Source organism: Mercenaria mercenaria, chromosome 16, assembly GCF_021730395.1.
Source record: "Mercenaria mercenaria strain notata chromosome 16, MADL_Memer_1, whole genome shotgun sequence".
In the NCBI taxonomy this organism is placed as follows: domain Eukaryota; kingdom Metazoa; phylum Mollusca; class Bivalvia; order Venerida; family Veneridae; genus Mercenaria; species Mercenaria mercenaria.
Window position 1 is genome coordinate 12879465 of NC_069376.1, and position 72089 is coordinate 12951553.

Sequence of the window (72089 nt, forward strand, 5' to 3'; positions counted from 1 at the left end):
TTGAAAAAACGGAAGTGGTGATGTAATGTCATTTATCCGGAAACGTAGAATAAAGCCTTGATTCGGCGTACGGAAACGAAAATCATTTCAAAAACCCAAAAGCAACCCGTGAGTAAATTATTTACAATGGCACTGTCAGTTTCTTTCAAGTTAAAATATGATATTAAAAAACATCTGAAAAGTTAGATTATTTAAAAACATGTGTTTATATTGGCTTTAAATGTGCGGTTCACTTAAATCATGGTCATCACAAAAAAGCACACGGACTTAATATTTTATTTCATCAAATTATAGACCAGACTATAAGTTTATTTACGACTGTGAGAAGTTTCATTAAAATCTATATTGTTGAAAAAAACATGAAATTTGTGATCTTCTCATAGACTCCCTTTATGAAACATTGTGTGACTTCCAAAAAATTCAAACCAGTCTAGCAAAAGTCAAGCACACAACCCTAACATTTTTATTTGCTGAATTTTTCTATTCGAATTCTGAAGTTTTGAAAAAATTGGGTTTAATCGAATTCTACATTGTAAAAAAATTCTACCCAAACGTGCAGAACTACCTTACTTAGCCATCTGAGATGAAACACTTGGTCACTAGACATATTAATACTAAAACCTTGCTTTCATTTTTAAAGCCCACATTTTCAAACCCACCTTCACACAACTTTGTAAGAATAATTGTCTCAACCACTGCTAAAACGTAATAAGCGACATATAGAGAATAAATACTGGGTTTGCTGTAGCAGATGAAAAAGTTGATTTCATACAGACATGCTATTTTCATTTTGATGTAAATGAGCTGCTAAACGAATTCTTTTACCGCTGTTTGGCACCATATACATTTCTCTGTGTCTGCTGTGTTGGTACCGTAAATAAAATCAATATAAATGAACTCAAAAGCTAGGTCACTAAATTAAATTATAGGAAAACATTGTTTTCACACTAGAGGTTAGGTTTTCTAATACTTGTAGATCTTCGTAAAACTTTGTCAGAATGTTTATATCTTTATGAAATTTTTGTCAAGTTTTAAACTGGTTTACCTGAGATCCTAAACTAGGTCACAGTGTCAGATCATAGAAATACAAATTAACGATCTAGATGCCAAATCTATCATTTGAGCCGCGCCATGAGAAAACCAACATAGTGGCTTTGCGACCAGCATAAATCCTGACCAGAGTCTGGTCAGGATCCATGCTGTTCGCTTTCAAAATCTATTGCAATAGCGATCCATGCTGTTCGCTTTCAAAGCCTATTGCAATTAAAGAAACCGTTAGCGAACAGCATGGATGACCAGAATGCGCAGGCTGGTCTGAATCCATGCTGGTCGCAAAGCCACTATGTTGGTTTTCTCAGGGCGCGGCTCAATTTTGATCATCATAGAAATTAGTCAGAATTTTTGTCCTCATGAAATCTTTGCCAATTTTGAAATTGCTTTACCTGATGTCAACACTAGGAAACTTTAGTCTGCAAAATCCCTTTCTAGTTGATCATCATAAGTTATTTATTTCTCTCTATTAAATCTATGTCAAGTATCTAGATAAATATTTAGGTCACTAGGTTAGGGCGATTCCAGAATTAACTGTATGGGGGTGTCGGACGGCAACAGAATTTTCTATTGACGGGTGGGTGGGGTCTATCGAAAATCATAATTATGGGTGTGGAGTCCATCAGAAAATCATAATCATCGCAAAATCGTCTTATGGGTGGTGGGAGGATTGTAAAATATTAAAACTGTGTGTGTGGGGGGGGGGGGGGGGGGGGGCGTGTTGTTTGATCATCTCTTCTTCATTACTTACAGACATTTCCTTTACTGACCGCGATACACGGAAACACAATTTTGACATTTCCGATATAAGAAATTTGATCTTTTTTTTTTATTTCTGTTCATTAAATATTTCATTTTTCTGTCTCATTCCCGTTGAATTTGCAGTCAGCGTCCATAATCGCCGAAGGTTTGTCAGTCAACATTTACTGACGTGATATAATCGTGTCACCGATTATGTCCTATATCTCGCACTTGTGTAGAATTCAATGAAATCCCTGAAGACCGATTGATATTTCCTTTTTTCCGCCTTTCATTCACACTCGTATATTCTGATGGCACGTTACGTTGTTATGCCACCAGTTAAGGATGTTTCGCATACGCCGGAAAAGAATAGAATGTGAAATCGAGGCAGGCCGAAACGAAAACATGCGTGAATTGAGTAAAAATTATTTGCATGAAGATCAGTCGAATTTTTCCGTGCTCGCACAAATACAAAAACTGGCGTTCACATTCCACGTGAAATCGTATGTTAATAGGTCACTGGAATCGATTTCATTATCCGATGCCGACGTAAATAACGTATCGTCATTATCCATATTAAGGACATATCTGACCCAGGTATTTCAATATGTTTATGAAGCACTAGCCGATTCGGAAACCTTTTTACAATAAATTGTGTAAGTCGCTAAGAAAACCAACATCATAAAATTCAAAATTCGCGTTTAGCCATTTAAAGGCACTGACCCACAGGTTTTCGCTGAAAGTTTGTCATATTTTGGACAATAGAACATGAGATTTTGTTTCTAATCTGTCTTAAAATGCCAAATCAAGAGCGAGAGAGAAAAAAACATGCTCGAGTTGGGAATCAAACACAGGCCGCCGCGGCAATAAAAATTTCCTGCGGTCCTGACCAATACACCACTGAGAAATATGCGCGTAGCGGTCGTTTAATAAATATAAAGGCAGTTTACCTACACTTTACCAGTACTTTGAATGGAAAAACTCGCAAAAACAACTAATTCTTAGGTGTTTCTATAACATAATCTGTCATTAACTAAGTCTTAAAACCTTAAGAAATACAACAATAGTTGTTTTGATATCTAACTTTTTTTCTTTTTTTTTTCTGTTGTCGTACGATCTGGAGGACAGTGTCTTTAAAACAAGTTTACCAAAACATGTACTGCGTGAAGTCATTATTCTAAAAACGGTTGACAAATATTCCATATATCATGTCCAAAGAAATGACAAGTCTTGTCGGCGTGGGGCATGATACGTGTATGTTTCATGACTCAACATGATATTTCAGTAGAAACTACTAGATCGATATATACATTTTCGTACATTGTTCGGAAGATTTTCCTAATGTTTGACTGAACACACCTGCAGATGTGAACGTTAAGATGGAAACGTGAATAATAAAAGATGAATATGCGTAAAAATCGGGCCTTCTTGATAACCGGAAGCAGACGTTTCTTCTTTGTATTTAGGCGGGAAAACTGCACGTGCCTTCATATTTTACGTGTGAGGTTATAATAAATCAGGTGGGTGGGGTATAAACATTTTTCTATTCTAATGGCGAAGTTTCGAAGCGGAATGAAGCATTTTGGTGACTCTTCAACGTTTTTGAGATATAGAAAGGGAAAACGGTAAATACTACCGCCATCGGTTATAACAATAGACCTCTCCATGTTTCGATTTTTGTACATTTAATAACAGGGCCGGATCCAGAAATTTTGACGGGGGTGGGGGTGGGGGCACAAGTCTTGAACGAGGACATCGACGCCGAGACGCAAGGTTTGCGAGGGGGCGCCTTTGCTCATGTTAGGTAGATTTCAGGGGTCAGGGGCGAATCAGATTGACTCCCCCCGGAAATTTTTGAAATACATGCATAAAATGGTGGCCTCTGGTGCATTTTAGGTCTAAATTTTGAGGTATTGGAGGAGTACGATACTCCCCTCTTGAATGGGGGTGGGGTTGGGGGATCTCCCCCTGGAAATTTTGAAATACAGATATGAAATGGTGGCCTCTGGTGCATTTCTTGGTCTAAATTTTGAGGGGCATCCTTGATGAGTACATGTCACTTCTCGGCCAACTGGTGGGGAAGGGGGGGGGGGGAGCACGGGCCCCCTCGGCCGGGCCTGAATTATTATAGGTGGTGGGAGTTAGTGGAAAATTCATAATTATTTATGGGTAGTGGAGGAAAATAAAAAAAATATGGGTGGTAGGGTTTTTCAAAAAGTGCCTTCCGACCCCCATATAATTTATTCTGGAACTGCCCTTAGAAAATAGAAAGATCTTGTGTCCACTCAAAAAGGCATCATTTTCAATCGGATCTTCATGAGACTTTATGATAATGTTTGTCTGAATTAAGGATGTACGAGCTTTTTTTAACGGTATTCGCCATTTTGAAGAAATGTTTCGTCGAATCTTGCTTTCTAACAGATTTTTTGCCAAAAAAATTTTGTAGATCTAAATACGTTTTTCCATTGAAAATAAAGTGGGTAGGGTAATTATGTCAACATGTAAAAATTAAAAAGATTTGTTAGTGACATTTATGCTTATATAATACTGACATCACCATATATTCATATTAACCTGTAAGACCTGAAATCCCTGTAAAATTAAGTAGGATATTATAAAGTACCAACATTTTTTCAATTTTACAAAATTTCAGAAAATGCGTAAACAGTGGGTGAAGAAAATACCCTATAAAATTAAAACAGGTTCGGTGACCTATGTTTTTTTCCTGCTCTTGTTTGTCTTAGAAACTCGTGTTCTTCAAGCTCACAGGGTATGAAAAAATTCTAAACGTTAGAAAAATTCGCTCGTACATCCTTAAATGCAGGATACATGTTAACTTCGGTAAAAAAAAACAACAAGATCACTAGGTACAAATCAAAAAGATGTACGGTAAAACTTCATAGAATAATAACCCTAATAGGTCTGTTGTTTAAGTTTCAAGGTCACACTGACATTGACATTGGACTTGGTTTCCGTTCAGTAACTAACGAACACTTTGGCCAACAGTTGTCAAACTTCACATGATAATTGTATATTGCAGATGATGAATCCTATTTTGGAGGGGGGATCAGTAGGTGCAAAGGTTAAGGTCACAGTGAACGCGAAACTGAGATTAGTTTCAATTCGGAAACGTTTGAACCCTTCGACATCTTCAAACAGTTTACGTTGACTGCCAGGGGTCAGTTATGACCATTATTCATTTCTGAGTCAATATGTCCGAGGTCAAGATCACAATAACTTTTACACTGAAAACAGTTTCAGCTCAGTAACGCTTTTGAATACAGTCACAAACTTTATAGGATAATTCCTCGTGGTCAGTAGATGACCCTTTATTTTTGGTGGTTAGTAACTCGTGATGATCTAAGGGCTAAAAATGAGTCGATATGGATTATGGAGGACGCATTTGTTTTACAAACGGTTTATTTATATACATGTATTTTCTATTCATGCATATCGATCAATTCTAGAAATATTCTTGTCAGAAAGCGCTATGCCGATATCCAAATGAATTAACAGATATTTTCTATGTCAAAATTTTTCATGTAAGCGGGTAGTTCAGTATCCATTATTGAATGTACTAAAAACTTTCCTTCCACATTCGTTTAACTGTAAATATGCTCTTTTAATTGAATGACATGAACATTTAAATAATACCGGAAAGCCTTCAGGCGATCGACGTTGGAAGTTGAGTGTGTATATCAGTTTTAGCTCGACTGCTATCCTATTGACCCGGCGCCGGCGTTTTTTTCCGCGTCCTCCCCTTTGGGTTTTTAAAGTTATTTACACTTTCTGTTTATCTTTGTTATTACTGATGGGTTTGCTTTAAACTTAAAATAGTTATTCCTCATCATCACCCACATCATATGGTACAAGGGTCATAACTCATGCACCAATATTAATTTTCATGAAATATACCCCTTTTACTTAGAATTTCAGGCACTTAACTTTATCTCAGTCACTGAATCGATTTGATTCGAGACTTAAGATAGTTGTTCCACAAAATCACCTACATCATATGACACAAGGTCCATAATTCTGGCATGATTTTCATGAATTATGTTCCTCTTTACTTAGAATTTATGTTAATTTTGATGCATTTTAAAAATTGTTTATCATCATCGCCTACATCATTTGACACAATGAACGTAGCTGTCACACCTGTTTTTTATGAGTTATCCCCCTTTTTACTAAACATTTCAGGTTATAGTTTCTATGAACTTTCACTCTATTTATTTTTAAACAAAACTGATTTGATTCAAACTTTAAATTTTTGTACCACATCACCACCCACATCATATGATACAAGGGCAATGGGGACTCCATTTTACACAGGATCTTCATGAAATTTGACCAGAATGTTTGAGCGTATGCAGTTAACGTTAACTTTTTGCATGAAGGCACTTTACTCGCGAACCACTGTACCCAGGACCTTCAAACCTCACATGCTGATAGTACTTATTGAGTTCACCACCCCTTCTGACTTTGGGGTCACCAGGTCAAAGGTCAAGGTCACAGGGTCCAACGTTAACTTTTTGCATGAAGGCACTTTACTCGCGAACCACTGCACCCAGAACCTTCAAACTTACCATGCTGATAGTACTTATTAAGGTAGTTCTGCACGTTTGGATCGAAATTTTTTCTACAATGTAGAATTTGATTAAACTCTGATTTTTCAAAACTTCAGAATATACCTAGAAAATTCAGCAAATAAAAAAGATAGGGTCGGGTCGTATGCTTGATTTTTTGCTAGACTAATTTGAAAAATTTGGACCTCACGCAATATTTCATAATGGGAGTCTATGGGAAAATCATAAATTTCATAACATTTTCGCGAACAGAAATTTTTCTACAATGTAGATTTTGATGAAACTTCTCACAGTTGTAAATAAATATATGGGCTATAATTTGGTGAAATAAAATGTATAGGTCCGTGCACTTATTTTTGAGATATTTGACCAAGATTAAAGTAAACTGGACATTTCACGCTAATTTTAAGACATTTTTTTAATTTTTTAACGTGTCATATATTTTAATGTCATATTTTGACTTTAGTAATATAGCAGCAGTGCCATTGTAATAAATTTACTCACAGGTTTCGATTAAATCATAAAATTATTTTCATTTCCGTACGCCGAACCCAGGCTTTATTCTACGTTTTCCGGATAAATGACGTTACGCTATCACTTCCGGTTTATCAAACGTGCAGAACTACCTTAAGTATACCACTCCTGCTGACTTTGGGATCACCAGGTCAAAGGTCAAGGTCACAGGGACCAACGTTAACTTTTTTCATGAAGGCACATTACTCGCGAACCATTGCACCCGGGACCTTCAAACTTCACATGCTGATGGTACTTATTGAGTACACCACCCCTACTGACTTTGGGGTCAAAGGTTAAGGTGCTGCGGGGGCATTTGTCACCATTAGTGACAGCTCTTGCTCAATTGGGGTTCATGAAATTTGGTCAAAACAATTATCTTGATAAAATCTAGGTCAAGTTTGAATATAGGTCACCTTGGGAGAAAAGCTAGGTCACTAGGTCAAATCAAAGAAAAACCTTGTGTAAGCAACATGGACTGCATTTTTCACCTTATCTTCATGAAATTTGATCAGAATATTTGTCTTGATGCAATCTAAGTTGGCTTAGAATAGGGTTATCTGGGGTCAAAACTAGGCCACCTTGTCAATCAAAGAAAAACCTTTTGTACGCAATAGGGGCTGGCATTTTACACTGGATATTCATAAAATTTAGTCGGAATGGCTGCCTTTATGAAATCTAGGTCAAGTTTCAATATGGGTAATATGTGGTCAAAAACTAGGTCGCAAGGTCAAATCAAAGAACACCGGGTCTTCATAACATTTGATCACAATGTTTGTCTTGATGACTTCTAGTTCAGGCTTGAATCTGGATCATGTTGGGTCAAAAACTAGGTCATCCAGTGAGATCAAAGGAAAAGCTTGATACACTTTAGAGGTCACGTTTATGACCATCTCTTCATGAAATTTGGTCAACATGTTTATATTGATGTTTAAAGTCTTGGTAGATTTCGAATGTGGGTCACGTGGGGCAAAAAACTAGGTAACTAGGTCAAATCAAGGAAGTTTGTATACACTCTAGAGGTCACATTTTTTGCTCAATTCTGTCTGAACCTTTGTCAGAATATTTGTTTTATGAAATCTTGGACAAACATGAATCTGGGTCATGTGGGGTCACTAAATCAAAGAAAATACCTGTTTACCCTCAAGATGTTTGGTCCAATTTTAATGAAAATTGTCAGAATATTTGTTTCAATGAAATCACTAGGTCAAACATGTATATATTGTTATGGTGTGTTTCTCAGGTGAGTGACCTAGGGTCATCTTAGCCCTTTTGTTTATGATTTTCTCACTGGTATCGATGCAGCTTTGTAGAATTTTAAAATTTACTGTCCCTTGCCCCCATTTCCTTAATAACGCCATTAGAGTTTGATGTCTGATAAAATTAATAGTTACTAGTGTGTTATGATGCCATGACTTGTATATTGTGTAACATGTTATATATAAATCAAAACTAATAAAAATGTATAGATTCAAGAATTGTATTCTGTTATAACTGCAGTTTAGGAAATGATAAATAGCAGAATTAAGTTATTATGTATTAAGACAATGTTAACGATAGGTCAGTGAGTAGTGTCCTATACAAATGTTTAGTCCTAGCGTTCAAATAAAATGGCGTAAATAGTATATACAGTATACACTTTATAGTAGGTACATTGTATGCACGACTTACACTGTACATCGAGGTACCTGTTCGTAGTATAAACAGGGTATGCATAGCAGGTCTTTTCCTGGTAGATACGATGTATGAATTGCATCCCTTTTCGTAGTTTTAGTAGGGTATGCATTGCATACTTTTCGTAGTAAATACATGGTATGCATAGCATACCTTTTCGTAGCAAATACATGGTATGTATTACATACCTTTTCCTAGTATAAGCAGGGTATGCATTGCATACCTTTTCCTAGTATAAGCAGGGTATGCATTGCATACCTTTTTCACTATAGTATAACTATGGTATGCATAACATACCTTTTTGTAGCAGATAATTGGTATGCATTGCATACCTTTTCCTAATATAATCAGTAGTATAAACAGGGTATGCATTGCATACCTTTTCGTAGTATTTTCTATAAGCAGAGTATGCATAGCATACCTTTTCATAGCAGATAAATAGTATGCATTGCATACCTTTTCCTAGTAAGCAGAGTACCTATTCGAAGAAGGATCAGGGTATGCATAGCATACCTTTTCGTAGTAGATACAGGGTATGCATGGCATACACTGCGGTTAATATAAAACTATGATGAACAGATGGAAAGCAGCTTATATGCAGAACTGTATCCAAACAAGACAAGTTTTTCAGAGGCATCCCATTATTGCGGGTTCATGTATTGTTATATGAAGACAGTTTAATAAAATGTTAGGCCTCTGCAACACCTTACTTCAGCAATATGACTATTTAAATCAGATTATGGTTATCATCCGGTAACCTTACTTCCAGTCCGTCCCGTTACTTTGGACAACATCATTTAACAAGGACGAGTGAAAAATCCATCAGTAATTTATTTTAATGAGACACATGTTCCAGCGGCGAAAATATGTCCACAGTGAAGGGTTTACACATGTGAGGTTGGACATTTTTTCTCAAATTGATAATAATTCTCAATCTATAAAATAGCTCGTTATGTATAGTTTCAATTCAATATCAGCATTAGCTTTGGAGATAGTAACTTGCATGTAAAACTTTAACCAGAATATTCAAAGTCCAAAAGGGGGCATAATATGCCCAAAATACATGTCACAGTTATGGGACTTGACCCGGTGAGGTTGGTAATTGATCTAGAAAAAGTAAAATTAAGTTTCAAATCAATATGCCTTTTGGGAATAGCTGTATGTACTTGCACGCAAAACTTTAACCAGAATTTTGTAAGTCCACAAGGGGGCATAATTGCACAAAATACATGTCAGAGTTATGAAACGTTGACCCAGTGAGGTTGATAATGACCTAGAAAAAGAAAAAAAAGTTTCAAAGCTATATGCCTTTAAACGATAGCTGTATGTACTTGCATGCAAAAACTTAACCAAGGTGTGACGCCGACGCCAGGGTGAGTAGAATAGCTGGACTATTCTTCGAATAGTCGAGCTAAAAACGATCCTAAATCAAAACAGGCTCCAGCAATAATCTTTTCTTTGGACTCTAATATTAGATGGCATCATTGCCCCTATTTCTGTATTAATACCAATAACTGGAATATTATACCTGTCTCGGAATTTGATTCCATGCGGTATCTCAGCATGCACTGTCCCAGCGATGACCTTGATGACCCCGAAACCGCATCTTCAGCAGACACTGACCTTGGTGACCCCGAAACTGCAGCTTCAGCAAACAATGTCCTAAATGCTGACCTTGATGACCCCGAAACCGCATTTTCAGCAGTCACTGTCCCCAACGCTGACCTAGATGACCCCGAATCCACATCCTGCGCTGTCACTGCTGGCACTGGTACAACTTCGGACCTCACTGGCGCGTCCGACACCGTAACTGCTGGCATGTCCGACACCGACACCATTGGCACTGATGAAGCTTCAGACAAATGATCCGCCTTCCTTTTCCGTCCTCTTGTCCTACGAGACTCTATCATTTTGCTTTGTTTTAACTGCGACGCAATCGGGACAAAAACAATTGGTGCTGATGAAAAAAAAAACAACAACATAGAATTCAGTTTTCTGGCAGCTGGTTGTCCCAACACACTCACACGCGAAAAAAACATGCCAAATTTGTGGTGATGAAAAACGAAAATTTTTTTCTAACGGCTGACTTTTCTAACTTTTTTCTGACGGTTCCCAGACGAAAATGGGAAAAGATGCTGGGCTCACAGCGTTAGTCGATTATACGTCATAGTCGCTGACATCATCAGTTACAACTGAAAAATTCATGACTTAATATGGAGATAAAATTTCAGCAGTCCAAAAATAACTGGAGCTATTATTTAAAAGTAGCTCTGATTGTTTAATTAAACACTTTTAACTATATGTGTTTTCAGGAATGGCAACGGTAAACTGAGTATTCGCCCGATGTTCAGAGTATCAATTACAGCATTTAGTAATTGATTACTCACGAGAAAAACAAATTAATGAAGTATTGCCATGCAACACTAAGTCCAACATAACTCTTAACCAGGTAGAGATAAGTCAAACTACACAAACAAGAGGACCAAGATGGCCCTTGGTCGCTCACCTGAGAAACACAACATAACAGTGTAAACATGTTTGTCCTAGTAACTTCATGGAAACAAATGAATGCCCATTAAGATTGAAACAAAAATGTGGTCTTTTGAGTTTAAACAAGTATTTTCTTAGATATGACCTAGTGACCTAGTTTTCGACCCTAGATGACCTATACTCAAACTTAATCTACATTTTTTAAGGCATTCATTCTGACAAAATTTCATGAAGATCAATTGAAAAATACGGTCTCTATAGCATACATAAGGTTTTTCTTTGATTTGACATAGTGACCTACTTTCTGACCAAAGATGATCCATATTCAAACTCGACCTAGATTTCATTAAAGCGACCATTCTGACTAAATTTAATGAGCACAAATTGAAAATACAGCCTCTATCGCATACACAAGTGTTTTCGTTGATTTGACCAAGTGACCTAGTTTTTGACTCAAGATAACCAATTTTCAAACTCGACCTAGATTTTATCAAGATTATCATTCCGACCAAATTTCATGAAAATCAATTGTAAAATACAGTCTCTATCGTTTATACAAGATTTTTTCTATAATTTGACCTAGTGACCTAGTTTCTGACCCCAGATGACCCGTATTCTAACTTGACCTTGGTTTTATCAATTCAATCATTCTGACCAAATTTATGAAGATCAATTGAAAACTAGAAAATGCTTTTGTAACAAGAGATCACAGAGTGATCTTGGCGCCCACCAATGTGCCATTTTTGAGTGTTCCAAATTTCAAGACTTAATGACTAGCTCAAGGTCAAATTTCATTTCCGTACACAACACAAATCTATGCATGTGGTCCAAATTTGAAGCCTGTACCTTCAAAAATGTGAAAGTAGGTCACTAGGTCAATGTCAAGGTCAAAGTTTATTTCGGTACATAAAACTATGCATGTGGTCCTAAATTTGAAGCCTGTAGCTACAGAAATGTGAAAGTAGGTCACTAGGTCAATCTTAAGGTCAAAGTTCATTTCGGTACACAAAACTATGCATGTGGTCCAAATTTGAAGGCTGTAGCTTGAGAAATGTAAAAGTAGGTCACTTGGTCAAAATCCAGGTCAAATTTTACTTCGGAATACAAAACTATGCATGTGGTTCAAATTTGAAGCCTGTACCTTCAAAAATGTGAAAGTAGGTCACTAGGTCAATGTAAAGGTCAAAGTTTGTTTCGGTACATAAAACTAAGCATGTGGTCCAAATTTGAAGGCTGTAGCTTGAGAAATGTAAAAGTAGGTCACTAGGTCAAAATCAAGGTCAAATTTTATTTCGGAATACAAAACTATGCATGTGGTCCAAATTTGAAACCTGTACCTTAAAAATGTGAAAGTAGGTCACTAGGTCAATGTAAAGGTCAAAGGTCATTTCAGTACACTAAACTATGCAAGTGGTCCAAATTTGAAGGCTGTAGCTTGAGAAATGTAAAAGTAGGTCACTAGGTCAAAATCAAGGTCAAATTTTATTTCAGAATACAAAACTATGCATGTGGTCCAAATTTGAAGCCTGTACCTTCAAAAATGTGAAAGTAGGTCACTAGGTCAATGTCAAGGTCAAAGTTTTTTTCGGTACACAAAACTATGCACGTAGTCCAAATTTGAAGGCTGTAGCTTGAGAAATGTGAAAGTAGGTCAAAATCAATGTCAAATTTCATTTTGAAACACGAAACTACGCATATGGTCCAAATTTGATGCCTGTACCTTAAAAAATGTGAAAGTAGGTCAAAATAGAGGTCAAAGTTTTTTCCAGTGCACAAAATTATGCTTTGGTCCAAATTTGAAGGCTGTAGCTACAGAAATGTGAAAGTAGGTCACTAGGTCAAAATCAAGGTCAACGCATGTCAAGGTTCATCTTGCCACTCAAAAATATACATGTGGTCCAAGTTTGAATGTTGTAGTTACTGACAAGAACATTTTAAAAGCTTTTCCCTATATAAGTCTATATGAACCATGTGACCCCCGGGGCAGGGCCATATTTAACCCTAGGAGGATAATTTGAAGAAAATTGGTAGAGAACCACTAGATGATGCTACATTACAAGTATCAAAGCCCTAGGCTTTGTGGTTTGGACAAGAAGATTTTCAAAGTTTTTCCCTATATAAGTCTATGTAAACCATATGACCCCCAGGGCGGGGCCATATTTGACCCTAGGGGTATAATTTGAACAAACTTAGTTTAAGACTACTAGATGATGTCACATACAAAATATCAAAGCCCTAGGCCCTGTGGTTTTGGACAAGAGGTTATTCAAAGTTTTTCCCTATATAAGTCTATGTAAACCATGTGACCCCCAGGGCGGGGCCATATTTGACCCCAGAGAAATAATTTGAATCATCTTGGTAGAGGACCACTAGATGATGCTTTATACCAAATATCAAAGCCCTAGGCTCTGTGGTTTTGGACAAGAAGGTTTTCAAAGTTTTTCCCTATATAAATCTATATAAATTATAGAAATAAACAAAGGGCCATAACTCACTCATAAATTGTTGAACCAGTCTGATTTTCAGAGGGACACAACTAGGGTACCAATACATCATTCTGACAAAGTTTGGTCAAAATCCCCCCAGTAGTTTCTGAGGAGATGCGATAACGAGAAATTGTTAACGGACGGACGGACGGAATGACGGACGGACGGACCACGGACGCATAGTGATTTTAATAGCCCACCATCTGATGATGGTGGGCTAAAAAAGCGCATGTCTCCCCCAATGCAAAGTCCTATAGGCAAGAAGTAAATAGGGGTCAGGAGCGAAAGTCAAGGAGACACTGATGGTTGGCTGCAACAGGGATCATAGCATCTACTTGGCATGTCCAGTCATCCCGCTAAATTTCAACACTCGTGGCCTAGTGGTTCTCAAGTCACTGTTCAGCCTCCTGTTGTCTTGACCTTTGATCAAGTGACCTCAAAATAAATAGGGGTGATCTACTCTGCAGGTCCAATCATCCTATTAAGTTTCAACATTGTAGGTCAAGTGGTTCTAAAGTTATTTCCAAAAAATGATTTTACATGAACAGGCCACTGTGACCTTGACCTTTAATAGACTGACCCCAAAATCAACAGGGGTCATCTACTCTTCATGTTCAATCATCCTATGAAGTTTCAACATTCTGGGTCAAGTGGTTCTCAAGTTATTGATCGGAACTGGTTATCAATGTTCAGGCCCCTGTGACCTTGACCTTTAACGGAGTGACCCCAAAAACAATAAGGGTCATTTACTCTGCATGAACAATCATCCTATGAAGTTTCAACATTCTGGGTCGAGAGGTTCTCAAGTTATTGATTGGAAATGGTTTTCCATGTTCAGCCCCTATGGCCTTGACCTTTAACAGAGTGACCCTAAAATCGTTAGGGTTCATCTACTCTGCATGACCAATCATCCTACGAAGTTTCTTCATTCTGGATCAAGTGGTTCTCAAGTTACTGACCGGAAATTGTTTTCAATGTTCGGGCCCCTGTGACCTTGACCTTTCAAAGAGTGACCCCAAAATCGTTAGGGGTCATCTACTCTTTATGACCAATCAACCTATTAAGTTTCAACATTCTGGGTCAAGTGGTTCTCAAGTTACTGACCGGAAATGGTTTTCAATGTTCAGGCCCCTGATACCTTGACCTTTAAGGAGTGAGCCCAAAATCAATAGGGGTCATCTACTTTGCATGTACAATCACCCTATGAAGTTTCAACACTCTGGGTCAAGTGGTTCTCTAGTTATTGATCAGAAATGGTTGTCAATATTCAGGCCCCTGAGACCTTGACCTTTGACGGAGTGATCCCATAATCAATAAGGGTCATCTACTCTTTATAACCAATCATCCTATCAAGTTTCAACACTCTGGGTCAGGTGGTTCTCTAGTTATTGATTGGAAATGGTTTTCAATGTTCAGGCCCCTGTGACCTTGACCTTTGACAGAGTGACCCCAAATTCAATAGGGGTCATCTACTCTTCATGACCAATCATCCTATGAAGTTTCAACATTCTGGGTCAAGTGGTTCTCTAGTTATTTATCGGAAATGGTTTTCAATGTTCAGGCCCCTGTGACCTTGACCTTTGATGGAGTGACCCCAAAATCAATAGGGTTCATCTACTCTTCATGACCAATCATCCTATGAAGTTTCAATATTCTGGGTCAAGTGGTTCTCTAGTTATTGATCGGAAATGGTTTTCAATGTTCAGGTCCCTGTGACCTTGACCTTTGATGGAGTGATCCCAAAAACAACAGGGTCGTCTGCTCCAGCAGCCCTACAATCCTATGAAGTTTGAAGGTTCTAGGTCAAATGGTTCTCCAGTTATTGCTCGGAAATGAAGTGTGACGTACGGACGGACGGACGGAAGGACGGACGGACGGACAGGGCAAAAACAATATGTCTCCTGGGGGAGACATAAATACAGTCTCTATCGCATACGAAAGATTTTTCTTTAATTTGACCTGGTAACCTAGATGACCCATTTTCAAACTTGGCCTAGATTTTATCTAGGGTATCATTCTGACCGAAATTCATGAAGATCAATTAAACAAGAGGACCAAGATGGCCCTAGGTCGCTCACCTAAGAAACACACCAAAACAGTGTAAAACATGTTTGACCTAGTGATTTCATGGAAACAAATATTCTGACCAATTTTCATTAAGATTGGACCAAAAAATTGGTCTCTTCCGATAAAACAAGCATTTTCTTAGATATGACCTAGTTTTTGACCCTAGATGACCCATGTTCAAACTCGACCTAGATTTTATCAAGGCAATCATTCTGACCAAAATTCATGAAGATCAATTGAAAAATACAGCCTCTATCACATACACAAGTTTTTTCTTTGATTTGACAAAGTGACCTAGTTTTTGACCTCAGATGACCCATATTCAAATTCGACCTAGATTTCATTAAGGCAATCATCCTGACCAAATTTCATAAAATCAATTGAAAAAAACAGTCTCTATCGCATACACAAGATTTTTCTTTAATTTGACCTAGTGACCTAGTTTTTGATCTCAGATAACCCATATTCAAATTCGACCTAGATTTCATCAAGGCAATCACTCTGACCAAATTTCATGAAGATCAATTGAAAACTACATCCTCTATTGCATACACAATGTTTTTCTTCGATTTGACCTAGTGACCTAGTTTTTGACCCCAGATGACCCATTTTCGAATTCGGCCTAGATTTTATCAAGGTAATCATTCTGGCTAAATTTCATGAAGATCAGTTGAAAATACAGCCTCTATCGCATACACAAGGTTTTTCCTTGATTTGACCTAGTGACCTAGTTTTTGACCCCAGAAGACCCATTTTCGAACTCGGCCTAGACTTCATCAAGGCTATCATTCTGACCAAAATTCACGAAGATCAACTGAAAAATACCGCCTCTATCGCATACACAAGGTTTTTCTTTGATTTGATCTAGTGACCTAGTTTTTGAACCGAGATGACCCATTTTCGAACTCTGCCTAGATTTCATCAATGCAATCATTCTGACCAATATTCATGAAGATCAATTAAAAAATACAGCCTCTATCGCATACACAAGGTTTTTCTTTGATTTGAACTAGTGACCTAGTTTTTGACCCGAAATGACCCATTTTCGAACTCTGCCTATTATTCATCAAGGTTATCATTCTGACTAATATTCATGAAGAATAATTGAAAAATACAGCCTCTATCGCATACTCAAGGTTTTTCTTTGATTTGACCTAGTGACCTAGTTTTTGATCCGAGATGACCCATTTTCGAACTCGGCCTAGATTTCATCAAGGCAATCATTCTGACCAAAATTCATGAAGATCAATTGAAAAATACAGCCTCTATCGCATACACAAGGTTTTTCTTTGATTTGACCTAGTGACCTAGTTTTTGATCCGAGATGACCCAATTTTGAACTCGGCCTAGATTTCATCAAGGTTATCATTCTGACCAAAACTCATGAAGATTAATCGAAAAATACAGCCTCTATCGCATACACAAAGTTTTTCTTTGATTTGACCTAGTGACCTAGTTTTTGTCCCGAGATGACCCATTTTCGAACTCGGCCTAGATTTCATAAAGGTAATCATTCTGACCAAGTTTCATGAAGATCAGTTGAAAAATACAGCTTCTATCGCATACACAAGCTAAATGTTGACGGACGACAGACGACAGACAGACGACGGACGCCGGACATCGAGCGATCAGAAAAACTCACCTGAGCATTGCTCAGGTGAGCAAAAATACAGCGTCTATCGCAGACACTAGGTTTTTCTTTAATTTGACCTAGTGACCTAGTTTTTGACCCCAGAAGACCCATTTTCGAACTCGGCCTAGACTTCATCAAGGCTATCATTCTGACCAAAATTCACGAAGATCAACTGAAAAATACCGCCTCTATCGCATACACAAGGTTTTTCTTTGATTTGATCTAGTGACCTAGTTTTTGAACCGAGATGACCCATTTTCGAACTCTGCCTAGATTTCATCAATGCAATCATTCTGACCAATATTCATGAAGATCAATTAAAAAATACAGCCTCTATCGCATGCACAAGGTTTTTCTTTGATTTGAACTAGTGACCTAGTTTTTGACCCGAAATGACCCATTTTCGAACTCTGCCTATTATTCATCAAGGTTATCATTCTGACTAATATTCATGAAGAATAATTGAAAAATACAGCCTCTATCGCATACTCAAGGTTTTTCTTTGATTTGACCTAGTGACCTAGTTTTTGATCCGAGATGACCCATTTTCGAACTCGGCCTAGATTTCATCAAGGCAATCATTCTGACCAAAATTCATGAAGATCAATTGAAAAATACAGCCTCTATCGCATACACAAGGTTTTTCTTTGATTTGACCTAGTGACCTAGTTTTTGATCCGAGATGACCCAATTTTGAACTCGGCCTAGATTTCATCAAGGTTATCATTCTGACCAAAACTCATGAAGATTAATCGAAAAATACAGCCTCTATCGCATACACAAAGTTTTTCTTTGATTTGACCTAGTGACCTAGTTTTTGTCCCGAGATGACCCATTTTCGAACTCGGCCTAGATTTCATAAAGGTAATCATTCTGACCAAGTTTCATGAAGATCAGTTGAAAAATACAGCTTCTATCGCATACACAAGCTAAATGTTGACGGACGACAGACGACAGACAGACGACGGACGCCGGACATCGAGCGATCAGAAAAACTCACCTGAGCATTGCTCAGGTGAGCAAAAATACAGCGTCTATCGCAGACACTAGGTTTTTCTTTAATTTGACCTAGTGACCTAGTTTTTGACCCCAGATAAACCATTTTCAAACTCATTCTAGATTTTAACAAGGTAATTATTCTGACAAAATTCCATGAAGATCAATTGAAAAATACAACATCTATCGTATACACAAGCTAAATGTTGACAGACAGACTGACGACAGACATACGCCGGACATCGAACGATCACAAAAATTCAGGTCTACAGGTTAAAAAATTGGATGTAACATGCATATTGTATCACAGAAAAGTGGTCTCAATTTTTCCCTACAGCCAATAATAAAAAAAGTTTCAATATAAGCTACTTATTATAAGTAAAACAAAGGGAAGTAATTCTAAAAACAAAGTGTGTCTTACGGTGGTGAACACCTGTGCTAAGTTTTCATTAAAATGGCTCTATGCACGAAGAAGAAATGCTCCGGACAATGTCATTCTTAAATTTGACCTTTGACCTCTTGAGTTTGACCTTGACCTTAGATCTAGGGCCCTGGTTCTTGTGCAAGCAATCCCTCTCATTGTGGCGAACATTTGTTCCAGGTTACATCAAAAGCAAAATCACTCTAAGCGTGAAGAAGAAATGTTCTGGATAAAGTCAATCTTGTATCTGACCTTTAGCCTCTAAGTGTGACCTCAACCTTAAGAGCTAGGGACCTGGTTCTTGCGCCTGGCACTCCGTCTCATATGGCTTGAGCATGACACTCGGTCTCATAATGGTGAACACTCATGCCAAGTAACATCAGAGTCCCACCATGCACGAAGAATAAATGCTCTGGACAAACTTCAATTTGACCTTTGACCTCCAACTGTGACCTTGACCTTTTAGAACATGGGGTTTGCGCATGACGCTCCTTCTCATTAAGGTAAACATCCATGCCAAATATAAGCAAGATTGGTCCATGCAGACCTTTGACCTCCAACTGTGACCTTGACCTTTGAGACAGGATAATTGGGTTTACGCATGACACTCCTTCTCATTGACATAAATATTCATGCACAATACGGATAAGACTGGTCCATGCATGTCAAAGTTATGGTCCGGACAAAATTGGACGGAAGCACGCACGGACACACATACAACGACCCGCAAAAAGTGACGACTATATTGAGTTCACCGCAAGCGTGCTCGACAAAAATGGTTTGAAACACTAGAATGTGTCTGAAGGACACCCCACACTGGTACATTTGTCACAAATAAGGGGCAATAATTCAAAGTTTGAAGTGTTAATGGGGTTTAGCCTAAACAAACATTTTATAAAAAGGATTCATTATTCTAGGCCATATATTTTTGAGCTATGAGCATCACAAATAAAGAATCAACTATTTTGGCTATTTGAAGGGCCATAATTCTGTAATAAATGGAAACAAGAAATATCTTTAAAAATGATGGTCGGCGAATTGTAATAAGGAAAGAAGTTTATGAATTTTTCATCTAACATTCATCTTTCATCTAACATTTTTCTAATTGCAAAACTAAACACCGCACTTTAACAATTTAAATTGTTCTCTTTTAATTTTTCGCAAAGGTTTCGTAGGGTTGCAATTTTGTTTCGTTTATCCTTAGACGAATAATTACAGCAGTAGTTTGATGAAGATTCGTGAAGCGGTTCATGAGAAGAGGTCATTAAACGTGTTTATATTTTTAGCTAAATTGGTCCCTATCCCCATTTGTAACAAAATAGCAGGAGACCTTACGATATTGTTACACATCGAGTTTGATAAAAATCCATTACATTTTAGTGGTTAATGCGAAGAAAGGCATATCTACTTTTAGCTATAGTGGTCCCTAGTAGGGCCCAAGTTCCTATATAAATAAATTTGGAAGAGGACCTTATAATGATGCTCCAGACCAAGTATGACAAAGATCCACCAAGCTGTTCATGAGACGCTGTATAAAGGCATTTCTAGTTTTAGCTCTAGCAGCCCCTAAAAGGGGTCAAATGTCCCAGCTGAACAAAGTTGGCTGCGGGCCTAATAAAGATGCTACAAATCAAGTTTGATTAGAGTACATGAGAAAAAATCAATTAAAGGATTTTTTTATTTATTATTTTTATTTATTTCTAAAATAGGCCAACTGATCCCGCTTTAACAAATGCATATTCGCTATTCATGAATCTTTGGACAATGACGTCACACCTATAAAAAAGTGAAGGTCAAGCAAAACATACAATTTTAATTATTTCAATATTTCTGTTTCATAAGCAAAGTTTGACTGTAGTCATTATCATATAGATAAACTGTATGCAGCGTACCTTCATTTCAGTGTAATGAGATTCCGTCATTATATAGCATATATGTAATAAAACAGATTTCAACTGAGTTCAGTATTTGCATACCATACTAAAGAAAAATATTCATATATAATAAATCAGTTAAATAATTTATAACAAATGTATCAAAGCAAACAAGTACTCATTTTAATATGCAATCTGAATAAGTCACAAAAGCAAGAAACCTTTTCATATACAGACGACAATTGTAACAAGGAAAATCTTTTAAAAAGCACTTCTCTACATAAAAGACTCTTACCACACCCTTATTCATGTGATACGCAGACCGTATTCAGCTCTTTCTTTAATTTGATATATGTTGGTATTTGAACAGGCTTTTATCATATTTATTAAACTTACTTATCATTTTGAGATATATCAATATTCTTGCTAAATATACTGAGCCAAAGTTAGCTTTAAAACTGTGAACAGCGTCGTTTAGGATAAACGCTTTGTCTACATTTCACTCAGCGTAGCACAATCAACAGAGTGAAAGAAATTGACACTCTCGTCCAATCAGGCAGAGTGTTGCATAAATTTTTTTATTTTGATAAATTATCTATAATGCGTTATCAAGTAGTTTGATTTGCAAACTGAAGTCACGTGGCATATGTAACGAAAACGAATTTAGACGGCGTCGCCGACAAAATGGCGAGTACTCAAATACCAAAGTCGGTACTCGCATCCCTAGTGTTTTTCATAGAGTTTAAATGGAAGTTACTTACCCTCAGCTTCATGTTGGTGACTCTTCTGTATTGAGTGATCCTCTATTACCGGTTCCTTTGTATGTACTTCTGTTTCCACAACTGCAGATATTACTTTATCTAGCTCAAACATTGACCATTTTTCTTGCCTTTTAAAAGCACTAACAGACTTGTTTGTGATCTTGATTATTTCTAACTTTTGTTTTTCAGCTTTCTTCGTGTGCTCATCTTTTTCAGTTCTTAGTTCATTCTCAACTGCCTTAGCAACATCATCGAGCACTTTCCGGATATCCTCTATGTCAATGACCAAGGTATCATTTTGAAGCTGGAATATAATCTCTTATATAGTTGCCAAGACATTTATATAATATTGAAACATATTCCTATTATAAAAACAGGAATATAGGGGCATTTTTTTAGCATCGAGAAGTTGGCACTGACATCGAAGATCAAAAATCAAAATTAAATTTCTAGCCAGCTTTAAACTTCGAGCCTCCTGGCTCGAAATTCAACCCCAGCTAGAAATTCAACGTTTTGAAAATCTGAATATCGATCTTCGAGCTGGCTCGAAATTCAACCCCAGCTCGAAATTCAACTTTCTGAAAATCTGAATTTCGGTCTTCGAGCTGGCTCGTAATTCAACCCAAGCTCGAAATCCAACTTTTTGAAAATCTGAATTTCGAGTTGAATTTCGAGCTTGGGTTGAATTTCGAGCCAGCTCAAAGATCGATATTCACATTTTGAAAAGTTGAATTTCGAGCTGGAGTTGAATTTCGAACCAGCTCGAAGATAGATATTCAGATTTTCAAAAAGTTGAATTTCGAGCTGGGGCTGAATTTCGAGCCAGGTCGAAGATCGATATTCAGATTTTCAAAAAGTTGAATTTCGAGCTGGGGTTGAATTTCGAGCCAACTCGAAGATTGAAATTCAGATTTTCAGAAAGTTGAATTTCTAGCTGGGGTTGAATTTCGAGCCAGCTCGAAGATCGAAATTCAACTTTTTGAAAATCTGAATTTCGATCTTCGAGATGGCTGGAAATTCAGCCCCAGCTCAAAATTCAAAATCAGAAGATCGATATTAAGATTTTCAAAAAGTTGAATTTTGAGCTGGGTTTGAATTTCGAGCTAGCTCGAAGATCGAAATTTAACTTTTTGAAAATCTGAATTTCGATCTTCGAGCTGGCTCGAAATTCAATCCCAGCTCGAAATTCAACGTTTTGAAAATCTGAATTTCAATCTTCGAGCTGGCTCGAAATTCAACCCCAGCTCGAAATTCAACTTTTTGAAAATCTGAATATCGATCTTCGAGCTGGCTCGAAATTCAACCCCAGCTCGAAATTCAACTTTTAGAAAATCTGAATTTTGATTTTCGAGCTGGCTCGAAATTCTATCTTGAATTCGATCTCCGAGCTGGCTAGAAGTTCATAGCAAGCACGAAATTGATATTAAATGTTAAGTTTCGATCTTCGACCTGGCTCGAAGTTTAAAGCTGGCTAGAAATTTAATTTCGATTTTCGATCTTCGTCAGTGCCAACTTCGCGATGCTCATTTTTTAAGATATTGATATATCTTAAATGGCGGATAAACTGTTATATTAAGAATATGTAAAAAAGAGCTGCCACAGGAGACAGCGCGCTCGACTATTTCGATGCTGGATAGTGAAACTGGGCACATCTGAGGAAACTGGAGCTGTCACTGGAGTATTTTAATGACTCCAAAGATGGATGAAGATATTGCACAATAGCTTGAGTCTGTGTCAAAAAAAGTAAGTAATTAGAGAGGTAATATTTAATAATAATTCATGAAAAATATGTACAGAGTTATGCACCTTGTGTCAAATGAGGTGGGTGGTAAGGTGGAACAACTAAGTTTGAAGCAAATCCATCAAGTAATAACAGAGATACAGTGAAACTGTATTAACACTATATCCTGAAATTGTAAGTACAAAAGTTTAGTAAATCATAAAATACAAGTGTCACAGCTATACCCTTTGAGTCAAATGATATAGGTATTGATGATGAACAATTCTTTTAAGTCTGAATCAAATCCCTTGTGAAATAACACAGATATGATGGAAATGCATTAAACATATAACATAAAATTCTAAGTAACAAGGGGGTGGCATTATTTATGAACAAGAGTGCCAGAATGTCACAATATACGCCCGTCACAGCATTTTTTTTTACATTAGCACCTGTATTTGCAAATGGAATTTTAATTTTCTAGTCCTTTACAATGTTCTGGGGTTTTTTAAGAAATTATTGTAATTCTTTTATTTTTCTAAGTCCACAAAAAAATCATTACCAGGTTAAGATACCTTAAAATACACCCAAAATTTGAAAGTAACATCAATGTTGTACCACAGAAAAGTGGTCTTGGTTTTTCCCTATGGTCAATTATAAAAAAGTTACAATGTAAGTTATTTATAGTAACAACTAAGGGAAGTTAATCTTTAAAGAAAAAAAATCCAAACAAAAAAAAAATTACAAGTCCACATAAAAATCCTTACCACATGCCGTGAATTCCCGGTCAAAATTACCACTTTAGATTTTCGCAGTAGAGAACTGTGGCAAGTCTATATCTGCATGTAGTTTTCGTGTGGCTATCGGTGTGTAACATTAACGTATTCGCATTGACCGTTAATTATAGGCTATAGCATTTATTTTTATCCATCGGTATTTAACAAGTTAGAAGAGTTAAAGACCCACCAATACCTAGTGGTCTACTTTTTCCTCCCACATGAACTTTGTGCAAATAATTCTGGTAATACTGGTATCATACAACTATTCTACAAGATGACAGGTGGACAAGCTCAGTCAGGTTTTCATAACTTCATTGCAAACTTACTCAGTCATTCTCTTCTCAGTATAGTTTTATAAAAAAATAGAATAATAACTATCTTACACTGTATATAGAAACAAAGTGTGATCTAAACTCACCTTAATACATGAAGTACCATGCATACTACTACATTAATTGAATAATATATTTAGTAATACATTGTCTTAGCCTTATATCTGTTACTGTCAAACTGTAATTAGACACTTGTTATTTCTCATTTCTCCATACAAAAATGTATAATTACAATTATGGAACAATCTGACTGAAGTACTTGATCTTCTAAACGAAGATCCGAGAATGACCCATTCTTAATCGTCGATTGTATATACATTTGTATTTGATTTCCAGAATTTCTATTTTTATCTTCGCAATTCTATTTTTTATTTTAACCAATCAGACGACTTGTTCGAATGTCAAAAATTAAGAAAAATATGTAGGCTGTCAGGGACTAGAATCCGGGACCAGTCGCTTACAGAGCAAGTGCTCTACCGACAGAGCTAACGCTTTACCGACAGAGCTAACCGGCTGATACTTTACGTCATAAAAAATGTAACTATCAAAAACCCAGTCTAAATATAGGTTTTTTATTCTTACAAAATGTTGTAAGTAAGTAAAAATGTGTAGGCTCTCAGGGACTCGAATCCGGGACCAGTCGCTTACAGATTTTTTATTCTTACAAAATGTTGTAAGTAAGCCTTTTGCCTGGCTAACGGAATGGTCGTCAGAACGAGGATATCAATAGCACGTCTTCAGATCCTAAGTATAGCGTAATAGGAGATGTACTTTAGTCAGACAGCATTATGGAAATACAAAAGGTTACAGTTAGTTAGTGGTGTGTCTTTAAGGTAACTTGACTATAGCCACTACTGACCTTGACAATTTAAAGGGATAAGTACAAATATATATATAACTCTCAAAGTTAGAACTGAAGCTCAAACAAGAGATGGCACTATTAGTGACAAACGCCCCCGAGGTTTGTCCAAGAATGCTACAGTTCGATGCGCAAAATATGCCAGAATAGTGTAAGGTATGACTAATATTTCGACAAGAGAAAACATTCTCTGAAGGTAACCTTGACCTTAGAGCTAGGGTCTGGGTCTTGAGTATGACACACTACCTCATCATAGGGAAAATTGTGACAAATAATGTTTGATGATGGCAGAGTTATTGACTAGACAAGAAACATAAATGTTAGCTTTTTAATCTAAGTTTGACTTTGAAACTAGAGATTTTGGACTTGCGTCTGACACGTCATTTTAATATAGGGAACGTTTATGCTATGTAATTTTAAAATGTCTTCATCGACGGAATAGGTATGGAACTGACAAGAAACACACCATGAAAACCGTTAACCTCTAAATGTGACATCGATCGTGGAGCTAGTGGTCTGGTTGTTATGCACGACACGTTTTCTCGTTATCGGGGAATATTTCTGCTAATTAATTTCAAAATTTCTTGATTAATGACAGAGTTACGAACCGGATATAAAAACAAACCCTTTTAACCTTTCACTTGACTTCTAAGTGTAAACTTGATCTTGGAGCTAGGGGTCTGGGTCTTGCGCGTAATCATTTTGTGAGGTCGAATCTACGTGAGTTTTTTTCACGTTTTTTCTTTGTGTGTGTGTGTGTGTGTGTGTGTGTGTGTGTGTTTTCTTTTCGTTTTCATTTTCATTCCCATATTTTTGTTTCTTTCTTTGATGGTTTGTATTTGTGTGTATGCCTTTATATAAAACAACAGTATGTTTATTATTTGCATGGCTTAAATGCATGCATTTAGTCAATATCATCTTTGATATAATGGTAAACTTTTCTGATCTGCCATATCGGCTTATGATACTTCTCTGTTGTGTTGTCACATAGTTCATGAAGGAATCTAAATGTTTACGAGAAAAAAAAATAATGTCGATGGTGAGTTTCGAACCCACACGGTAAAAGATCTGTTTAACATGGACTGTATGCTTTACCACTGAGCTAATTTGCAATTGGTACAAACTCTTAAAATATTTAGATTGTAACATGATTAATGACAGAGTTACGAATCGGATATGAAACAGACCCTTTTAACCTTTCACTTGACTTCTAAGTGTAAACTTGATCTTGGAGCTAGGGGTCTGGGTCTTGCGCGTAACACATTGCCTCCTTATGGTAAACATTTATGCCAAGTTGTTTCAAAACCCCCTCATGGATAACAGAGTTATATATCGGACACGTAAAGATCTATTATGATATGACTTCTAAATAAGACACTGACCTTGGAGCAAGGGATCTGGGTCTTGCGCGTGACACATTATCTGATTATAGTTACCGTTTAAGCCAAGATATTTCAAAATCCCTCCATGGATAGCAGAAATATGGATCGGACACAAAAATAACCCTGTTAACACCTTGAACTTGGAGCTAGGGTTCTCATTTTGATAAACGTTTATGCTAAGTACTTTTAAAACCTCTTGATGAATGCACAGGTGCCAGACACATATAATGTCTATTATATACATATATAGGTCTATTAAGTAAAATACTTGGTTATGTGTCTGGCACCTGTGGATGAATGGCAAAGTTACGATCCGGACTGTTGACTTCTAAGTGTGACCTTAACCTTGTAGAAAGGGGTCTGAGTGTTACACATGAAACGTCGTCTCATTCAGGTTAATATATTTATGCCAAACTATTTCAAAATTCCTTCATGGATGACAGAATTACAGCCCGGACAAGAATTTACAAAGTTACGGTCGGCATTAAAATCAAAGAACAAACTGTAGTGTAAATAAAAAGTTATTTGCTGAAATATCTTAAATGATGTAAGGATGTTATCATTAAAAAAATCCTAAAATTATCTAATGTCTTTTTTTTTTCTTGAAATAGATATTGATATATACTTAATCACTTAATAACAACATAATATATTAGGCCCTAACAAAATCTGAAAAATAGATCCCTCAGAAGCAACGAGGACTAAACAAATAGTAAATATTGCACACTCGATTTGACTGATAGTTGGTTTAATCTGTACGCTAGTCAGCAGTGTACATGTGTTTAGATAATTTACAACCATGCTTTGCACGGAATGAATTTGCAACCATGCTTTGCACGGAATGTCATGGATCAGAGGGATAGACTGGCTATATTCATCACATAAACCCGGCAAACTGTATGAAATCTAAAGTGGTAGGATATTCATGGCATGGGTAGAGATAGCTCAAAATACAGCTCAGAATTGGATGTAACATGCATTTTGTACTACAGAAAACACGGCCTGTAAACACTGGCTCGTCCTCTTTAAGGAGATGAGTTGAAAAAAGAGCCAATGATACTTCCGAGGAGGCGCTAATGACCGGAACTTTATGCAGAATGTAAACAAAGAAGAAGGGTGAGTAGATTGTTTCCTTTCTCAGATAAATGTAAGGCCCTATTTCAAAAAATAGCCAATGTAGCTCCACTCAGAAATGATTATACTTTTTATATATGCAGGCCATTTTGCAAGGTAAATGCATTCCTTGACGTGAGAACTTTTGAAAGTTGGAAAATGGGGCAAGTTCGAACCAAAAGTGGAGATTTACCCATATATTTCGTCCCAATTTACACATATAAGAGTAAATATACATTGTACCAATTTTTCCCATAATGGTATGTTAAATCTGTATTATTTATGTGTTTTAACGGCGGGTTTTACCCCTCTATGCTCAATTTTGGCTAAGAGGAGGAGCCAAAGCCTTGGAGGAGGCGCAAAAGTCCAGAGTCGGAGCCACTGACCAGTTCATTTCCTAGGTGATGAACACTCGTATAAAGCGTTTTCGTTCTCGCAATGTAATATCTATTCCGTTTTAATGTTTATAATTTGATGTTTGAAATTGTATTATACTACCCAAATGCACATAATCTACCTAAAATAACAAGAGCTGTCCATAAGACAGCCCACTCGACTTTTCTCAGTACTTGACTCTGAATTAGAGCTTTGCCAGTAAAACTTTATAAAACTTAAAACTCTAAGTTAAAAAGGGGCATAACTCTGTCAAAATTCAATCAGAGTTATAGAGATTGTTTCTCCTGGTGTAGACTTTGATAGTAAATAACTGTTTTAAGTTTCAAGTCAATAGCTTTGATAGTAACAGAGATATTTGACTTTATAAAAAAACAATTTCGAACGGCGACGCCGACTCCGACTGCGACGTGAACACAATATCGTTTTGACGATTTAAGCATTGCTGGTCATGTTAGAATGTACACTTAATTTATAAAACTCCCTCGATATTTTTGCTCAATTGTTTTTTTTTTATCTTTTCAATATATTTATGTCTTTTCTAATTCATTTAGAAACAATTTTTTAAAGAGTTATTTGAAAGCATAAATAAAATCGAGAAAGGCAGCGATACTATATAATGTAAATATAAGAAATGATTTTTTTTTCGATATTCCGCAGAATAGGATCGGCAAATCAGTGAATCGCGCTAGCTGGAAATTAAGTATCAACATACGTGTTTCCTTACAAACGTTATTTAAGTAAAATTAGAAAACTGTATTTATAATTCTGTAACTGTAAGCTCAGTAACGGTCAATACCCATTCTTACTACGTAGCATTAATTAAAAACAAATCTGACATCAAATATTGCCTCAACAGATGGCACCCTCCCAGTACTAAATAATAACTAATTAATATGACTTTGACTGCAGAACGACGACTGACAAACGGACAAGGATAAGACAAAAGCTATATGATACATGCGGTTCGACAGGGGAATAAATATATAACGTTTTCAGTTTCTTTGTTATCGTTAGAACATCTGGGAGAGGTATTTTGAGTGTTAGCATTTTCATATACGTATATGTAATCGAATTAAGCAATTTACAAGTAAACAATTATATTTATTTAGCATTTGTAAGTACCAAGTGAAGCACATATTGCAATTGCATTTCAAGACTACCACAAAGTTAACACTAACTATTAAAAAATCCAAAATGCGTTGGACATGAAAACCGTTGTGCATTAGGAAATGTCCCTTTCACAGAAAATATCATAATTATACAACTTATAACGCCATGATAGCCCATCATTAGATAAGTGCAAAAGAAAAGAGAAGTGCAAATATCTCGTAATACATTCTAAGGAAATGAATAGGATGTTGTTAAAACGTCATCCATCAGATGTTTGTCACAATCCAAGGAAATCATGATAAAGATCTGGTATGTGAGAATTGATGACACATTAAAAAAAACTAAATTTCAAAGTGCTTTGGCTCCCACTCCGGTTCTTAGCGCCTCCTCTGCGGCGTTGGCTCCTCCACATGGTGATAAATGCACGTGTATGGGATAAACACGCTAGTAAACCACGTAAGTCATGCAGTAGTAAGATATGCTTTTCAGCAAGGTTGATGCAGGGACTATAAAATCTTAAAATTGTGTAAATTAGGGTGAAATATATGGGAAAATGTCCACTTTTGGTTTGGACTTACTGTATTTTCCAACTTTCAAAAGTTCTCACGTCAAGGAATGCATTTACCTTGCAAAATGGCCTGCATATATAAAAAGTATAATCATTTCTGAGTGGAACTACATTGGCTATTTTTTAAAATAGGGCCTTACATTTATCGGAGAAAGGAAACAATCAACTCACCCTTCTTCTTTGTTTACATTCTGCATGAAGTTCCGGTCATTAGCGCCTCCTCGGAAGTATCATTGGCTCTTTTTTCAACTCAGCTCCTCAAAGAGGACGAGCCAGTGTTTACAGGCCGTGGAAAAGTGGTCTCAATTTTTCCCTACGACTTGTAATGAAAAAGTTACAATATAAGCTATTTACAGTAACAGCAAAGGGAAGTAATTCAAAAGACGGGCCCAGTGCATGACACTCCGTCTCAAGATGGTGTACAATTGTGCCAAGTTACATCAAAATCCCTCCATGCCTGAAGTAGAAATGCTCGGGACAAAGTCATTCTTGTATCTGACCTTTGGCCTCTAAGTGTGACCTTGACCTTAGACCTTGGGACCTGGTTCCTGCACATGACACTCCGTCTCATGATGGTGAACAACTGTGCCAAGTTGTATCAAAATCCCTCAATGCATGAAGAAGAAACGCTCCGGACAAAGTTTTCATTCTTGTATCTTTGACCTCTAATTGTTACCTTGACCTAACCCCTAGGGACCTGGTTCTTGCGCATGACACTCCGTCTCATGATGGTGAACAATTGTGCCAAGCTACATCAAAGTCCTTTCATGCATGAAGAAGATATGCTCCGGACAAAGTTTTCATTCTTGTATCTTTGACCTCTAAGTGTGACATTGACGTTAGACCTAGGGACCTGGTTCTTGCGCATGACACTCCCTCTCATTATGGTAAACAACTGTGCCAAGCTACATCAAAAACCTTCCATGCATGAAAAAGATACGCTCCGGACAAAGTCATTCTTGAATTTTTCATTCTTGTATCCTTTGGCCTCTAAGTGTGACCTTGACCTTAGACCTAGGGACCTGGTTTTTGCGCATGACTCTCCGTCTCATGATAATGAACAATTGTGCCAACTTTCATCAAAATCCCTCCATGCATGAAGAAGATATGCTCCGGACAAAGTCATTCTTGAATTTGACCTTTGACCTCTAAGTGTGACCTTGACCTTAGACCTAGGGACCTGGTTTTTGCGCATGACACTCCGTCTCATGATGGTGAACAACTGTGCCAAGTTTCATCAAAATCCCTCCATGCATGTAGAAGATATGCTCCGGACAAGGTCTGTGGACGCCGCCCGCCGGCCCGCCTGCCCATCCGCCCGCCAGGGGCGTTCCTATAATACGTCCCGTTTTTCAGGCGTATAAAAATTGGTGCCAGAGTTACACACCTTGTGTAATATGGTGTGGGTGATAATACGGAACAACTATTTCAAGTTTGATTCAAATCCTTTAAGTAATAACTGAGATAAGGTGAAAGTGCACCAAAACTTTGCACCAAAACTTTACCCTGAAATTCTAAGTAAAAAGGAGGATAATTCATGAAATATTAATGCAAGAGTTAGGCCTTTGTGCCATATGATGTGGGTGATGATAAGGAATATCTTAAGTTTGAAGCCGAGATAAAAGTGATTGTAGACCAAAATAAGTACATGACGTTGCGTACGTTGTTGGCGAACATCGGGAATTTGTAAGTTTCTTACACTTCAATGTTTCGTGAAATTCGTTTTAGAAATACGATTGTTTATATGCTTATATCACAAGAAAGTCAAAACAATCGCCCTGTTAGTAAATGTGATCGCATCTGCGTTAAATAATTAGTAAAAATTTAATTCGACATAGTATAATAGAAAAGAACACAAAAACGTCATGTAAGATGTAACAAAATTTACCAATGCGCATTATTTAACGGCTTAGTTAATTCATAAAATTATTTTTTTCCGTCAAATAAGAAGACTCGGTGACGTGACGTCAACTATATTTGACGTCATTTCAATCATTTGCTTTTCAATACTTTCTGTAACAAATCGGAAGCGAAAGACAGTTCCAACTGAAAACGTAAGATTTTATGTCTTTCCTCGACCGGATTTATTAAAACTTCTATAGTTTCTTTAACTATCGTATGCTTTCTAAAATATTTATTTTGACAAAAAGTACATAAATTCTACTTTTGAATTAGTAAGTTGTTGTCCTGTTTTAACTTAGATAATGGCGTTTAATATATGTATACTTTAATCTAGCCGCGATGTCACACGTGTCAAAAAATGCAAAAAATAAAATTACGAAGTTGTTACGTGCCGAAATATGTACAGAAATATGTATTTGCTTACAAATCTGCCACTACAGTCTAAAAGTACATACAATTGTCTGCAAATTGATATGCATAAGTCTAACGTTGAATGTAAATTAAATTTATCACATGAAAATTGCAAAATCTAGCCGAAATGTCACAACCGTGAAATTAATGTAACGTCGACGTTATGTTTGAAAACTAAATAACGTATACGCATTAAAATTGTATCCGAACATTGCAATATAATTCACTGTCTGATAAATAATTTGATTGAATAAGCATCATTCGACATCTATATCAAATATTTCTTTTAAATATCGGAACGATATGATTTATGAATACTGTAGCCCAAACACCCCAAGTAATCCCTGTAACGTCAAAGCGGTTAAAAACGACGATAACGTTAGTTACGCTAATGTACGCCAACAATGAGCGTAACGTCACATGTATTTTTAAAATCTGTCCAGTAGTTTCAGATAATCAGCTAAGACAGGATTGCTGACATGAAATTTCAAATGCTTATATATATATCAGCTCTTAAAATGTCATTGCACGGGAGAGAAAATGATATAAAGTCTGCACATACTGTATCAAATAAACCGTTAAACGTAGAACAAATTTTATGCCATTTTTCATTTTCTTTATGTTATGCTAGAATTATTTAGATCCCTTAACATATACAATTTTGATTTTACCTTTTTCAAGAATTTACCTCCATTTAATAAAAAGCATTTACATGGTATAAAGATAACGTTATCCTTATTGAAATATGATACACATTTTACATTATTCTTGCATTTTCTTGATGTTGGGATATTTAAACAAAAATTTTGAAAGGTGTAACTGCGGAATTCTTTGCACAACCAAGATCTAGACAAATGAAGAAATTACAATGATTTTTCAAACCTGCAGTTCGCATGAATTTGTTAATTTATTATTATTATTGTTGTTGTCATTATTATACCAGATTTATATAGCGCCCTTTTCATGATCAATTTCACGTTCATAAACAAGTCAGTCAGTGCAGTGCATTTCAACGCCATCTAGTCTAAAACTCCGCCCCGTTCAATAAAATTTGCATTCAAGCATTGTATTTTGAAACCATTTAACACAAAACTTCATTCCATTATTATTATCATTATTATTATACCAGATTTATATAGCGCCCTTTTCATGATCAATTTCACGTTCAAAGGCGCTTTACATAGTTCAAATGCAGCCACACAGGGCGCATAATTCATCCTCTACTAGTACAGACACAGAGCGATCTGACCAGAGGGACAGAGTGAGACAAAGCCCCCGTGACAGAGAGATCAGAAATCAGATACAGGCTTGTCCGGCTAACTTAGCCTAGCTCGTTGCGAATAGACAGCCTGGTTCTTTAACGTGCCCAGTGTATAGCACTGATACACGCAAGGATCGCCTGGTTGCTGACCAGTACACCTCTAGAATTTACGTAAAATGTAAAATTGTAAATGCTATCGTGTTATATCTAAATCATTCCTGAGACGTGGCATATTTGATATATATACTAAATAATAATTTTTCGTTTCGTTTATATGAACTTTTTAAGTTCTGAAACTAAGGCATTTGATATATTCTTTCTATCGGAACATTTAAAGTTAACAATGGTAAAGTACCTGAGTTAATTTCTTTTTAGCATTCTGCGAAGATGAATTAGTAGCTAAAGTACCAGGATCTGACAGTAGATTCTGTAAAATGCTAAAGTACTGTTGTAGATCTTCATCTTCCATTCCTAAGTATGAGGAATGTGTAACAGCTTTACCTACTTCTCTAGCCTGCAATCAAAAAGTATAAAAAACATGAGCATTATCATCTTTACATAAACTGACACTATACATGGGAAATAATACTGACAGAAAATTCAAGAGAAAACCCTTACAATCATTTAGTCTTGAATCAGTACCACAAATCTTTCGAATTGAATAAGATTGCCAATAAAACAAGCAAATACGATGAACTGGTATCCTCCGCTGATAGTATAGGTGTGTGTGTGGGGGGGGGGGGGGGGGGGGGTACGGGTGAGGAAATAAAACTTTACATGTTGATTATAAATTTTGATGGAAAATGAAAAAAAATGTTTTTTTGGTTGTTTTTTTTTGTGGGGTGGGGTGTGGGGGGGGGGGGGGGGGGGGGGGAGGGGGTGTGACCAAGGCAAGGGGTTGACCAAGTGTGGGTACAAAACTTCACATGTTTATAATAAATGTTCATGGAAAAGAATGAAAGAAGTTTATTTAAAGTCTACCAAATGGTAAGTTATGTACAAATATGTGGAATTTCAAACAATTAAACGGCAATAACTCTGCAGTTACTAAAGACTACTCTGCATGACCAATCATCCTATGAAGTTTCAACATTCTGGGTCAAGTGGTTCTCAAGCTACTGACCGGAAATGGTTTTCCTTGTTCGGGCCCCTGTGTCCTTGACCTTAAATGCAGTGACCCCAAAATTAATAGGGATCATTTACTCTGCATGTCCAATCATCCTATGAAGTTTCAACATTCTGGGTCAAGTGGTTCTCAAGTTACTGACCGGAAATTGTTTTCCACGTTCAGGCCCCTGTGACCATAAACTTTAACTGTGTGACCCCAAAATCAAGAGGCGTCATCTACTCTACATGTCCAATCATCCTATGAAGTTTCATCATTATGGGTCAAGTGGTTCTCAAGTTATTGATCGGAAATGGTTTTTCATGTTCAGGCCCCTGTGACCTTGACCTTTAATAGAGTGACCCCAAAATCAATAGGGGTCATCTACTCTGCATGATCAAGCATCCTTTGAAGTTTCAACATTCTGGGCCAAGTGGTTCTCAAGTTACTGACCGGAAGTGGTTTTCCTTGTTCGGGACCCCGTGACCTTGACCTTTAACTCAGTGAACCCAAAATCAATAGGGGTTATCTACTCTGCATGACCAATCATCCTTTGAAGTTTCAATATTCTGGGTCAAGTGGTTCTCAAGATACTGACCGGAATTGGTTTTCCTTTTTCGGGACCCCATGACCTTGACCTTTAACTCAGTGACCCAAAAATCAATAGGGGTCATCTACTCTGCATGTCCAATCATCCTATGAAGTTTCAACATTCTGGGTCAAGTGGTTCTCAAGTTTGTTTGTTTGTTTTGGGTTTAACGCAGTTTTTCAACAGTATTTCAGTCATGTAACGGCGGGCAGTTAACCTAACCAGTGTTCCTGGATTCTGTACCAGTACAAACCTGTTCTCCGCAAGTAACTGCCAACTTCCACACATGAATCCGAGGTGGAGGACTAATGATTTCAGACACAATGTCGTTTATCAAATAGTCACAGAGAACATATGCCCAGCCCGAGGATCGAACTCACGACCCCGCGATCCATAAACCAATGCTTTTACCTACTGAGCTAAGCGAGCGGGCTGGTTCTCAAGTTATTGATCGGAAATGGTTTTCCATGTTCAGGCCCCTGTGACCTTGTCCTTTGTTGGAGTGACCCCAAAAACAATAGGGGTCATCTACTCCATAAGTCCTGCCATCCTATGAAGTTTGAAGGTTCTAGGTCAAATGGTTCTCCAGTTCTCCAGATACTGATCGGAAATGAAGTGTGACGTACGGACAGACGAACAGGGCAAAAACAATATGTCTCCCCCAGAGTGGGGGGGGGGGGGGGGGGGGTGGAGACAGAAAAAAAAAAAAATTAAGTCCACACAAAAATACTTTCCAGGAAGTGATAGGTCGAAATACACCTCAGAACTGGATGTAGCATGCATGTTGTACTACAGAAAAGTGGTCTCGATTTTTCCCTACAACTAGTAATGAAAAAGTTACAATAAAAGCTATTTATAGTAACAACAAAGGGAAGTAATTCTAAAGAAGGGACTTGCGCATGAAACTCCATCTCATGATTGTGTACAATTGTGCCAAGTTACATCAAAATCCCTCAATGCATGAAGAAGAAATGCTCCGGACAAAGTCATTCTTGTATCTGACCTTTGGCCTCTAAGTGTGACCTTGACCTTAGACCTAGGAACCTGGTTCTTCCGCATGACACTCCGTCTCGTGGTGGTGAACATTTGTGCCAAGATATATCAAAATCCCTACATGCATGAAGAAGATATGCTCCGGACAAAGTCTTCATTCTTGTATCCTTTGACCTCTAAGTGTGACCTTGACCTTAGACCTAGGGACCTGGTTCTTGCACATAACACTCCGTCTCATGATGGTGAACAATTGCGCCAAGCTACATCAAAACCCTTCCATGCATGAAGAAGATATGCTCCGGACAAAGTCATTCTTGAATTTGACCTTTAACCTCTAAGTGTGACCTTGACCTTAGACCTAGGAACCTGGTTCTTGCGCACGACACTCCCTCTCATAATGGTGAACAATTGTGCCAAGTTTCATCAAAATCCCTCGATGCATGAAGAAGATATGCTCTGGACAAAGTCTGTGGACGCCGCCCGCCTGACAGGTGCGTTCCCATAATACGTCTTGTTTTTCAAACGGGCGTATAAAAAGTTAAAACATGCAGAAGTTACATCTTATAACAGAACAAAGATATGCGTGCATGTGTAACGATGAACTGAAAATGTTCAAGTTAGATATATAAAAAGTATCTGTTCAGTTCTCTCCTATCCGTGTACAACAGAAAGGAAGCGTGTTTATTTGTTAGTTAATAAGTATCACGTGTCACCACCATACATAACGCAATCAACAGAATGCAATCACATTGATTAGAGATAAACTCTGAAAACACGTGCCAACTTGTGCAATCCAAACTCATATGACAATTTTCAATGTGTCAAACATGATGAGCCTTCAGAAGGACTATGACTGAGTTTGATCGATTCAAACATTCTTCAAATTAAAAACATTTTTTACGAGCGGAAAATGCTTAATGTATTTAATTCTTTCACTTCAAATGTATATTCATTCAGAAATGTTCATGTTTGTTGGAATACTTTTTTTAGAGAAAATGAAAACACAAATGGACCGCATCAGGATAAAAGCATAACGCGTCGACTCGTTAGTTATAAACATTTGAATTTGATCTTTCTGTAGTCGTCATTAAAACATTTTAGTATAACAGAAAATATATGACCAAATATTACCTTTTCGCAAGATGTGTCATATCATTGTTAATAACCAGTATTTGCCTCTCGTTCTACTTGTATAAATTTGCAAATGAAGAGGCTATAAACATGATAAAAATGTTTCTAAAAATTCATAATAGCTATTTTATGTTATAAGTAAAAATCACAATAGGTCTTCTCTGCCAAACCCACGTCAGGAAGTGGCTAGAATTACGGGTCAGTATTCGCAGCGTACTCCTTGCCACTTCATTTTCAACTTGTATAAAAGTCTGCAAAACTATATAGCTACCCCGCCTTCTCTGATGAGGATGATTATACATGAGTTTAGACATACCTTGTCAAAAATATTGATTCTCCTACTAAGGTCATCGTGAACTTTCGACTGAAAGGCTTTATAGTTGATAATCACACTGACGATTCCATTGAAATTCGTCTCTGATGCATTTTTCACATCCTTGTACCTGTCTGGTGGCATGAAGCATTTAGCAACCTCCCATGTACTGCTGCACCACTGGGTAGCATCAGTGTTTTTATATGATGGACCACAGAAACGATGAGCATTCTGTATTTCGTTTTTGAAATTGTGACATATCTTGTTAGGGCAGCCAGATGGGAGATATTGCGTTGCAGAATTTCTATGGAATTTGCATTTCCTACGTCCCACATTACAAATTCTATCTGTAGGACAAACAATAACATTTTCTGTACAACAACTAGAACATGTGGTACCAGCAGGAAGTCCATTGTTGTTGCAAATGTCGCTCAAACATTTCTGCTGGAACTGTTCTATTTCATCATGAACAAAAGGCTCAATGCCTTCTTTAGTATATAGAACACCTAATCCAGCCTTAATCCAATTCTTGAATTTTGATCCCGATAGTTTTGAACTATACAATGGAGTAGCCATAGTTTTTTACACAACTGATGAACCAATGTAATCAAATATGCTCATTCCATGATATCAGTTTTACACACTGAATTTTTTTTTCATACCTAAAAAGCTAAGAAATCTTTCTTCGGAAAAGTCTATCTTTTGTGACTATCCTGCCTTGTTTGAAATTGCGGCCTGTAGAAACGACGGTTAGGAATTCTTATAGAAATTTCCCTGAACCAATGACGATTTTTGCCATTATTATCAGCTGTCTGCAAAAGTAAAACAAACATATACTGTTAGAAAACTATGTGTGGTAAAAATAGCAAGTTATCATTGACGTTGTTCTGGCATGTAATAAGACATTCTAGGATAATCAGTGTTACTATTAAGTGATGTGTTTATTTGAATACATAATTTGCTAGCGAAATAAATGAAAAGAAAAAACAACAACAAAAAACAAGGGAAAAAAAACAAACAAAAAAACAACAAATAGTCGTCAGAAAGGTGGTAGGTATGACTACTATGACACAATATAGAATACTGAAATACAGAACTTAGTGGTCTCTTTCGCTTTTGTCGGAGGTAAAGAAATGGGGGACCACCAATAATAGCTTGTCTTACACATCATTTCTTGAAATCCTTTTGCCAACTGAATAGATCAACCCTTACAGAAGCAAGCCTCTGTGGCGTACATGCTGCGTATTTGCTGTGTATATGCCGCGAACACAGTAGTATGCCAGAGGAGTACATTTTACATACACCGCATGCCGCGTACATGCCGCGTACTATTTCGACGAGTACACAGCATGTACGCAGGAGGTCACTAGTACACTTCAGGTACGCAGCACAGACTCTGAAAATTTAAGGAGTACACTGCATGTATGCAGGAGGGACTTGTACAAGAAAATAGTACACTGCATGTACACCGCAGATACTTTGAAATTTGTGCAGTACACTTCATATACGCGGGAAAGACTTGTACACTTTCTTTTGGCATTTATTTTTAAGTTTTTTTTTTATAAAGTCTGAAGTAAACTTCATATACGCGGGAGGGACTTGTTCATTTTCTTTTGGTGTTTATACTTTGAATTTTTTTAGGTAAAAGTCTGAAGTACACTTCATGCAGGAAGGATTTGTACATTTCTTTTTTTTTTTTTTTTGGAAGCAAGAACTTGATTTCCGAGTAACTTTTATCTTAATAGCATAGAATAGTTCAGATTACCGGTATTCTGAACAATGAAAATTTGCCAAACTATTTGCAATGTTCATTTGTGAAGCTTACATCTTAGTGATTTCTGAGCTGCACCTTGCATGCAGTGTAAAAATATATTCTTTTTCATTTTGAATTAATCCTGGAGCTTTCTAACTTGGATAATTGAAAAGCCTTATTTGAACTTCGTTGCATTACATTTTGTAATACATGAAATAATTACCAAGATAATGCCTCAACAGCGCCCGAATGAGAAGAATTAATAGCTCTCTCTGTTATTTGAATACTCTTAAGCAAAACACCATTCTGTCATGTTTTATAAACTTTATAATAAAGGCTTTAATGCTCATTATGTTAACTCATTAAGGCCTCACCAAATTAAAAAGTTGTTCATCGGATTTGCCGCTCGTATATTTTCAGAACATTTTTGGCTAATTGCGCTCGCCCCACATTGGAAAAATCAATCCAAATTTTTTGGTGCGCTACTTTTTACAGAAGTAAAAGTGTATAAATGCTTATATAATTCCAGTCATAGATTGTTCTCAGATGGATTTTAATCAAAATAAATACATACTACGCACACATCGTCTATAATAAATCATAACACTTGTATTTAGTTGCATTAAAGTTGTTTCCCCTTGATGCAGTTACGCCATTTTCTTCAAATGTTTACCAAATTACAAGCTACAAAAATTGATGTATTTCATTGAAAAGTGGATGAAGAAAAGCATACTAATTTATTTGATAACATCAATCTACATTATTTTGGTAAGGGTAAATACTTATAATAAGTTATTAATGCATGTCACTTATCTTTTTTCTGTTTTTTTTTTCTGTCCAAATGATCAGCATTTGCATACGAAAGTTGGTGGGGTAAGGAATTTATATTATCACAGCAGTTTCGCCACAAGAGTACACAGCATGTATGCAGCAGGAGTACACAGCATGTACGCCGCAGGACTCGGGCCAGAAGTACACATCATGTACGCCGCAGGAGTACACAGCATGTACACCGCAGGACTCGGGCCAGGAGTACACAGCATGTACGCCGCAGGAGTACACAGCATGTATGCCGCAGGGGTAGTACACCGCAGGCTCATTTGCATGTGAAAAGTGTATGTGCCGCGTACATGCTTCGTACTATTTCCCGCATACTAAATTCCTCCAGCGTACATCCTGTGTACTATGTAGTCCACAGCATGTACGCAGCAAGTAGTACGCGGCAGAGCTCATTTGCATGTCAGAAGTGTACTACAAACGTACTATTGGTGTATGTGCGGTGTATATCCTGCGTACTATTTAAAGCCCTTGATTTCAGTACACATCATGTACGCATCATATACGCTGTATGTACACAGCAAGAGTACGCAGCAGGCCTTTTTCTTCTGTAAGGGAAATCACCATCTAGACACACGTCTCCATTGTACATGTGTTTCAACATTGTTTTATCAGCAATAATGTATAATAATTTCTAGTAAAACTCTAGAAATCTAGAAATGCTGTAATGTAAAGGGTGTGTAAAATGTTTGTTTCTATGTTCATCTTAGGCTTCATTTTCAAATTGGTAGGCAAGTGTCGCTGTTATCTTAACATGTAGACAAGAACGCATATCAGTTTAAGAAAATTGAATAAAAATATTATAATTTCCGGACAAACTGGATTTTTGTCTGTAAAAAGTATGTATTTTGAAATAACTCAGTTTCGAAAAGGCAAATATTTTCACTGCCCTAAACCACTTAATTCTACAGTTTACATGTACTGATCACTTAAATAAATTCATGATTCTGGCTAAAGTAGCTTATAGGTATGTTTATCAGAAAATAAAAACGTTCAATCAATATTAGTTACGAAAATTAAAAGCTGGCCTGTAAAATATTCAACAGTTTGATTTTATCCGAAATGGCATCATCCAAACTTGGCACACTTAATAAGAAATCTAGCTTACGGCCTACATGCCAAATTGCATTTGATGAAATTCTTGTATACCAAACAAGTTTTACAGTAACTATGCTAGACGTACAACAAAATCCATTCGACACTATTCAGTTCACTATGGTAACAAAACGAATAGGAATTAATTTACTATACATCATTTAATTCCACAGACAGTTCACCATGTTTTAATTTTTTCTGCCACTTGGAAACGTAAGAAACTACGTTCAATCGCTAGTTGATTTACGTTAAAATGAATCGTCATATCCGTTAGCTTGTTAGTTAGAGGCAGTCGAGTTCACACTATTTAAGCTACAAATACTTTGTAAGAGGAATTTGGCTTCAGTTTTTATCACACATAGTAAAAGTAATACGAAAACACTACTTATTTAACAGTCCAATACCTGATACAAATTGCTTTACGTTTTGATTTTGATTTTTAGGATTTGATGTTGATCTTGTTGCTTGTCTTGCTAATTATACCTTTCTAAAATCAAGAAGTAGTTCGGTCAAGAAAGCCTCTAACTATATTAAACAAGAGGGTCATGATGACCCTGGATCCCTCAACTAAATAATATGAGCTACATGTTTCAAATGTCAAACTGATGATAAAATATTAAGAAAGTCAGTAGGTCACATACATGGTCAATGAAACTCAGTTTAACGATTTGTGTGCAAAACTGTCTATGTCATCAAAATTTCAAGGCTGTATCTTAAAAAAAAACAAGAAAGTAGGTCAGTAGGTCAAGGTCACTGTCAAGTAACATCATATCACTTGGGGTCATTAGGTAATTATAATTAAACAGTCATGGAAATAGGATCAGATGATATTTTAAGTACTTTTCCTATATAACTCACATAATAACTAAGTGACTCCAGGGCGGGGCCTCTTTTAACCCTAGGGGCATAATTTGAACAATTTTGGTAGTGGACTACTAGACAATGCATCATACCAAGTATCAAAAGTCTAGGGCGTAGAGTTTCAGACAAGAAAAGTTTTAAAGCTTTTTCCTATACAAGTCTATATAAAACTTGGGACCTCCAGGGCAGGGCCTCTTTTCACCCAAGGGGTACAATTTGAAAAAGTTTGGTTGAGGACCAAAACATAATGCTACAAACCAAATATCAAGGGACTAAGTGTTGTGGTTTCAGACAAGAATATTTTTTAACTTTTTTTCCTATATAAGTCTATGTAAAATTTGGGATCCCGAGGCGGGGCCATATTTGACCCTAGGGGATAATTTGAACAGTCTTGGTAGAGGAGCACTAGATGATGCTACATACCAAATATAAAAGCCCTAGGCAATGTGATTTTGTACAAGAAGATTTTCAAAGTTTTCCCTATATAAGTCTATATTAACCATGTGACCCCCGGGGCGGGGTCATATATGACCCTAGGGGGATAATTTGAACAATTTTGCTAGAGGACCACTAGATGATGCTACACACCAGATATCAAAACCCTAGGCCCTTTGGTTTTGGACAAGTAGATTTTTAAATTTTTCCTTTCGGTTGTCATGGCAACCAGAGTTCTGCATGGAATTCAATTCTTTGAACAACTGTGAAAGGGGGTCACCCAAGAATCATTCGTGTAAATTTTGGTGTAATTCTGCCCCGTGGTTTTCAAGAAGATTTTTTAGAAATTGTTGACGATCGACCCACGACTGAAGACGGACATCAAACAGTCACAATAGCTCACATTGTCACTTCGTGACAGGTGAGCTAAAAAGAACATGCACGATGAACGGTCTATCCCCTCTCTTTGTGGAATTCAGAGTACGATGTGCAATGCACTTTAATGTTATATGCGGAAGGTTGCTGGCCAAGTCTAAACTGGCCCGACCCGGGGAGCTGTGGGAATTGCTCCAATGGTATCGTTGGACTCGGTGGGTGCTTGAGTTTTAAGGACTGCCTTGACCTTGACACTCTGAAAAAAATCACGTTGAGATTATTATCGGATGACCTATGACCTTGACCCCTTGCAAATCGAGTTTAATCTGACTTGGCCTGTTTTCGCTATATACTGGCTTGTCCTTTGCAATAAGGTATTAAAATCGGACATCAGTTAATGAAGATATGTCGCATCTGGGAAGGCCCTGAATGAAATGTACTTAAGTTTGTGACTTTAGAGCGTTGTTGGATGTATCATTTTTATTTTAGAAAAAAACGTGTATTTTCGTGCTTTGCTGTTTTACATCATGGCAACCATTTTCAGGCCCATACTACCCTCAGTGTCGGGGTTGAGCCTTGTGCCTTACCTTAAAGAAGTAGTTTTTATTGATTCTGTCAATACATGTAACCATGTAACTTTTATTAGGAATAATAAACCGTGAAGAAATTGTTTGTTATGTCCCTTACTGGCATATACGCCATTTGTAAAGCATTCATTTGCACGACCGCAAGCCATTTTACTGGGATCGAAGACACTCAGTTTGAAATAAGTCATCTGTATTTCGTAAGTATTTGGCATCCCAGTGGTTATATCGAAAGTATCGGTTATATAGGTAAGATGAGTTTTTATGGACGGATCCATGATTCTGAAGAGGGGTATCCGTGCCCGAGTGGTTAAGGTCGTTGACTTCAAATCACTTGCCCCTCATCGATGTGGGTTCGAGCCTCACTCGGGGCTTTGAATTATTCCTGTGAGGCAGCCATCCAGCTGGCTTGCGGAAGGTCGGTGGTTCTACCCAGGTGCCCGCTCGTGATGAAATAATGCACGGAGGGGCTGCTGGTTTCTTCCCCCACCACAAAAGCTGGAAAGTCGCCATATGACCTATAGTTGTGTCAGTCCGACGTTAAAACCAACAAAAAAATTGAAATTAAAAAAAACAAGAGATCACAGAGTGATCTTGGCGCCCACCAATGTGCCAGTTTTGAGTGTTCAAAATTTCAAGACTTATTGACGAGCTCAAGGTCAAATTTCATTTCCGTACACAACACTGTGCATGTGGTCCAAATTCGAAAGCTGTAGCTTGAGAAATGTGAAAGTAGGTCACTAGGTCAATGTCAAGGTCAAAGTTTGTTTCGGTACACAATCCTATGCATGTGGTCTAAATCTGAAGCCTGTAGCTACAGAAATGTGAAAGTAGGTCACTAGATCAATCTTAAGGTCAAAGTTCATTTCGGTACACAAAACTATTCAAGTGGTCCAAATTTGAAGGCTGTAGCTTGAGAAATGTAAAAGTAGGTCACTAGGTCAAAATTAAGGTCAAATTTTATTTCGGAATACGAAACTATGCATGTGGTCCAAATTTGAAGCCTGTACCTTCAAAAATGTGAAAGTAGGTCACTAAGTCAATGTAAAGGTCAAAGTTAATTTCGGTACACAAAACTATGCATGTGGTACAAATTTGAAGTCTATAGCTTCAGAAATGTAAAAGTAGGTCACTAGGTCAAAATCCAGGTCAAATTCTATTTCGGAATACAAAACTATGCATGTGGTCCAAATTTGAAGCCTGTACCTTAAAAGTGTGAAAGTAGGTCACTAGGTCAATGTAAAGGTCAAAGTTCATTTCGGTACACAAAACTATGCAAGTGGTCCAAATTTGAAGGCTGTAGCTTGAGAAATGTAAAAGTAGGTCACTAGGTCAAAATCAAGGTCAAATTTTTTTCGGAAAATTATACAAAACTATGCATGTGGTCCAAATTTGAAGCCTGTACATTCAAAAATGTGAAAGTAGGTCACTAGGTCAATGTGAAGGTCAAAGTTTATTTCGGTACACAAAACTATGCATGTGGTCCAGATTTGAAGGCTGTAGCTTGAGAAATGTGAAAGTAGGTCACTAGGTCAAAATCAATGTCAAATTTCATTTGAAACACGGAACTATGCATATGGTCCAAATTTGACGCCTGTACCTTCAAAAATGTGAAAGTAGGTCACTAAGTCAATGTAAAGGTCAAAGTTAATTTCGGTACACAAAACTATGCATGTGGTACATATTTGAAGTCTATAGCTTCAGAAATGTAAAAGTAGGTCACTAGGTCAAAATCCAGGTCAAATTCTATTTCGGAATACAAAACTATGCATGTGGTCCAAATTTGAAGCCTGTACCTTAAAAGTGTGAAAGTAGGTCACTAGGTCAATGTAAAGGTCAAAGTTCATTTCGGTACACAAAACTATGCAAGTGGTCCAAATTTGAAGGCTGTAGCTTGAGAAATGTAAAAGTAGGTCACTAGGTCAAAATCAAGGTCAAATTTTTTTCGGAAAATTATACAAAACTATGCATGAGGTCCAAATTTGAAGCCTGTACATTCAAAAATGTGAAAGTAGGTCACTAGGTCAATGTGAAGGTCAAAGTTTATTTCGGTACACAAAACTATGCATGTGGTCCAGATTTGAAGGCTGTAGCTTGAGAAATGTGAAAGTAGGTCACTAGGTCAAAATCAATGTCAAATTTCATTTGAAACACGGAACTATGCATATGGTCCAAATTTGACGCCTGTACCTTCAAAAATGTGAAAGTAGGTCACTAGGTCAAAATCAAGGTCAAAGTTTTTTTCTGTGCACAAAACTATGTATGTGGTCCAAGTTTGAAGGCTGTAGCTACAGAAATGTGAAAGTAGGTCACTAGGTCAAAATCAAGGTCAACTCATGTCAAGGTTCATCTTGCCACTCAAAAATATACATGTAGTCCATATTTGAATGTTGTAGTTATTGACAAGAACATTTTAAAAACTTTTCCCTATATAAGTCTATATGAACCATGTGACCCCCGGGGCGGGCCCTTTTTGACCCTAGGGGGATAATTTGAACAACTTTGTAGAGAACCACTAGATGATGCTACACTACAAGTATCAAAGCCTTAGGCTTTGTGGTTTGGACAAGAAGATTTTCAAAGTTTTTCCTTATATAAGTCTATGTAAACCATATGACCCCCAGGGCGGGGCCATATTTGACCCTAGGGGTACAATTTGAACAATCTTAGCTGAAGACCACTAGATGATGTCACATACAAAATATCAAAGCCCTAGGCCCTGTGGTTTTGGACAAGAGGTTATTCAAAGTTGTTCCCTATATAAGTCTATATAAACCATGTGACCCCCAGAGCGGGTCCATATTTGACCCCAGAGAAATAATTTGAATCATCTTGGTAGAGGACCACTAGGTGATGCTTCAAACCAAATATCAAAGCCCTAGGCTCTGTGGTTTTGGACAAAAAGGTTTTCAAAGTTTTTCCCTATATAAATCTATGTAAAATATAGAAATAAACAAAGGGCCATAACTCACTCAAAAATTGCTGAACCAGTCTGATTTTCAGGGGGACAAAACTAGGGTACCAATACATCATTCTGACAAAGTTTGGTCAAAATCCCCCCAGTAGTTTCTGAGGAGATGCGATAACGAGAAATTGTTAACGGACAGACGGACGGACGGACGGACGGAATGACGGACGGACGGACCACGGACGCAGAGTGATTTTAATAGCCCACCATCTGATGATGGTGGGCTAAAAATAAACATGACTTCAACAGAATGTGCTTCATTTTTAATCCTTCGGTCCTTTTGACTGACGTGTCATCGGACTTAGTCTATTTACATTTTTTACATAATAAAAACCTTTTAGTAGGTGCGGCTTGCCTGCAAACTTTGATCTACCAATCACTTTTCAGATAGCACCTAAAGAACTAATGTAATGTATCTAACTGACCGCTTCATGCACATGTCAGTTTAACGCAAAAAAAAATCTATATAAAACAGTTATTTTCTTCCACGCAGTATTTTAAAATCAAACAAATATACCAAATCGCCAGACATACCATAAATTAATTTTATACGATCTTTTGTAAGTATGTAAGTACACGGTGCGTAAAAATATCGATGTATTAGAGCCATATTGCCCTATGCATGCATTTTTATTTTTTATATCTGACATATCACTTTAAGCTGCACCTTTCATTAAACTTTAAGAACAAGAAGCTGCGTTCAATAAACGCTTGATGCCCCCGGTGGCATCCTTGTCGATATATAGCAATATAAAGTCCAAAACGAGGCCAAGTTCAAGGTCAAAGTGAGGTCAGGTGACGTCTGAAGATGAGGAATTGTCACAGGTTACATCTGCATTAGTATCAAGTCATTCGAGTAAGGGGTATTGATGCTAGGCGAAACGGTCCCATTTGGTTAACCTCGTACGGACGGACAAACGAACGGACGGACGGACGGACGGACAGGTCAATCATTATATGCCTCCCGCATCAGTAGATGCCGGGGGCATAAAAATAATGTAACATGCATCTCAAGAATACCCCGTGTACATGCACACATATATTGTAAAATGCATCTCAAGAATACCCCGTGTACATGCACACATATATTGTAAAACGCATCTCAAGAATACCCCGTGTACATGCACACATATATTGTAAAACGCCTCTCAAGAATACCACGTGTACATGCACACATATATTGTAAAACGCATCTCAAGAATACCACGTGTATATGCACACATACACTGTAAAACGCATCTCAAGAAAACCCCGTGTACATGCACACATATACTGTAAAACGCATCTCAAGAATACCCCGTGTACATGCACACATATACTGTAAAACGCATCTCAAGAATACCCCGTGTACATGCACACATATACTGTAAAATGCATCTCAAGAATACCCCTTGTACATGCACACATATACTGGAAAACGCATCTCAAGAATACCCCGTGTACATGCACACATATACTGTAAAACGCATCTCAAGAATACCCCTTGTACATGCACACATATACTGTAAAACGCATCTCAAGAATACCCCATGTACATGCACACATTTACTGTAAAACGCATCTCAAGAATACCCCTTGTACATGCACTCATATACTGTAAAACGCATCTCAAGGATACCCCTTGTACATGCACACATATACTGTAAAACGCATCTCAAGAATACCCGGTGTACATGCACACATATACTGTAAAACGCATCTCAAGAATACCCCTTGTACATGCACACATATACTGTAAAACGCATCTCAAGAATACCCCGTGTAGATGCACACATATATTGTAAAACGCATCTCAAGAATACCCCGTGTACATGTACACATATGTAGATTACAATGGTAAACAAGCGGTAGAGGTTTCAAAGCCATATTACAGACAAGATCGGCAAAATATGGAGTAGTATGAAATTTTTTACTGATTTCCAAATCCAAACAATAGGGCCAAGATGGCCCTAGGTCACTCACCTGAGTAACAGTGTAAACATGTTTTATCTAGTGATTCCTTGGAGACAAACATTCTGACCAGTTTCCATTAAAATTGGACCAAAAGACGTGGCCTCTTTAGTGTAAACAAACTTTTTCTTTGATTTGACCTGGTGACCTATTTTTTTTACTCCATATGACCCAGATTCGAACTTGTCTAAAATTTTATAAAAACAAACATTCTGGCATTTGAATTTGGGCTAAAATGTATCTAGATTATCATTTTGACCAAATTTCATAAAGATAGGATCATAAACGTGGCCTCTGAAGTGTTATAAAGCATTTCTTTTTGATTTGATTGGATGACCTTTTTTTACCCCACATGACCGAGATTCGAACTTGACCTAGGGGTCATCAATTCAAAGATTCTGACAATTATCATGAGTTTCAAACTTAACTGTGGACGCTAGAGTGTTAAAAAAGATTTACATTCGATCTGGCCTAGTGGCCCGGTGACCTAGTCTATGACCACACATGACTCGGTTTCAAATTTGGCCTATATATCATGTTTAATAAAGTTTGGGTCAAAAACTCATTTCAGTGAAGTTGGTCTGCAGTTCGCAGTTCGCAGTTCGCGTTTCGAATTGCGAACTGCAAACTGGTCTGCAGTTCGCGATTCGAATTGCAAACTGCAAACTGGTCTGCAGTTTACGATTCAAATTTCAAAGTGCAGTCTGATCAACATTGTTTTGCGCATTGTGGACAAAAATGCATTTCACAGTTGGTCTGCAGTTCGTGTTTCCAATTGCGAACTGCAAACTGGTCTGCCGTTCGCGATTCGTATTGCGAACTGCAAACTGGTCTGCACTTCGCTATTCGAATTGCAAACTGCAAACTGGTCTGCTGTTTAAAATTAAAATTTCAAGGTGCAATCTGATCAGCACTGCCCTGCAAATTGTAGACAAGAATGCATTTCACAGTTGGTCTGCAGTATGCAGTTCTCAGTTCACGTTTCCAAATGCGAACTGCAAACTAGTCTACAGTTCGCAGTTTACGATTCGTAGTTCATAATTCGAATTGCGAACTGCAAACTGGTCTGCAGTTCGCGATTCGAACTGCAAACTGGTCTGCAGTTTATGATTCAAACTTCAAAGTGCAGTCTGATCAACACCGCCCTGCGAACTGTGGACAAGAATGCATTTTACAATTCGAAGCCAACAGCTTTGTAATCGAATTTCGAACTGCAGACCAGTTTGCAGTTCGCAATTCAAAATATGAACTACGAATTGCAAACTGCGAACTGAGAACTGCAGACCAATTTGCAGTTCGCATTTGAAAACTGTCAAATGCATTCTTGTCCGAATTCGCAGGGCAGTGCTGATCAGACTGCACTTTGAATTTGATTCGTAAACTGCAGACCAGCTTGCAGTTCGCAGCTCGAATTGTGAACTGCAGACCAGTCTGCAGTTTGTCATCCGATTCCAAGCCATGATCATCGAATTGTGAAATTCGAAGCGCAGAGCTTATCATACTGGGCTATTAAATTTGAATCGTGAACTGCAGACCAGTTTACAATTCGCAGTTTGATTTGCGAAAAGCAAACTGGTCTACAGTTCGAAATTCGATTACAGTTCGAAATTCGATTACGAAGCTGTTGACTTCGAATTGTAAAATGCATTCTTGTCCACAGTTCGCAGGGCGGTGTTGATCAGACTGCACTTTGAAGTTTGAATCATAAAATGCAGACAAGTTTGCAGTTTGCAGTTCGAATCGCGAACTGCAGACCAGTTTGCAGTTCGCAATTCGAATTACGAATTGTAAACTGCGAATTGCAGACCAGTTTGCAGTTCGCATTTGGAAACGTGAACTGAGAACTGCATACTGCAGACCAACTGTGAAATGCATTCTTGTCTACAATTTGCAGGGCAGTGCTGATCAGACCGCACCTTGAAATTTTAATTTTAAACAGCAGACCAGTTTCCAGTTTGCAATTCGAATAGCGAAGTGCAGACCAGTTTGGTGTTCGCAATTCGAATCGCGAACTGCAGACTAGTTTGCAGTTCGCAATTGGAAACACGAACTGCAGACCAACTGTGAAATGCATTTTTGTCCACAATGCGCAAGACAATGTTGATCAGACTGCACTTTGAAATTTGAATCGTAAACTGCAGACCAGTTTGCAGTTTGCAATTAGAATCGCAAACTGCAGACCAGTTTGCAGTTCGCAATTCGAAACGCGAACTGCGAACTGCAGACCAACTTAACTGAAATCAAAAAACTCTTATGTGTTCGCAAGCTTTTCCTCTGATTTAACCGGGTGACCTACGTTTTTATCCAACATGATCCAAATTAGAACATTAAAGCATCAAGGAAAGTATTCTTACCAAGTTTCATGAAGACTGAGTCATGACTGTGGCCTCTAGAGTGTTTAAATGCGTTTCCTTTTATCTGGCCTAGTGACGTAGTTCTTTTATCCCACATAACCCAGTTTCAAACTTTATCTACAAATCATCAAGACAAACATTCTGTTCAAGGTTTATAAAGATTTGGTCACAACTGCGGCTTCTAGAGTGTTCAAAAGATTTTCCTTTTGATCTGGACTAGAGGCATAGATTTTTTTTTTATTCCAAATGACCTGATTTCAAACGACCTAGAACTCATCAAAACAAACATTTTGACCAAGTTTCATAAAAATTTTGTCACAGCTGCGGCTTCTAGCGTGTTCACACCCTTTTCACAAGTTTGAGAGTGTACCACTCTTCCAACTTCAATCAGAGTGTACTGACATACTCTCATTTTAATGTTTATTGAGTTTAAAATATCTGCTGAAAATAACACCTGAACATCTCAATAAAAATGTTTTAGCTTTTTGGTAAAGTCCATCCACTGAAATAAGTTAATTTGATCATGCACGTTTGTAGCTCTGTGATGAAAAAAGTATTCAAGACAATTTCAAATGCAACATGATGTGTGAATGTCCATTGCATAATTATTTTAATATGAAAGTTTTAGGTAAAAAGTTTGAACCATTTCTTAACACAAATAAATGAAATTGTGTTCCTGACTGGTCACATGTCAAATTTCCCCACCCACTTTAAATGTGAATATCTATAAAAGTAAGTCAAAACTGGTAACAGTAACACATGGTAATGAAGCTTAATACATGTAGGTATATTGATAAAAAAAAAGAAAATAATGATAAACAAGAGCACCGCCTTGCGAGTGCTGACGCTCATCTGATTTTTTTGTATAATAAAAATATTGTCCTACCCATGATTTTCTAAGTCTAAAAAGGGCCATCATTCTTGCAAAAAGCAGGATAAATTTATGTTTCTTGATGTACAGTGTCCGCTTATGATGGTGAAAAACTGTTGCAAGTTTTAAAGCACTAGCTTTGATAGTTTATGAGACAAGTTGACTTAAACATAATACTCAACCAAGAAAATGATTTTCTGAGTCCAAAAGGGACAATAATTATTGCAAAAAAGCAGGATGGAGTTATGCTGTTTGCTGTACAGGGTCAGCTCATGATGGTGAATAAGTGTTGCAAGTTTCAAACCAATAGCGTTTATAGTTTGAGAGAAAAAGTTGACCTAAACATAAAACTTAACCAAGAAATCTGATATTTTATAAGTCCAAAAGGGGTCATAAATCTTGGAAAAAGCAGAATGAAGTTATGTTTCTTACTGTACTGGGTCAGATTATGATGATGAACAAGTGATGCAAGTTTTAAAGCAATAGTTTTGATAGTTTAGGAGAAAAACTGACCTAAACAGAAAACTTAACCAAGAAAATGATTTTCTAAGCCCCAAAAGGGCAATAATTCTTGCAAAAAGCAAGATGGAGTTATTTTTCTTGATGTACAGGGTTTGCTTATGATGGTGAACAAGTGTTCCAAGTTTCAAAGCAATAGCTTTGATAGTTTAGGAGAAAAGTTGACCTCTAACATAAAACTTAACCAGGCAACGCCGACGCCGACACCACTCAAGTGATGACAATAACTCATCATTCAAAAAATCAGATGAGCTAAAAAGCATATTGCGCAGACACGTAATTGGGACCCCTCAACCTTTTACTTTTTTCCATGGAGATTCAAATTTGTTTTGGATTGAATACGTTGTTGACACTGTTCAAACGTAAGTTATTTTGGGATTTGATCAATAAGCTTTATCCAATAGCTTAGTTGCGAACGTCATATGTACTGAAATATAACCTGCTTATTTTGCACAGTGATCAATACAGCTTTTTGAAATTCGAAATAGATTGCACATCACTGCTATTTTCAAAGGCCAGTAAATTTACTACGAGAAAAATAATTCATTTCAACGAAAGTGATACACTTGAAAATATTTATCACCTTAGTCACGTTCGGGAATGTTGATAAGGTTATAATGCAGTAATTCGGTCCAAAATGTACTTCCGTGGTGAAAGAAGTCCCTAATAAACAGATCCTCATTTTTCCATTTTTCGCGTATTTGCGCGTAAATCGGGGGCCAAATGGGCATTATTTCGCTCGTGGAATGAATTTTACATAAAATAGGACACGTTTCATGCTAATACTCGCATGTTTTCGAGTTGTTTACTTGAAAACGAAAGTAGGGTGTTTATTCTGCGGACCGCTTTCTGAAATGCGGCAATATGAGGGTACCTGACTTCAGTTGACTTGCATTTCACTGCATACTATTCAACACCCCTTTTTCTTTTCGTTTTCTTGAAGCAAATGTATGGATATCTTGTGGAAAATAGGTCTACGGCGTAGTGAAAATCTAGAAACTGTAACAAAATTGGTCTGAAGTAGCTGAATTTTATATGAAACAAAGAACAATTTCTTTTATTGGTATATAGCCATAACGTATAGACACGCCATGCACCCGGATAATCCTAACTCTGTTCAGCGACCCTAACTCAGTGCCAACATGGCTGACAGAAAGACTATGTATGTAGTTAATTTCCTTGTCTTTTTTCATGTTTTTATGTGAGTATGCAATTTTAGCTTAAAACTTTTGATAGTCATAATATCCTGTATTGATAACATGTTTTGTGTACTAAATATTTCAATCGAAATGTCACATTATGTGGCTGGAATTCATTAAAATGTACTCAAAAAAAGTCTTCAAAATGAACATGTTTTATGTTTCTAACTGTTTTAAAGTACCAGAAATTGCAGTAAGACCTTACTTATTAAATGTATTAGTTCCATAAATATCTCTTTGACTATGTTTAACAGTGTCAAAGTTTGAAATTGATTTTAATAGCTTAAAAATTATATTGATTATGAGGTGGGTTTAAATTTGCGGATAATTCCTAAATAGTATAGGAAACAATGCTGGATAAATACGAACTTAGAATGGATAAACACCTAACCAAAACACCTAACCAAACGAAAACGGCTGTTCGTCTGTGCTTTCTGTAACTAAAACTAAAAAAGGAAAACAAGGGTTACACACAGAGAACTAAAAGGACATTTAAAGACATCAGAAATGTAAACAACTTAAAAAAAGGTATTATTACAAGTTTGTAAGTAGAATTCCAACTGCTGAGACAATAAGTCACTGTCAAAGGAAATATTTGGGCCAGTAGTCAGCCAAATTAAAATCAAAAGCGCACAGAGATCGCAAGTATGACTAAAACAAGTCGGAACGTTTTAAGAGTTTTTCTCTGAATTTATCTGGCTTTGCAACATTGCGTGGGCAGTGTTTCTGGCATGACCTCAAAAGATCCCAAACACTGCTTACACGATTTCAGACTTTTATAAACGTTAAATAGAGAATAATAGGCTAGGCCTACTGTCTTTTGATATCAATGTTATCAGGTCGAGGCTGATATGGGCTGGAAGGGGTGAGGGAACCGAACCCCTTCGGCCTTCCGCCCATATCAGCCGAGACCTGATAACATTTGATATCAAAAGACAGTAGCCTGTTATTCTATTTATCATGAAACTCATACAAACTGCCTAGAAAAACATGTCTTCATCTCTTATTTCGTAAAAAATTAAATTTATATTTTACAGATTGGAAAATTCATCCGCCCCTGAAACTTCTGAACGAAACAATATGGCAGCCATATTGAATTCAACTCCGACAATGTTTTTGACTTTCTGATATTCTTGTAAAAAATAACAATGAAATAAACTCTTACCTGCGTAAAAATAAAAAATCATCCTCTTGAATAAACCAGAACATGCATTATTTCCATAGATCTATCATGAAATATTTGACTCAGACAACTACAACATGTCCAAAGCGCTGAAAATTTCACTTCCAGTTCCAGACTTTATAGTTTTTTAAATCACTAAATTAACACGGATCCAAGAATTATAATTAACTGATTCAAGAATAATAATTAACACAAATACTTTAGCTAATACTTGATAAAATTTGCATGCCTTAAATAAGGCATAAATCAAGAATAAGTATATCATACATTGTCAAGTGTATTGTAAACCTTTCCGAGAATCGATCCATGTAAACATTGTGATGTCATGATGAAGGTTTCACAATGACGTCATTCAGTGCTATTGTCTGTGTGATAAAATTAGAGACAACCATATTCAAGGAACTTTGTTGAGATTACAGAATCTATTTAGAAAAAAAATTGTGCAACATCGAAACTGGACTCTAATAAAATTCAATCTGGAATGATGTAAAAATTAGTCCGTCAATATGGAAGGGGCTTAATTTTGATATCAGGTCAATGACCTGATAACAAAATAAAATATCAGGCAAGTGATATCAGGCACTTTGCATAGTAGTTGCATGATAAAAGGCAAATATTTTAACAGCTTATTTTTTACCACAGTCACTGTAATATGCTTTTCTTTTCATTTTTCTAAATAATAAAGAACTCGATCTCCAGTCTATTTGCGCTTTCATTAAGGTTTGATATTACAAATCAAAGCAAGTGAAATTTGACTATGGACAAGTGGATTTTTAAGTTCCGTGGACAAGTGAAAAAATGTAAGGATACCCACACCCCTGCCCCGTCAGTCCATGCATCACTCCCCCACACCATCCCACCCCACCACACCACACCACACAACACACACACGTTTCTTCCCTATTTACTGTCTGAAAAATATCATATTTAATAATTAATCATAAATCTAATCCCATTTAAACAATTTCAAAAATATTCCATTATCACCTCTATAAAAATCTCTTACACTATACGACATACAAGATTTGAAACAAACACAATTCTTCTGAAACAGTGTGTGCGTGCGTGCGTGCGTGTGTGAGAGAGAGAGGGAGGAAGAGAGGGTTGGCGACTACAGAACTTCGAACATCGGTGGTATTAAATATTTCTTACATGAATATGATAATTTTGACTTTTATACCGAGTTATTTTTGAGGATTTATCCAGATTTTTCCAAACATTGCTATTTGTATAATATTAAAATTATGAAAAGATTTTTGACTGTAGTGGGCATACATAAAACACCTTGTAAAATTAATGACAAATTAATTAATGAAGATTTTTATCCTTACATTTTTTACTTGTCCACGGAAAATACCGCTTATAAAGTAATGTTTACAATAATCACACCATGTACATGTCAACTCATTCATTTCTATACAATACTAGTCAGTCAGGTGTTAAACCGTCACGCAATTTAGTGTAAGTTAGGTTTTTATCCATTCCTCATGTAAACTGAGTGCGGTTTTTATCAACTCAAAGTTAGGTTTTTATCCCTTTTCTCGTTGTCAGTACATTTTAACATGTATTGTGTCAACATGTAGTGCGTTAACAACGTAGTGTAAACCGGCCTATAAAGCAGTATATCTTTGCTTTCAAACAACAAAATACTCGGGGCAATAAAAGGGTAGAAATATTTTTAAAGATTTTTTGTAAAAGTTTTCATTGAAAAAGATGCCTTGTTCGTCGTTTTTCCACCTGAAAACACAAGGGTTGATATATTTAACATGATGCATTTTGAAATAAATATACACTTGATCAATGGAGATAGATATAACAACAGAAACATTCCTTTATACATCGTAATTAGACAGAAAACAAAGTTGTATGGCTTTACATCCGCCATGTTGGCACTGAGTTAGGGTCGCTGAATAGAGTTAAGATTATCCGGGTACATGGCGTGATAGAGGACAAACAAAAATGTTTGGTTTTGATAAACCTGAAATGAATACAAATGTAGAATATCCAAACTTACGCTCCTAGTAGAAAGATGAGCCAATTTGTAAATGTAAGTTAAACGATGAATGTCTGTATTGTATAATCTCTACCCTGTTTGAAACAATACAGGTGTTTAATGAGGTCTTATCAAAAAAGAAGGACAGACACTCGTAAATTATCGCTAATATCGTAGCGATTTCGGTCAGAGAGATTGGTTCATATCTTTGCAAGCACCAATTGTCATGATGTCTGCGATAATACAATTTTTATAGAAATACTGTGTTAGTGAAATAAGATCATTTAATTGGTCTCGTTTGATTTTATCGCTCTAATTATTGGCTCATGTAATGCAGTATTTGCAGTCATCTAGAACGCAATGTATCAAATGTTTTTTGCAAAGAATTGGTTGAATTTTATATGTAAAGATGTATTTAACTAAACTTACCCTTTATAATTCGATTTATAAATTTACAATGCACTCTTGAAATATCCAAACAAAGTACTTTATCTTATCCATGGTCACGTGATCATGGTGTCACCGTGATAAGACAACTATTATCAATATTCGAAGTTCAGCTCCTCACTCAAACAGTTCAATTTAGAATAAATCCTTGATTCTCGTATTTTTATATCGTCTGTACTACCGAGGGAGAACTGAATAATATCGATTGAGAGATTGGTAATTCACCCGCAATGACATCTATATGGTTTTGGCGTTCTCCGTTTTTACGGAAAGCAGTCAGTGTGGTATTATTAATAGAATTAAATTTGCGAAAGAGTAAGGAATAAATTACCCTGAAAGGACACAACTTTGTCTTAAGTTTGATGACTATGTCGTGGATGACGATAACGATGATGGTTGTGGTGATGATACTGGTGATAATAATGAGGTTGACGATGATGGTGATGACGAAAACGACGCCGACGATGATGATGATGACTGCGGTAATAGTACTTGTGATATTGATGATGATGATGATTAGAAGGTTTATTTTAAATACCTTTAAATATTCAATTGAAACACACCTACTTTAGCCATATTACGCACAAATTCCGCCGTAGTCGACCTGTAACCAGTTTTATAAAATCAAGAGTCTTTGGTTATTGATTATCGTTAATACAGATTATTTGATTGGATATTTATTGAAAACCGCGAAAAAAAGCGTCACTGAGTTTTTGTTTCTCTGTCGTGTCACGACGTATTTCAAAATTAATGAACATCTGATATCTTGTATTTTATGATACAAAAAGACAATGTACTTACCATTACACCAAATATTTTATTCACTTTTAATATAACAATCCAAACAATGCACTGATTTAGATAGTCCATATATGTCACACAAGGTATCGCGCTCACTGAATGTAGCGTATTTATTTATCAATTCTTATCTAATCATAATTATCACGTGACGTCGCACGTGACTGATGATCGCGTTTACAATTGTTGACGAATATTATGGGCGCTTTTGTTTGCAAAAATCCGGTTTGGGTTTTAGGTTTTGGTTTGGATAAAAAATAATGATAAACTGGTTTCTGTTAAAATGAGTTCTTGAACAAACAGGCGGTTTGTATGAACAAAATGACGAATCTAGAAAAACTGGTGATTAAATTTATTCTAAATGGAGATAAATGACAGATTTTGTATGTAAGAGCCAAACATATTAAAAAACATGTACTATTATTACTACTCCTCATGTGCCGACACTATTTAACATGTGTATATATAGCAAGGCTAATTATGGCATAGACAGTTGAGTCATTGCCTTTTGCACTCAACAACATAAGCCAATAGACCAATTGAGTGAATACAAATGTTTGTTTTTGTTAAGTTTATTGTCAGACTGACAGAATTATAGGTCATATATCAACTTTCAATGCATTATTTAAGGCATGGGCAGGCAGCTAGGTTAAGCCACTGTCCTTTAAGCCAGCTGGATTACTTAAAAATCCACGCATGAAAGAATTATACACCCTGAGCAAGGTCTCGAACATACAGCAGTGAAGGACAAATAATTTAAAATCATCCACCCTAACCATCCGGCCACAAAGACTAAGACTGAGATGTAATCATTTAACTGTATCCACGAGCCAGCTGAAAATTAGAGATAAAGTGTTTTGTAACAGGGATAACTCCTAAATTGAAATCATTGCTGTTTCCTTGTTTTAGACACGCTCAGCAATGTTTGACAGTTGTGATGTAGTTAATGTGCAAAAATAGATGATGTTATACTACTCAAGGTTCAAGCAAAGCACATATTCTCTGGCTCTGGTGCTGGACTGATTTAAGTAACCAGTTGTATTTTAGGCCAGCGAGTGTATCTTACCTCACAAAAACTTGTTTAAATAAATATTAATTAAGATTCTTCAAAAAATGGTTGACATATTTAATCTCTGATATTTTTTTCTGATGACACAATGTACATCCAAAATCTGGCAACAATGAGTTGGATGGCATCCAACGACACCCCTGACTTGATCAGATAATACTTTTAATACTTTGAACTTTTATGTCACTGTATTAAGGGGGATCAGAAACCATGGATATACATTATTAAACATAATTGATACTTATGTATATAATTATATGTATTTTGGTGAATTGAAATTCCTCTACATTACACGCAGCCACAGGAAAGCACTGCATCAATTACAAGGCAGAGACTGAAGCACTCATGAAGGCCGTCTCAATGATTGAAAACTCGGCAGAAGAAAACTCCTCAGTCGTCTTTCTCACAGATGCACTGTCTGTCATGGAAGCTCTGATCGACAATAAAGCTCCGCACCTAGCCAGGAGAATGCAGAGCCTGAGTATAACCTGCAAAGTAGCACTTCAGTGGATTCCATCCCATTGTGGACTTGCAGGCAATGAAGAGGCAGACAAACTGGCTAAGCTAGGAGCTCAGTCAGAACAAGCAACAGAACCTGTGAGTTACAAGGAGAAAGTCACCAACATCAAGGCACTAACGACACAATGCATTATCAATTGAAACAAACTTGTGCAAACTTGTTTCCGAAGTTAGCATTGTAATAAATTGTACATTTGACAAGGATCAGCTTTTTTTACAGACTTAATAGTCATTTTATTTTTGTTGTTGATAACTGCTTTGTCTATATTGAAATGGCTATTTCATGGGCACAAGAATTTATGGAATTCAACTTTTGAAGATAAAAACGATGGTATCTATCGGCTTGTTAGAAATTAATAACACAACTATGAAATCCATGAAAATTAGTCCCCCACAAGTATTTATGACTTTTGCATAAGTTAAGAGGTCCTATTTTCAATTAATATATTGTCAGGGATAAAAAAATATGAAAATTTAGTTGGAAAATGAAATGTTCATTGATATGAATAGCTGTATGCATGAAAATAAAAAAAAATACACATTTTGCTCTTAAAATTTAAAACTGCATCTTTTAGTCAGGCTAGAGAACTGCTTTGCATATGTATTTATATACTAATGATGTTTAAGTGTATATAAAGTTATGTCAATGTGCAGAGGGCTTCTTGCTAGGACTTGAACCTAAAATTCTTACAAAAGTAAGTGTGTTTCTATACACTACAAGAAGTGATCACTTGCTTAGCAACAGAGACATTTATTTAAATACAAAATATTGCATATGTATGCTATCCTTCAGAAACAGATACACTTACTATATATTAAAACTTTATTCTATAACAAAAATTGGATTTTGGATTGTTGGAGGTCGAATAATCTTGGAACGAAAAATTATGAATGGAATATTTCGATGGTTAGAGAAACTGATGAAAACGATGTATGCCAATCAAAGAGAATGTTTTAGAAGTAATTATTGACAAATGAACATGATGAGCATAAAGATTACCACGGGTTTTCACCAGAAATGAACCAATTCTTATTTTTATTCTTTACCCGTTTCCATTTTGGTCCACACGGTCCGCCATTTTTTTCTCGAACTGCAATAAATTTCGGATACAACAAACCGAACAAACCGCCTCCGGGGGCAGTTTGGTCGGTTTGACAAACCGGTTAGCTGTTTTTTGAAAACAAATGACACAAACCTTTTCGAGATCAAAACCAGTTTTACAAAACAAATCGAAAGTTTGGCAAACCGGTTTGAAACCGAACTGAGTTTGTTACAAACAAAAGCGCCCTATATTGAACAATTTATTTGACCTGTCAAAACTTGTTCCCGGCTTTCATTATATTCTGTTCACGCCTTAAAGGAGGTCCTGGTTTTGTAATTAGCCCTTTGAATATACTCAGTTCCAAACGAAAGTGAGCACTTTTTAAGTTTAAATATTTCAAAAAATCCCCGACGTTTAAATTTTGCTACCAATCATTATAAGTTTTCATGAAAATAACCGAGAAAGAAATAACAGAAAACTAAGTGCACACTTTCTTTTTGGAACTGAGTGCAGGCATCGGCTTGGCCAAAGTCATTGCAGCATTAATTTGTAAACTATTAACACTTAATTGAATTAACCTTTTTAAACATGATACATCTATGATTTATGACTTTCATGTCCAAATGTTTCCTTCTGACATCCCATTTTGCATTGTTACATGAAAATTTGTCCATCTCATGATTTGCGTGTTTTTTTCTGATATTTATACATGCATATTTCTGAGAAATGATCTATGCTTTCTTCATTTTTTTTCTAAGATATGTGTAGCTGTAGGACATGCTCTAGTCTGACAAACTGCATTCATCATTTATCTTAATTACATGTGTGCCTTCTTGGGAGTGTCAATGGTGTATATTAACTGATTAAAAGAAAATAAGTGATTCCTTAAATGTTTAGATGCAAGGAGTTTTGATGCTTACATATAAAGTTGTGGTTGATTATGATTCGTTGTGACAACGCCTTACGACAACATATATACTATTATCGATACATTCTCAAATTCTTATTCAACTTGAAATAACCCTCTTGTAATAAAATACGTTACGGAGAGTGCTAAGACAACACGTCTAGTAACCGGAGAAACAACATATATTATCATCTGAATTCAAGTAGAATATTAAGCGTTTTTATTTATTATTTTTTAAACACTTCCTTTACTATTGGGTAGTCAGCAGATAGTTATAGCGTCCTTTAAATAGCCTACACAATAATATTATGTCAACATGAACTTGAACTTAGGAAAATCACTCGCCCTCGATCGATGTAGGTTCGAGCCTCACTCGGTGCTTTGAATTATGCATGTGAGGAAGCCATCCAGCTGGCTTACGGAAGGTCGGTGGTTCTACCCAGGTGCCCGCTCGTGATGAAATAATGCACGGAGGGGCACCTGGGTCTTTCTCCAACATCAAAGCTGGCAAGTCGCCATATGACATAATTGTGTCGGTACGAAGATAAACCCAACAAAATAAAATAAATGAACTTAGGAATTTCATTAATTGTCCCCGTATACATCCTGCAAAGATCACACTAGTGTATACACTATATTATTTGATAACATTAAATCTTTATGCAATGTAGCGTAATATCTGTATGGGCAGCATGTATAAAAGTTGAAAATTTTAAGCGGTTAATCTTTGAAGCAAAAATTCAGGAGCCGCCTCATGTTACCACAGTGGGAATAGGATTAATCACTCTAAATTTCGGTATGGTAAAATATAATAACCTGGCTCCGTGTCGGTCTCAGCTGAGTTTGATAATGAAACTTTATTTGACATTTATTTCTGAGCAATATGTTTTAGAGTAAATTACAACTTAAGAATAATTTTCATGTGGCTATGCAGTATTGATGCTCAGTCTCAGATGGTATTTAACCTTGAAGTTCTAGTAAAATTGACGTTAAAATTTCAAACTCAAACTCAGCTGAGCCCGAAAAATGCTTTGTGAACACAGGATCAGGACGTATTTGGTAAATCATTAAAATTCAATTATTGGAGAAGATTTCTACAACACACAGAAGGTTTAAAATTTATTGATATGAAATAGCACAAACAATACAATGTTCAGTTCAATGATATTGCTTATTTCTTGTTCTCCTTTAAAGTAATGTCCTATGAATTTAAAGTTTTTGGCGAAATAGGGCGCGGCTCTGTCGGGAACACCAGGTCATCACAATCGACCATATGGGCGAACCCTGAAGCACAACTACATAGTGTTCATAACATTTGTTTTTGTAATTACATTATCAGGCGATGCTGACTTTGGTAAACAAGAGCAGCAACAATATGTTACAATCCTTATCGTTCAACTGATATTGCAGGTCCGATGTTCCGCCATATGGGACGACGCGCAGTTCAAACGCTGATTAAGCGTTGCAGGACAAGCGACGGACCACCGCCAAAAAGAAATGAAACAAAGCAAGCATTTACGCGTGGAGCAGCCCAAAGACTCTACTTAAACGTACTTGTGTCCGTTTTTAGCAACGAAACCGGAACCGGAACCCGAACGTTCTTTTTGGTGGCATCGAACCTGCAATACCCAGAGCCGCTAACCCTAATTCTTTACAGCCGGCCACTTGCCGTGCAAAACCACAATCAAAAACATGCCGAAATTGAGAAAAACTCAGACTTAATATGGAAGCTACAAAAAGTAACATATTTTACTTGATATTCTGGTAACTTGCCGTAAAGAACTTTCAATATTGTTGTAGCTGATATATATAATGTACCGGCAATAATGCCACAAGACAACACTTCTATACTTCGGCAACTTGCCGCTATAAACAACACAGCAATTATTTACTCTTCGGCAACTTGCCGTTTCAAAGATTCATAAACTTCAGTTACATGTTTGTGTCTATCTAATTATGTCGAAGTGCTTATGAACAAACACGTGGTTATTTATAACTTGCTTTGCGTGTTTAAAAACTATGTGTGCACACGGTCTGCAGTAAAGGTGAACCTGTCAAATCCTGCCCTAATCTGATTAAGGAAGATGTCATTACCCAGGACTGTCAGGTGAACACCATCATCTAAAAACAAGCCCTTGCTCTCAGAAGAAATACATAATTCTGGATGCAAAATATAATTCCCACCAATATTCAAAACCGCTTTAGCCCCATAGTGATTTATCCGTTTGCGAGCTTTGTCCATTGCCCTTAAATTATTGGAATATCGCCACTGGGTTCTAGGCAACAGCTGCGACCAGACAACACGGGTGGATGGATAATTTAAGCGTAAATGAGAAATGATGTCGTCAGTTGTTCTCAAAATTTGGTCGATAGGTAGTTTTCCAATGTTATTAGCACCACAGTGAATCACAATATAATCTGGACTCGGTCCGTCCCAAACTTTACTGAACACGGGCATTTTATACTTAAGTGTTTTAAGAGTGAGGCCTGCGTACCCTTGCCACCATATCTCAGCGTTGCGCATTCCAAGGTTCATTCCCCCAGGTCGTGACCTTGCATATACGAAGGCTTTTTTAACTATGGAAGACCCCAGCATCAAGATTATCTTTTTGCCTACAATACGATTTAAATAGTTTAAACTTAAAACGTTCGCTGCAATTCAATATTGATACAATTTGCTCATCTTTTTACAGTCTTATAAAATTGTAAACATATTTATGCTCTAATATACGACTTTACTGCATCCGAGCTCCATCTGCCAGCCCTTTTTATGTCCTCTACAGGTACTCCCATGACAGCAGCAGTTGTAGCAGACCCTATCCTAAATGAATGCGACTGATACTTCGAATATTCACAACCTATTATCGCAAGTGTCTTTTTCAAGACAGCAGAAAACTGATAACGTGTTAATGGTAAGGAATTATTGTGGCAAAATAGAGGACCCGATCGCATCCCGTTATCTGGTCGCACACTTAAATAATTTAATATGGCCCGAACTGGACATGTACAGATGGCGTCATTCGTTCGAGCTATTTTTAAAGTAACTCCCTTGCCACGTTGGTCAGTCTTTGAGTGACGAATATTTATAGTAAACGAATTCTTTTGAATGTCTAGATTCAAATCATGTATAGACAATACCCGTGCCAATTGCTCGGACTTCATTACAGTGATTTCACCTACACGTAAAAACCCATGAAAAGCCAAAGTATATGCAGCAGAAAACAAGTGACTTTCATACTTGGATTTTCATACGAGTGGCAAATACTTTAAGATGGAAGCTAGTAATGGCGAAGTTATAGGAAGTCTTGTGTCTTTACTTGACTTAATTCTACGAAGCCCTTCTAGCATTTTATGAACCACGAATGATTTAGTGGGATCGGTTAAGTTATTAATTTTACAATGAAAACTTATTGCTGATAGATACAATCTTACTGTCGAGTGTGCGATAGCATTTAGTGATAAATATGCAAAAATTGCATAATATGGTCTAACAACGGTGGCCAACATTCTACTAAATTAAGTAGCTTCCTTACTTCCGAAAATCGTTTAAGGCCAGTGCTGTAAGAGCGCTTAGTATTCTCTGCAACCGAGTGGTTTAACAAGTTTGCTGCTTCGCTGTACAAATCATCGCGTGAAACTGCTCCGGTATTTCTTCCGGTGACCGATTCGCTTCTGGTGCCAGTAAACGAAATCTGTCCCACTGTTTACGAGAAATAGAGTCACATATTGACTTAACGCGTGAAGCGATATACCTTGCTTTAAAGATAATGCCGTTCCTCATTGCTAAAAGTACAAAATTCCGAACAAGAAACATTACTTTTTGACTTTGAGGTTTGCTTATTGAGAACTTCAACAAGAGCTGCGTTATCAATCCACATTATATTTTTTTTATTTGCTATAACACTACCCCATAAATTAAGCGCAAGAATTACGGGCACCATTTCTAAAAATGTCATATCCCTTAAGATACTGTCGTTCCGCCAGTTTGCAGGCCACCGATAAAATGCCCATTGCCCTTGCATATAGCACGCTGCTCCAAAGTCAGCCGCGCCAGCACTATCCGTGAACCATTCAAGGGTTTCGTTTGTAAACCATACTTTTTCGGGAATGTACACTTTACCATTGAACTTCTGTAAAAAGATAAGCCACATTTCCAAATCTTGCTTTATATCATGAGTTAATCTCAGCTTATGATGGGGCTTCGTTAATTTAGACATTGCATCATACATCCTCCTCAGAAATGCCCTACTGGAGCGTATTGCTTGACCGAAAAAAATAAGTTTTCCAGTTAACGATTGTAACTGCTTAAGCGATGCTTTTTTCTGCGTGATCATTTGAGATAATGCTTCAGAAAGTTTTTAACTGCGGAATTCGTATCATCATACATACAGTATCTAATTCCAGACCCAGAAATATCAGTACTGTAGTAGGACCTATCGATTTCTCATGGGCAATTGGCACGCCAAGGTCCTGACAAATTTTATCAAAACAGCTTATTAACTGTTCGCATTGATCTGTACCTTGCTTGCCAGCCAAAATAAAATCATCAAGAAAATGATCTACCGAATCGTACCCGCTTATACTTGCTATCAACCAATGTAAAAATGTAGAGAATTTTTCAAACAAACTGCAAGAAATTGAGCAACCCATTGGCAACATTTTATCATAATAATATTTACCTCCTAATTTCATACCCAACAAATGAAAATCGCTAGGATGTACAGGCATTAACCTGAAAGCTGACTTAATGTCGCGTTTGGCTAGTAAAGAGTTTGGGCCCAAACTAAATATCATGTCAACAACTTTGTCAAAAGATGTATATTTAACTGAACACAACTCTGCATTAATTCCATCATTTATACTGATGTCTTTTGGATACGACAAATGAGTGATAAGCCGCCAGCCACTGTTTGACTTGGGAACGACACCTATTGGCGAAATTCGTAAATTTGACAAGGGAGGTAACTCAAATGGTCCTGCAATTCTACCAAGAGTAACTTCCTTCACAATTTTTTCAGAAATCCCATTAAAGTTCTCATATGCAGACTGCAAGTTTTCTGCAAATTGAGCATTTCTTGGTCCTGTATATTGTAATCTAAAGCCGTAAGTAAACCCATTTAATAATAAAGATGCATCGGTTCTATGAGGGTAATGCGCTAAGTATTTTTTAAGATTGGTAATTATTATTGGCGAACGACCTAGGTGCCATAAACCTTGACGACGGACCGCACTGTCTGACAGGGAGGTACCTGAGCTGACCTTGGTTGGCAAGGGCCCGCCCAGGTGGTCGTGTCGTGAAGCTTTGTTTATTACTGAAATAACTGGCTCTGTTTGCTGAACACAATCTGAAAGGATGTTCCATGTTACAATTCAAACAAGCATCTTTGTACGAACATACATAGCGAGCACATGTACCGTAATTAAAGTCAAAACACTTTTTGTCTTTAAAGCGAATAATGGAGGACTCGGCTACCAGAGCTAGAAATAAACAACAACCATAACTCGTAGTCAATAATGGACCACGACCTTGTAAGTTCTGCAGAAATGCGATGACGAAATTGTTCGTCATAGTTTTTCCATCCCATATTATTACACCGCTTAGCCGCTGTTCTTATTGTGTTCATGTATTTTAATAAATGAGACGTTTTTTCTGGGTGTGCTGCAGTATAAACATATATTATACATAATGCAGCTAGCAGAAATTTATTAAATTAAATTCATGCTCTATTTTGTTTTCTTTTTTTTTTTCAAGACCTGAATTTTTACAGCGCCCCACACGGTTCAACAGAGGTTCCAGACAAATCCATCTAAATCCTGACAATAAAAAACCATCCAGCAAAAATCACTTTAAAGTTTAATCTAATATGTTACAAATTATCAAATAACTTCATTCCTTGTCGATATTTCCACACACTTTGAAGATTTAAGCAAGTGAATATCGATTCAAATTTTTATGCGTTTCCTCCCGGAAAAGACGATGTAAAAGAAATGGCTGTGACTAAATACAGAGTTGGTGCGCCCGTGATATATTACAGACTCCGGTATATACCGGATTAACTAAATTTGAACAAAAATACCTTAAATGTATATATTTTGTAACCATGGTGATTCTAACCCTAACCTTTAGTCAATATATTATGCACATTATACACTAAATGCATGCGGACATGCAAAAAAATGAGTATTTTTGCCGTGCGTTCCATTTGATAATAATTCCGCGCATGCGCCGAACGGCTGCACCAACTCTGCAATGAGAAACATTCAAAAGAAAGCTGCATTTACGTCACATTATGACGTAACTGTTGCACGCGCTTGCAAATCAAAGTACTCAAAACTCCCCAATAACGGTGGCTATTGTGTAGAGAATAGCCACATTTAGTGTAAAGGCTTTTAATTTCGAGCGTACAAGTCATCAAAAACAAGGACCTGCGTTCAATAAACGCTTGATGTCCCCGCTGGCATCCTTGTCGATACAAAGCAAGCTAAGTCGAAAACGTGGTCAAGTTCAAGGTCAAGGTCAAACTGAGGTCAGGTGATGTCTGAAGATGAGGAATGGTCACGGGTTACATCTGCATTAGTATCAAGTCATTATAGTTAGGGGCATTGATGCTAGACGAAACGGTCCCATTTGGTTAACCTACGAATGAAGGGGGAGAGGGACGGACGGACGGACGGACGGACGAACGAACGAACGAACGGACGAACGGACAGGACAATCACTGTATGTCTCCCGCATCAGTAGATGCCGGGGCATAAAAACGACTATTTTGGGAGGGGGGATGGAGGGGGTGGTGGGGGGGAACGATTTTGCACTTGCAAAGATGAAAGAGTAGGAACTTATTTGGTGAAATTTAATTTGATTGATGCAGAAATTATTAAAGGTCATTTCACAAATACACAGAGCCGATTTCGGAATCACTGCTTGTGTATTAATTATGAAAGGACGCTAAAGTAGACGTTGGAGGAATGAAATTGGTACTGTGATCCCCAAAGAGAGAATACCACGATTTCGTATAGGAATTGCAAGATGATACTGGTAGATTAAGTAGCATTGTTTCGCATTACAGAGTAAAAAGATAATAACGGTAAAACGGATAGATGTTCCCCAAAGTATGATTTTTGCATATTGAAAGTAGAAAAGAAAAATTCACCGACTAAACACATAACTTGTTTTAGTAGTTAAGCTTCCAAAGAAAGTTATTATAACTCCAGTAAGTATTTGTTGAGTGAAACTCCGCTAAATATCAGCCAGGGTTGGTTAGAAAATCTCTGAATAAGGATGGCGCTATATTTTTCTAATTAAAAATTGAATAATCAAAGAGCAATAACTCTGTGTAAAATCATCCGACCAGTACATGAAGACGATACGCATATCTCCTCGTAAAGGTATAGCTTCCAATTTAGTTTCATCGAATTGCAGCCAGTGGTTGCAGACGAATACTTCGGTTAAGAAATGGTAATAAAAGGCATACTAATGTTGAATAATGAAAGGGCAATAACTCAGTTAAAAAATGCGTATTTCCTCTTGGAAATGAAGCATCCTATAAAGACTCGCTGAATTCCAGCCATTGGTTGCAGAGAAATGTCCCGAGCAAAAATTGCAGGACAGACGATCAGACGGAGTGGTGACTATATGCTTTCCCATTCAGGAAGCAAAATAAAACATGATTTTTTACATTTTCGGCCCATCTTTTAGAGCTAGAAAAAAATGCAGACTCGTGCATGTTTCGGTTTACAATTCGTATCCGTTTCAGAGCAGTATATCACAAAACAACATTTTTTAAAATTAATGAACAGCATCTCGACACACAACCTATCTGTCCATTACCTGTTTTACTGTTCTGTCCCACAGTGTTGGATACTTAAAATATCCTAAATGAGTTGTCCCCCTTTAAATAAGAATTCCATTTGTAAAGAAATAAATGTAAACAATTGTCTAAAACGATGTTTTGCCTAGTTATGTAAAGTTTAAACACTCGCACGATGTTGCAAATGCATCAAAACGAAGACATGTAACAGCTTTTAAAAAATGGTGAGTTTTTAAAGGAGCTAAACTGTCCAGAAGTGTGGCCCCTTCATGCAGTCCCTTTCAAGAATTCAATACATATATGAGTAAATTGGAAGTGGTTTTGTAGAATAATATAAATGTTTTATACGCTGTTAAATTTTTGTGTAAAACAATGCTTTCTTTGATTTGATGACGTTCGAACTTTTTTCTCCGGAACATGGACTTATACCTCAAAGTTAGCTCCTCAAGAATATTTACGATCTGAGTCTTTTTAAAGACATAATCAAATGTTTGTACGAGTGTGCGTGTACGTGTTTTAGGATGGGCTGAAGGATTACAAGTTAAAGTTAGACCAACCATGGGCAATATTGAAATTACTATATTAAACCGATTTACATGTATAGAGTTAAATGTAAATAGTCACAAACACCCGCATTAAACGAGTAAATTTCAGTCCGTTAAATTACATATATAGACCATTAATCAAGGTGGTCAGTTCCGATAATCAGCAAATCGAGATAGTATACAATATATTTACCTGTTTACGTAACAATGAGATATTCCGTCCTGCAACAATATTTCTATTTCAAGCTCCTTTTGTTCAACAGTATTTCTATTTCAAAATCCCTTTCTTCAACAGTATTTCTATGACTGTACATTAGTATAAAGAAACAAAATTATCTCTCCAACCAAAGAAGTTTCTAAAATAAAAGTTATCTATAGGCGAGCGCCTTTACGCCAGAGAGAAAGTATCTATCTTGTCATTAAGTAGATGCATATCATTTTAAAATCAAATAGTGCTATTAAAGTGGATTTATGACAGAGATGTTTATATTACAGGATTCTAACAATTGACGCCAGTCTATACCACTACAGTAAACGCACAACATGTATATTCATTTAAGTTTCATTTAAGGGGTCACAACATGAACAAATTGCAAATTAAAAGGCAGGGGCTAGTTTTCAATTGTGGCCAAGATACCTAGATGGTTTTTTTTTTTTTTTTTTTTTTTCTTATTCGAATAGGCAGATGTATTTTAAATAATTTATAACTCAGCTGGTTATTTACGATGCTCAAAGAACTAAAGATTATTGCCTGAATCGATTTTCCTGGCTCCGTGTAGACGGCCGGGTCTAAAATCTTAAACTGTCATCCATCCAACCAGATTAAGTTTAAATTTGTGGGAAAGTAAAAGGTCATTAGACACTTTTCTTCCTACCATTGTTTTTGGATGGTCACATGCTTTAATAATAAATAAATGTTTTAGCTCAGTCTTTTGCAGATAAAACGATGCAGGTCGCGTAAGTTGTTTATTTTCGCCCATTTTGGCAACAAAACTTAGAGTCATGAAATAGTGTCTATCATAGAAACAACGGAACCAACAGACTGAAAATGTCACATCCGCTCGTCTCTACCCTGACATTTCTCAAAATTTGATTTTTTTATGATTTTACTTTTTGCACTGGTATCCACTCATATTTGTGGAATCTTCAAATTTACTCTCCCTTGCACAAATAAACTATCGTAAAAGTAGATGTAACACTAAGAATAATATGACGGTCAGGATGGAGCAGTTATTTATTCAAAGTATCTTTATTCAGGGAATTAGACCAGTGATTAAGAATATCCTCGTCTCCCTTTTATATACCGAATGTAGAAAAATCTAATAATAGAAGTCTCTTTTTTCAAAATCAAATATATAAAAGGACCTATAAAGCATATTTATCTTGTCAAGATTTTAAAAGCCGGTGGTGCAAACTGATTTTCAAAGTTTAATATAAATAAAGTTTATCTGGGTCAGGTAAAGAAATCGGTGACAGGTTGAGAATTAGACGTGATAAATAACCTTGCTGATAAACTAAATTGAACAGGTAAACTAAACATGACATAATTAAAGACCTACTCCAGTCCTACCTTTTAACCTTAAACAGTCTATGAAAAAGCATGAATATCCTGACTACGAACAGCGACGCCTGTCAAATTAGAGTCTGTTTTATATAAATTTCTATATACAACACCTGTGGTTTTGCGTGCTAAAGTATGGCGCGTGGTCATTAACTGTTACCTATTGTAACCATGGGTTGCATAGCCGCGCAGCAGGGCTTTAAAGTTCTTTCGAATTTATGAAGTGTCGCATGTATATAATACATGAATATAAATAATGGCTATAAGAAGATCCTTAGGAACATGAATTCAGAGTAAAATCGTTATATTTGTTACAGATATTGCAGCTGATATTTAATCATGGTTTGACTTTTTTTCCTTCTTTGTTTCTATTGGAAAATATCAACCAGCTAAAAATCGATATCGCACTGCCAGGTGATTTCAAGGGGGATAATTTTACCGATAAGACGACAAATTTTACCTAACTGTTGATCATGTAAATTTTTTGATAGGTTTTTGTATCTACTTCGTATCAAGTTGTGATATTTTCCACCAATACTCACAAAATATGTAAGAGGTCTGATAGAAAAACTATAATCGAGTCTAATTCGCAGGATAATGATTCAGATTAATTCTATGCAAAGAATGATAATCCTACAATTTTATGACAACTGACAAAAATTAAGTTTTGGAATAGCGAGCTGTGTAACAAATGTGTTTTCAACTTGCAAGGAAAATATATAATAATCATCAAAGATCTTACATTAGAGACATACACTCGCAGTTTCAGACAGCATCAAATACGTCCTTTTGAATGACGAAGTTCCAAAAGTCCCCATAAACACTTGCTGCGTTACGGACGCCTGTGGGATTTGTGTTCATTTCGAGGTCAAATATTTGCTCGTATTTGAAAAGCTGACATATCATTCTAAAGTAAAAGTATTTCAAATTGTCAAAAATGGGAGAAATTTACTCCTCATTTAGCAAAAAAAAAAAAAAAAAAAGTCCACGCGCAAACATTTGACATGTGACCCCTGCTTGAGGACCCTAAGTATCGACCAACGCTAATTCTACCTTGACTTTGCCTGTCTACTTTCATTTCTTTTTCATTTTCTATGTCGTCAAACACATACATATGCCGGGCGAGATAACATACGGCCTTTATGATATATTCTTACGC

General features: G+C 36.8%; 1 protein-coding gene across 1 annotated transcript; it reads right to left on the reverse strand.

Moving 5' to 3' along the window:
- Nucleotides 1–10054: 10054 nt before the first annotated feature.
- On the reverse strand, nucleotides 10055–57632 carry LOC123540717 (uncharacterized). Its single transcript, XM_053527497.1, has 5 exons — nucleotides 57482–57632; nucleotides 37260–38068; nucleotides 33481–33639; nucleotides 21293–21596; nucleotides 10055–10521 (listed from the first exon to the last, which is right to left on the reverse strand). Exons 2-5 carry the CDS (start codon nucleotides 37830–37832, stop codon nucleotides 10055–10057), a joined length of 1503 nt encoding a protein of 500 aa, XP_053383472.1. The 5' UTR covers nucleotides 37833–38068; nucleotides 57482–57632.
- Between the last annotated feature and the right edge of the window lie 14457 nt (nucleotides 57633–72089).

Bases quoted from the DNA above. Each gene is read 5' to 3' on its own strand.
- LOC123540717 (XM_053527497.1), bottom strand. From the start codon at position 37,832: ATGGCTACTCCATTGTATAGTTCAAAACTATCGGGATCAAAATTCAAG. The intron at 33,640-37,259 runs GTATGTCTAAAC...TTTTGATTGCAG, and splicing joins GAATCAATATTTTTGACAAG to GCTAGAGAAGTAGGTAAAGC. The intron at 21,597-33,480 runs GTACTTTACCAT...ATTATATTCCAG, and splicing joins CTAAAAAGAAATTAACTCAG to CTTCAAAATGATACCTTGGT.